Genomic DNA, 72,089 nt, shown 5'->3' on the forward strand with positions numbered 1-72,089 from the left:
GGGTTCATATCCTGCCCACCTCTATGAGACTTGTGGCAAAATTCATAGGGGAGAATGTTATTGGGCTACAGGAGCCTGTTTTAACTGTGGAGGCAAGGGCCATCTTGCTAAAGACTGCACTAGTGCTCCTAAATATGGTCCAGCTCCTACTACTGCAGAAGTATCTATTCAGAGTCCTGCTCCCAGAGGTTCACAATCAGTTGGTAGAGGAAGAGGCAGAGGTAGAGGCACTGCTCGCGCTGTGGCAATCGTTGGTCGGGCCAAAGACAGGAAGTGCTTCAGCCAGAGTCTACACGATGAGACAGTGAGAAGAGGCTGAGACTTCCGATGTGGTAGCTGGTACATTCTCTATCTCTAATCAAGAAGTATTTGTGTTGTTTGAACCGGGTTCAACCCACTCATATGTTAGTGCTAGCATAGTCAGTTCACTTGCTGTTCCATGTGTCCAAATGGGTTTTGAAGTGCTAGTAACTAGTCCGTTAGGACAAGAGGTCCGGGTCAACAGAATCTATAGAGACTGTTCTTTGGTGATCCAAGGACATGTTTTTTTGTCATATTTGATTGAAATGCCCTTCAGAGATTGTGATATTATCTTGGGCATGGATTGGTTAGCGAGGCATCACGTCATGATTGATTGTAGACTGAAGATAGTCACTTTTGGTCTCCCTTTGTATGGTGATGTGGTAATATATGGGGAGAGGCATTTACTGCCATCAAACATCATTTCGGCTGCACTAGCCAGAAGAATGATCAGAAAGGGGTGTGAAGCATACCGGCACATGTGATAGACACCCAAGTGGGGAGCCCAGCACTGAGGGACATCCCTACAATATGTGGCTTTCCGGATGTGTTTCCTGATGAATTGCCAGGATTACCTCTAGAAAGAGAGGTGCAGTTTGAGATTGATGTTATACCTAGTGTGGACCCAATCTCCATAACGCCATATAGAATGGCACTTGCGGAATTGAAAGAATTAAAAGTGCAATTGCAAGAGCTGCTTGATAAGGGCTTTATTCGCCCTAGTGTGTCACCTTGGGGAGCGCCAGTGCTATTTGTTAACAAGAAAGATGGCACTCTCCGCTTATGTATTGATTATCGACAGTTGAATAAGGTGACAATAAAGAATAGATATCCATTGCCCCGCATTGATGACTTGTTTGATCAGTTAAAGGGTGCAGCTGTGTTCTCCAAAATTGACCTGAGATTAGGTTATTATCAACTGAAAGTATAAGAGCAGAGTATCCCTTAAACTGCCTTTAGAACCCGATATGGCCATTATGAGTTCTTGGTCATGCCATTCGGGTTAACTAATGCTCCGGCTCCTTTTATGGATCTGATGAACACTATCTTCATACCATACCTCGATCAGTTTGTTATGGTATTCATAGATGATAAATTGGTCTATTCAAGGAGTGCAGAAGAGCATGATAGACATCTGTGGATTGTACTATAGACTTTGAGGGAGAAACAGCTATACCCCAACTTGTCGAAATGTGAATTTTAGCTGAATGAAATATCCTTCTTGGGGCATGTAGTATCAGTAGAGGGCATCAAGGTAGATCCAAGTAAGATAGAAGCTATCCTTAATTGGAGGCCACCCAGAAATATCACGGAGATTCACAGTTTTCTAGGTTTAGCTAGATACTATCGTCGATTTGTGAAGGGATTCTCCATGTTGGCATTTCCATTGACCAAGTTACTTCGAAAAGATGTGAAATTTCAGTGGACGGATAAATGCCAGCAGAGTTTTGATGAATTGAACAAATGTTTAACTGAGGCTCCAGTCCTAACTTTACCTACACCGGGTAAAGAATATACAGTTTATAGTGATGCTTCTCACAATGGGTTAGGCTTTGTGTTGATGCAAGATCGAAATGTCATTGCCTATGCATCACGCCAGCTAAAATTGCATGAGAGGAATTATCCGACACATGATTTGGAGCTTGAAGCTATTGTGTTTGCTCTTAAGATCTGGAGACATTATTTGTATGGGGAGAAGTGCTACATCTACACAGATCATAAGAGTTTGAAGTATCTGGGCACTCAGAAGGAGTTGAATTTAAGACAGAGGAGATGGTTAGAGTTGATAAAAGACTATGATTGTCTGATCGACTATCAGCCAGGGAAAGCTAATGTTGTGGCTGATGCCTTAAGTCGCAAGACTATGGCAAGTCTACGGATTACTCCTTTGTCTATGGTACATGAGTTGAAACCATTGCATGCCAGCTTGGAGATTAATGATGATGGACAGACAGCAATGGCATGGCATGTACAACCAGTGTTGATTGATCAGATTAGAATGGCTACTCAGAATGATCAGAAGTATCAGAAGCTGTTGGAAGAAGTCAAGCAGGGCAAGAAACCAGAATTCTCAATAAGAAATGATGGTCTACTGCTACACCAGGGCAGAATGTGTGTTCCTGATGATGTTGATTTGAGGCAGATCATTTTGAAGGAAGCACATGAGTCTCCTTTTACCATGCACCCTGGTGGCACAAAAATGTATAGAGGGCTAAAGGAGCATTACTGGTGGATGGGTATGAAAAGAGATGTGGCAGAGTTTGTTTCTAAATGCCTAACTTGTCAGCAAGTGAAGGCAGAGCGTCACGTACCCGCTGGGTTGTTACATCCATTACCAGTACCAAAACTGAAATGGGAGAGAATAACGATGGATTTTGTGATGGGACTTCTGAGGACACAGAAGAGTCATGATGCAGTATGGTCATTGTTGATAGACTAACCAAGTCTGCTCATTTTCTACCAGTTCGGATGGACTACAGTTTAGAAAGATTGGCCAAGTTGTACATTGATGAGATAGTGAGACTGCATGGAGTGCCAGTATCCATCGTATCAGACAGAGATCCTAGGTTCACTTCTAGATTCTGGGATAGTCTTCAGAGAGCCCTAGGAACTAGATTGAACTTCAGTACGGCATTCCACCCACAGACAGATGGCCAGTTTGAGAGGGTAATTCAGATCTTGGAGGACATGCTACAGGCTTATGTGATTGAGTTTGAGGGCAGTTGGGATACACACTTGCCTTTGATTGAGTTTGCTTACAACAATAGCCACCAATCAAGCATTGGGATGCCTCCATATGAAGCTTTGTATGGCAGAAAATGTAGAACCCCATTGTGTTAGGATGATGTGGGTGAAAAAAAGATAATTGGACCCAAAATTGTTTAGCAAACTGAAGAGAAAATCAGGGCGATCAGAGATCGACTTAAGACTGCATCAGACCGTCAGAAGTCCTACATTGATTTAAAGAGAAGAGATATTAAGTATGCAGTGGGTGAGAAAGTATTCCTCAAAGTTTCCCCTTGGAAGAGAATTATGAGATTCGGTAGAAAGGGGAAACTGAGTCCTCGTTTCATTAGGCCTTATGAAGTTCTGGAAAGAGTGGGTCCTTTGGCATATCATTTGGCACTACCTCTAGAGTTAAAAAAGATATATAATGTCTTCCATGTGTCTATGTTGAGGAGGTATAGATCAGACCCATCTCATGTACTACCGGTAGAAGAAATTGAAGTAAATCCAGACCTCACATATGAAGAAAAACCCATAGAGATTCTGGCTTATGAGGTAAAGCAGCTACGGAATAAGCAGATACCGTTAGTGAAAGTGTTATGGAACCATCATTCGGGCCAGGAGCTTACTTGGGAACGAGAGGAGGACATGAGAAGATAGCACCCATAGCTGTTCAGAGATTGATACCAGGTAAAATTTCGAGATGAAATTTATTTTAAGGGGGAGAGAATTGTAACACCCCTAATTGCATAGCCTGGTATATTTCATTATTTCGGTGACCGATGTCGGTCCAGACAACTGAGGGGAATAGAACCATACTTAAGACAACTAGGTAAGCCCTAAACACAAATAATTAGTAATTGTCAATTAGTTAAGTATGAATAAGAAAAATAGAACATAAGAAGTTAATTAAGTCGAGAGTCACAGCGATGGGTGACCTTCTCGGGAAGGATTGCGAAGTCGATTTAAACTCGAATTTCGAACTGTAAAATGTGACGCCGCTGTCCTTAGGACTATTACGAACACAGTGGAAAAGAGAAAATCATGAAAAAGAATTGTTAAGCCAGTCAAATAATTAGGTCAGGGAGTCAGAAGAAATATTGAATTATTTGCAAACCGGTTTAAACCGGCGAGGGGCAATTTAGTCAATTGACCCCGAGAGCTGACTCCTGACCTAACTGTCAAATAAAATTGGAGAAAAGAAAATTTCGGAATCGAGAATTAAATTAAAGAACTAATGGAAAAATAAATAGAAAAATAAAAAGAAAATTGAAAAAGTAAAAAGAGATGACATCATGCATGACATCATGCATGATGCCATAAATACTATAATTAAAAATTTATTTAATTTGATTTATGGTCTTCCGTAAGACTAAATTCATAAAAGAAAAAGAAAAGAAAAAAAAAGACTTCATCTTCTTAAAAGAAAAGTGAACCATCTCTCTCTCACCCTCTCCCTCACTAAACTCCATTAAAGCTCATTTTGAGCTTGAAGAAACCCTAATTCCCACCATAGAAGCCCTACTCTCCATCACTAAATCTTGTAACTAGACCGTGATAAGGAGATTTACAACAAAATAAAAAGAAAGAAGAAGTTTGGAGAGGTGGAAAAATTCTGCATAAAGTTAGTAAACTAAACTTGATTTGTTAGTTGATTTAATTGTGTTTATAGTTGAATAAACCTAGAAATTCATTTAAAATGAAAAGAAAACACCTTAAGGGGACTAAAGGGAAATTCAGCCAGCATGTGTGGGGGTAAGATTTGCATGGGTTTGATTGAATTAGAGGTGAATATGAACATCAAGGAGTTGAATGATTATGGTTATATGCTTTGAATTAGCTAAATGCAACAAATTGGTGAATTAGGGTTTTGGACACTTAGGGTTTAGGAGTCAAAAATATGAGAAATTGTGAAATGATGTGTTTGACCTAGTTTGAGGTGAGAAATAGTCATTTGTGACCAATTGAGATGTGTTGAAAGTGTTAGAGGTGAGTTTAAATTCGGATTGAAAATGGTCATGTTGCAGGCAACAGGACCAAGGTCCTTTTGAGGGACCAAAACTGAAAATTTACAAGTCCAATTGGTATGATACCAATTGAGAATGAAAATAGACACAAAATGACACATTTTTCATTTAGGAATTAGGCCCAAAAAGTGACCAAAACCTAGTGACCAAATTGACCAAATCCAGATTTTTGCAGTCTGACCTGTACAAAAATGACCAAATGAATAGTGTTTGTTCATTTGGCCATAACTTGGGCTAGGCAGGTCTAAATGACCTGAAATTTTACCAATGGACAGTTGAGATATATACCTAAAACTTTCATGAAGAACACAAACCCAAATTATGCCCTTAACCAAGTCATTTAGCCACCCAAAATTAGTGACTTAAAACTGCCAGAACTAGAATTTTTCCCAGAAAATCTAGGTTCAGTCCAATTCGGCAGCCATGATTCAAATGGCTATAACTTGAGCTACAAAACTCCAAATGGAGTGATTCAAAAAGGAGAATAAAGTAAATACAATAGGAAACATTTTCTATGAAGAAATTTTTGCGAAAGTCTAACAGAAAAATGGCCAATGGAACAGTGCAACTTAAGACACCAAAACTGAAAATTTACAAATTTGCCTAAAAAACTTAGAATTTGAGTAAACAACCAAAACCAACAAATTTAGTAACCAAAATGTGGTATGTGGGTGAAGTTGGAATTCCCATATCTATTAAGCCTTAGAAAGTCAACAAATTGACTTGAATAGTAACCCCGAAACACAAATTTTACAGAACGTCAAGTTTAGCACATTAGAGCTAGATAAAAAGTGAAATTAAATTTATTTTTGGATTTATGCTAATTTATGATACTGAAACACTATAAAACTATGTGTTTCAGTGGAAAAGAATACCGGGAAGGAACCCGAGGTGTCGAGTCAAGGCCAAAAGGCGACTCATATAAGGTTTGTGCACAACGTAGAATTTCTATAAATTTTCTTCTGCATATTGTTTTAAATAATTTGAAATATTGAATTATGACATCATTGTGATGAAATATTTATTATGCTTTTGATTTAAATTGTTGAAAGTTATTTGTGTATATTTGAGATGGCATAAATGTTTAGTAAATTGTTAAGACAAGTTTTGAAACCACAGTGTCATGACCATATATTTGAACACCTCACTAGCATGACTAATGGGGGTAATCAGTTTCGAATTTTGATTCCTTCTCTGGCTGAAGTGTTGAGGTGTGTGCCAGTAGAAGAAGGAATTGAATGGATATCCATATATTTGAGCTAGCTAGCCTTGTGATGTAACTTCTCCTTAACCTCTAGCTATTGAGATTATATTTGTTTCGAATGGCATGATATAACTATGGGTTTTATGAAATGCGTTTTGATACTTCGAAATGAAATTGTTTGGATTAAAATCTCATAATTCATGTTTTGTATTTAATTCTCATGATTAGTCCAATTTTTGAATAAATATGATTTAAATTCTGCATAAAGATTATTTTAGTATGTTGTGCACCACTGAGTCCTAGTACTCAACGATGACTGTTATTGCTATCGCAGATATAGAGACTAGAGGAGCAGCAGATTGAGCTGCTGAGGATTGAGAAGCTACTTGCCTTGAAGCTATCGGGTATAATTTATACCCTGACTGTAAAAATTTATTTTGATGTATGTAATGTACGTAAATGTATGGACATGTAAAATTGGTCTTGAGCAGCTTGTATAAAGTTTGTAATAAATTTTAGTTTGAATTTCTTTTAATGTAAATTTTTGTAATGATGTATATAAATTGTTTTATCTTTAATGAAATATGAATGGAAGTATTTTGTTTTAAATTGAATGAAATTGATTAATGGTATTTTGATGAATGTTGAATATTGGAAATTTTGAATTTGAATTTTTGAAAATTGATAAATGATGTTGAAATTGGTTAGGATGATTGTGAATTTGAAGAAGTGGTTGAGATAAATAATTGGAAGTGCTTTTTACCTGTATTTAAAGAACTGTTTTCTCAAAATACAGACGACACTCTGTCGAAATTTTTATAAAATTTGCGAAAAAAAAATGGGCAAAAAAAATTTTACTAGTTTTAAAACTTCAAATAAATGATTTTAATACGTATTAGAAAATGCTCACCACTTATAAAAGTAAGAAAATTGTTTTAAAATCCCTTGTAGGGTACTTAATGAGTTATCAGTAGGTGAAGTTCGCTAGTTCATTTGGTATTCTACAGGATCATGTTATGCCTTACAGAGGGGTAAGGTGTGACATATGTCATTACCTATCAATAGAATATCATCTACATATAAGACAAGGAAAGTGATAGCGCTATTACTAACCTTCTTATATACACATGGCTCATCCTCATCTTTGATAAAACCAAATGACTTAATGGCTTCATCAAAATGGATGTTCCAACTCCTCGAAGCTTGTTTCAACCCATAAATGGATTGCTTTAACTTGCACACCTTGGAACTATCTTGGGATTCAAAACCCCTAGGTTGTTCCATGAAAATGTTTTCTTCAATATATCCATTGAGAAAAGTTATTTTCACATCCATCTACCAAATCTCATAATCATAGTATGCAACTATTGCTAATAGAATCCTAATTGATTTCGGGATGGCAACAGGCAAGAAAGTCTACTTATTGTCGATTCCTTGCCTTTGGCGAAACCCTTTTGCTACTAGCCTTGCTTTGTATGTCTCTACCTTTCCATCAGAACCAATTTTCTTCTTCAAAACCCATTTATTCCCTATAGGTACAATACCTTCAGGTGGGTCAACAAGATCCCAAACTTGATTCTTATACATGGAATCAATCTCAGATTTCATAGCATCAATCCATTTTGAAGAGTCTATATCTGATATAGCTTCTTTATAGGTAAGTGGATATGAGTAAATAATTCTTATTCTTCTTCATAAAGAAAACCATATCTCACTGTTGGATGAGATATCCTAGTTGATCTGGGAGGAATTACAGTAGATGTTTCATTAACATGTGTAGGTTGACTAGATGGATCTATATCCATCTAATCTGTTGGTTGGTCAGAATTCTCCTATTCTAACTCTATTTGCCTTCTTTTGCCTCCTTCTTGAACAAATTATTGTTCAAGAAATGTGGCATCTCTACTTACCACAATCTTTTGTGATGTAGGCAAATAAAAATAATATCCAAAACTCTCTTTTAGATATCCAACAAATCGACCTTTTTCTGATCTGGTTTCCAATTTATCAGTGTTCAGCTTTTTGATATAAGCTAGATAACCCCAAATCTTAACATGCTTAAGACTTGATTTTCTTCCATGCCATATCTCATAAGGTATGGAAGATATTGACTTTGATAGAATCCTATTCAGAATATGCAAAGCTGATTCTAATGCAAATCCACAAAAGGAGATTGGCATATCAGTATAGCTCATTATACTACGTACCATATCTAATAAGGTATGATTTCTCCTTTCAGATACACCATTCAGCTGTGGCGTTCTTGGAGGAGTCAGCTGGGAAACAATGCCATGCTCTTTCAAGTATTCATCAAATTCAGTACTTAAGTATTAACCTCCACGATCTGATCGAAGAGTTTTAATACTTTTTCCTGTTTGATTTTCTACTTCAGATTTTAATTCTTTGAATTTTTCAAAGGATTCATGTTTGTATTTCATCAAATACAAATACCCAAACCTTGATTTATCATCAGTAAAGGTAATAAAATAATGAAAACCGCCTCTAGCCATTTTCTTAAATGGACCACATACATCACTATGTATTAGTTCCAAAATATTTTCAGCTCTTAGTCCTTGTCCAACAAAGGGTGATCTAGTCATTTTTCCCTGAAAGCAAGATTCACAAGTTGGAGTAGGTCCAGAACCTAATGAGGATAGAATCCCATTTTCTCCAGTTTTGCAATCCTATCTTCTGCAACATGACCTAACCTTAAGTGCCAAATATATTCTGAACTTGAGTTGATTTTCATCATGGCATTGCATTCTTTTAGATTGCTTGCTTTAGATTTGTATTTAACATTATTATCTAAATAATAAAGTCCATCATGCATATAACTTGAACCAACATATTTATTTCCAAAATAAATATTGTAAACATCATTTATGAACTGAAATTCATAACCATCTCTAGTCAAACTAGATATGGAAATGATATTTTTAAAAGCATCAGGTACATGCAAAACCTTATTTAAATACAAAATATGTCTACACACGTATAAAGATTTAGATCCTATGGCTAAGGCTTCAACAGTTGAGCCATTGCCAACCCGGAGTCTAATATCTCGTTACTACAAGCTGCTACTACTTGCTATACTCTGGGCAGTTCCTACTCCAGTGCCCATCCTTTTGGTAGTGGAAACACTTTTCTTTGCCTCCATTAGCTTTGGTCTTCCCTTTCTGTTTAGCTATCTTCTTGGAAGGACCAGGAATTTGAGGTTTCTTTTTCTTATTACCCTTCTTCATGTTGGATTTTCTAGCAGAAGAAAATGCAATCAAAGCTACCTCTTTTCCTTTATTGCCCGGCATATTCTTTTGGGCAATAACTAGCATGTTAAGTAGACCAGCCAAGGTGTATTCCTTCTTAGCCATATAGAAATTTGTCACAAAATTCCTAAATAACTTAGGTAGGGACTGAAGGATCAAATCTGTCTGTAGTTGGAAATCCATGTTAAAGTCAAGATGTTTCAGTTGCTCAATCAGCCGAATCATCTTGTGAACATGATCCCCAACATTCTGTCCCTCAGACATCCTCATTCGAAATAGCTGCCTAGATGTCTCATACTTGGCATTCCTGCTATGCTCACCATACAACTCTTGTAGGTGAAGGAGAATCTCACTTGCACTCTGCATGTTCTCATGCTGCTTCTGTAACTCATTACTCATAGAAGTAAGCATGTAACACTTGGCTCTCATATCATGCTCCTTCCACTTGTCCAAAGTATCATGTCCCTCTTGAGTGGCCTCTGGAGGTAAGGGACCAGGAACTTTTGAGTCTAGCATATGTCCTATATGTTCAAAGTTCAAGACAAGTTTTAAATTTCTTAGCCAATCAGAAAGATTAGGTCCTGTCAACCTATTGTGATCAAGTATGCTTACAAGGATATTCGATGGTGGTGGTTGTGGTGTGCTTATTATTATTAGAAAATTAACTGCAGAAAATAACTAGATTAATTAGTAAATATATCTTGTATTTAACCAAAATAATTATGGTCTTTTAATCAGATTGGTCCTCCCACTAACTTAGCGAATCCTGCATTTCCAAAATAGGAAACAGAAATCCTAGTTGGATGGATTTCTAGTGGGTGATTGAATTCTTATAGTCTTATTGGTCATCCTCAGGCACATCCATTATTGGAATTACAATAAACTATAAGTGAGCAACTCTTTGCCCATCACATCTAATGTGAGGTTTAATCCTTTACCTAGCCCCTAATGCTCAAAATCTCAGGCACATCCATTATTGACTTATCTTGCATTAGTTAAGTTGATCCCATTGAGCCAGTAAACATGCAAATAATTTTAATGTCCTTAGGCACATCTATTATTAGCCACCAAACCATTTATATATTTACAACATCTCATGCTTAACAATTATTCTTAAGAAAATCTCTTAAATTAATTGCATCATATGCAAGTATTTAAAATTTCTTACAATAATTGCCTCAATGGAGGGCCCATGATATAATTACCTTTAATTATACCATTTCTAACTTAATAATTTGTTTGGAAGATTTTGTGGTCGGCCTAATTACTATTATGGTCTCACTTTGCACATTATATATCAATTTAGGTCAATTTGCTTATGGTCATTTCTGGGCTTTGGTATCTTCATAAGACTTGTAGGTATGGGTCTTAACTATTCATGGTTAAAATTTCAGGTCAATTGGACCTGTTTCCCAAATGGTCAGTTTTTAGGTCTCAAGTGTCTAGTTTCACCTCCAATTGAGGTTACACAGTTATAGGTCCTATGTGTCTTTCAAACCCCAATTCAAACACACATTTAACCCTTAAATACCCAATTCTGATGTTATACCATTTTTGGACCAATATATGTACATAATTACCATATAATCTAATTTACATACACATTCATCAATTCTTCTCAACATTCTGCAATACTTCCATCAATACATACAATTATTCAAGGGTCCCCAAGCTGCCGAAAACCTTCTTCAACATCAAAGTGCCCTACAATTTACCAATCCCATCCAAGTGCATAAATCACCATATATATGTGAAATAATCCTCTAGGATATTAAATCACCATGATCAACATTATTTCTCATCAATTATATGCATAAATATCTCATCAAAAATGACTCCAATAACTCTTCAAACTCAAAAACCAACACCATAACATGCACACAAAACTTAACAAAGCTATCTTCAAAATTATGGACTTACCTTATGCTTGGAGCTTGTTAAACCTTGCTTAAACTTCTCAAATTTAGTATCAAACTCTTCCTTGCGATGAGTAAAGTTTCATGAAGGAACCCATGGAATGGAGTTGAATGGCATGAAAATGTCCATGGAGTTTCCTCTCCTTTCATTCAACTTTGGTACAATGGAAGATGAAGTTTCTGCCTTGGATAATGGATGTACCACTGTCTTTAGTTTAATTATTTAACCATATTATAAGTTTAATGTGTTAATCACTCCATTTTTGGCTATTTATTTTAGAAACAAATTTTTCATTTCATTTTCTAAGTGTAATATTATTTATTTTTAAGGTCAAAAGACAATTCGGGATGTCAAATGACCATAATGCCGCATTCCCAATTTTTCACTTTTCTTTGTACTAATTATTTAATTTTTCTTTGATCTTTCTAATGATATTTATTCTTCAATAAGGGTCTATTTAAGTCTTAAAATGTTTTAGTCAACGGTCCACTCACCCACCATCGCTAGGTTTCCACTTATTCGGTTACATTTCTTTGCTATGATTTTTCTTTTGTTTTCTTTTTTTTTTTTGTATTTCATTATTTATGTCTCCTCTCTCATAACAAGGTGTGGTTCTAGGCATCCTAGCACTACTTAGGGTGTTACAATCCAATTAGCATGCATATATCATATACTTGCATACATTCCCATACATCTCATGCATACATGGATAAACAATAAATATGGTATGATCATGGACTTTCTAAGGGATTCAATTCTGAGCCACCAAGAATTGAATCAGGGCATTCCTAGGTACATTTCATTCATTCATTTTAATGGAGTTGCTAAAGGAGTACATAATCAACACTTATCTTGAATTCCTCCCACTGGTCCCACCAATGCTCTTGACCTCCTTGATCTTCTTGCAATCTATTACATTATAATCCTTGGCATACCAAGGTGAATTTATAAGAACATGGACTTTAAAGTCCTCAAATAAATGAAATTACAACCCAAAAATATTACAACCTTTATAATACATGCTACCAAAATAAATTAATTAATTTACAACCCAATGAAAAATAAAAGAAATAAATCCAGTCACATTGGTCTTTTATTATCCATGATCATCCATCATGCATATTACCATTTAATAATTAAATAAAACATACATACTAAAATTAAATTGAATATCTTATATTCAACTAAAAAATTCATATTTGAATCTCATTCAACCAAACTTAAAAATTCATATTTGAATCTTATTCAAAACAAATTTAAAAATTCAGATTTAAATCTCATTCAAACAAATTTAAAAATTCAGATTTGAATCTCATTGAACCAAATTTAAAAATTCAGATTTGAATCAAAATTTAATTGTGTGATTAAAACTCCTAATTAAACATTTTAATTAGTCATAGGATAGGCCTTAGATCATACAACAATTGCACATTTAAAACCCAAACACCATGCGCATGCTTAGACTCATCAAACATGGCCAAACCATGCGCACCATCATGGTGAGGACCAAACCGCCACCTTTGTTAGTCCAACCAGCAATGAAACAATCAACTCTTGATCAAATCACATAATTAAATCACATATTGAACAATCTAAATGGCAAATATAGTGGCTCTGATACCAATTAAAGGAGTGAAAGCATAAAAATTGTTAGATTAGAACATTGAATTCAAAATTTTCTTCTAAGGTCTCATGCATCATGCAATATTCATTATGTACCTAATTGATTTCAATGTTCAATTGCATATTAAAACACTTTTCATATGTAGTAGGATCTACATTTGCTATTTAAGATTTTTGAATTAAAAAATTAATTCATTAGAACTCTAGATTAATACAAGAACATATACACTAACCTTTTGATGCATTGTAGATGTGATTGGTACCTTTGGGAAGCGCCTAGGACCCCAATTGTTGTCCCTCTAGCTTGTCCACACCAAGATCACCAATGGGCAGCCCCTAAACCAGCTTCTCAAGCCTTGTCAACCAATTGTAATTTAGGTTTTTGCCTTTAGAGAGGTTGTAGATATATATAAGACACTAGAAACGATTTCTAGCAATTTTAATTCAAAGAAACTTGAATCATTCTCTTTGAATTAATGAGAAAGGAAGAAGAGAAGAGGAAGAACACTATAGGTGGCGGCATCTTTTAGAAAATAAGAAGTGCGTCTGATTTTGTTCTTTCTTTTCCCTTTTATAATTAGGTCACCACTTAAAACCCTTGCTACATGTCATCACCTGATTGTATCTTAATTTTAATTGACCTAATCACATTAAGTCAAGTGTCAAAGCTAGATTTAATCTTGACTTTGATCACCTTGCATGATAGAAAGACAAATGGCAAACTTATATGGTGCCATATATCACCATCTCATGGTGCCACATGTCACCCTGTGAAATGACCAAATTACCCTTGTGTTGTAATTTTGAGTTCTTAACCCAAAATAATTATTTCTTCTCTTCTAATCAATTTATACCAAATATAAATTAATTAATTAATCTCCATTAATTAATTTCTCACAATTAAATTCATATTTAAATACTTTAAATATAAATTTAACTTATACTATACATCCAATAACCTAGATTTGGTTTCAAGCCATGCTAGAGACTTTGCAATCTTATTGCAAATCAAACCTATTTAATTAATTGATTAAACTCTTTAATTAATTAATTAAATCACATTTAATTTGGTGATTACTTGTGCATGTGTGTGACTCACTAGGCTCATCACTGATTAGCAATAAGATATGATATCAACTCTTAATATCATCAGAACTTTTTCTTACCATAAATGATTTTTCAAAATCATTTTAGGCATCTCATAGACCAAGGTTAACACCTAGCATAGCATGCCATGGCCACCCAATCAGTAATAAGGAATACCTTAAATGAACCTATAATCATATGTTACCATGCACTAGAATCTCTCTGTTATAAAATCCCAAATCGAACTGGAGTGATGGTTTATGTCAAACCCCATTTTCTATGAATATTATGTTCTCTTCTAATTTTAATTCTTGATTAAAAAGATTTTCTCATCAGAAACTCATTTCTGATTAAATCTGTCTGTCCTAGTCGAGAATTTGAAACATCAAAAACAATTAAATGAATATAGGATTTGATCCATATTTACTTAGGGCAACAAATTCTATCTTGATCAACACCTACCTCCATATATAACTAGTAGGAGCTAACACATACCCATATACCCGTACACAGTATAAGTATGAAAGCAGTATCAAACTCAAACCACCTATATACAAGATAACTGTGTTATCTCAGGTCTAAAAATTATATGCACTGATATGATTTATGGCAATGCATTGACAAGAGTAAACTTCCACGTGATTGTCATAAGTGTCACTGGTTTGGCCTACTTATCATGTATAAGTGCCTATCATGTTTGTTATATGGCATGAGACTCACCATTCCATCTTATTTACATCTCATATAAATAACTTGAGAACAAACATGATTACAATCTTTCTGGATAAGTCATGTCCTTATTGTGAAGTATCCTTGATTGTGAACCAATTTATGATTCTTTGTGCTAGAAATACTGTCACTCATATTCTTAACAACTTAAGAATAGAATTTCTAACAAAATATCAATAGACCTTTTCTATTATACATAAATATATTATGCAAACGGAAAAGTGAAGTTGCTTTCTATTAATAAAATATGTACTAGATACATACTAAATGATATGCTCTAAGGTATACTATAAACAATTTCCCACTAGCACTAGTGTCACACCTTATCCCTGGTAAGGCATGACATGATCCCGTAGCATACCTAATTAATCAACGAACTCCCCCTACCGATAACCCATTAGTTATGCTACAAAGGATTTTAATACAAACCATAGCTTTTTATCTTATCAATTCTTTTGCAGAAAACTGTATGAGAATAGTTAAAATTCCATGTAAACATTCATTGGAAATAATGATAGACTAAATATTGCAAGAGTTACATTTTCATAAGTCTCAAAGTAAAATACAAAATAGTTACAAACTCAAAATGTGATAGCAATGCAATGCTTTTAAATACAAACTGCTTAATGTTTGTACATCCATACATATAGGTACAAAATACATCTAAAGGAATCACAAGGGTATACCTAACATAAATACTCATAAACAATACCAAAATGCTGCTTTTAAGTCTCTCACTTGGCAGCCTTCTCCTTTCTCTTACCTGCGACAGCATAAAGAAGCTATCGATGAATATATTACTTAGTGGTGCACAACTAATAACTTTAAAACTTATGGTAAAACACAATTTGTCAAAGCATAATAAATTACATTTTTCTTAAGCATGAAAACTTCACAATAGTTCTAAGTCCATAAAGGCCATTTATTAGAATAACATTTCAAGTGAGAAATCACACTTCATAAATCACAATTCACAAAGCATTAGTGTTGCCAACATCAACACACAGTTCAGGCCATGACACAAAATTTCACGATCAGTGCCATATTGTACACCACGAAAAAACAATCTCAACCTCACTAACCGCTATTAATGAGGGAAGGACTAGCTAGCTAATGAGTACTCATGTAGTCTTACCCCACTAACCGTTATTAATGGGAGATATAATCAATATCAATTATCAACCCCAAGTAGCCGTTACTACTGGGGAGTTTCGAAAGGGACTGTCATGCTAACTGTGGTTTCAAAATAGTTTCCAAAAATTTCCCATTCAACAATCACATTTATAAACCAATAAACACATTTAAATTCATCATAATATCCATATAAGGTGGCAACACCCAAATTTCTTAAATACAAGAGAAAAACCATATTTCAGTCAAAGTAAACTTGTTCAAAGCAAACTCATTCAAATAAACACATTCCAAGATATTTACAAGTTTAAAAATGAAGAAAAGGTTAGTTGTGCACAAACCTTCAATGCTCTCCTTTCTCTTTACTCACTATTCCTTGTCCGTTCCAACTTCTTTTTCTATTGAAAATACACAAATAGAATACCTCAATACAAATCTCAATTGCTGCCAAAAACTCATTACATGCATGTCTAATGCATCCCAAGTTAGCTTTGCAAATTTTAGAAAATTTTGGTTTTGAATAGCTTGATGCCCCAATCTTTGAACCCAATTTTTACTTAGTTTCGATCATAATTTGATGAGGTGTTCTTCATAAAAATTGTTCATCTAGGTCTTAACTTTATTTTCCTTTTTCAATTGCCTAATTCGAAGCTATGTAGCTCAAGTTATGTCCAAAACAAAATTACTGTTCACGTCACTGTTCATACTGCAGATTCAGTTGTGGCAGAGTTATCAATCCAATTTCGTTAAGCAATTTGATCAAGTTAAGTCCATAATTTGGTCTAATGTTCTTCATAAGAAATGTTCTACTATGTATTAGGTTTCCGTTGGTTCAATAATTGCCTAAATTGGAGTTTTCTAGAGAGAGTTATGGCCATGCAAAGTTTACTGTTCATATGGTAAATCTGCAATTCTTTAGATTCAGTGATTCAATTTTGCTTAGCAATTTGATTGGGTTAAGTCCATAATTTAGCCTCAAGTTCTTCATATGAAATGTTCTACTATGTCTTAGGTTTCCATCGGTTCAATAATCGCCTAAATCAGAGTTTTCTAGATAGAGTTATGGCCATGCAAAATTTACTATTCATATGATCAAATTCTGTAGGTTCCAGATTTCTGTCTCCAAGTTCAAGGCTCATTTCGGATAGCCTAAGGTCATTTTCGGGGCAAGGTATCTTCATGAAAATTCTAACCCTATTCTTAAGTTTTGTTTCTAATTTGTTTCACACCAATTGGAGTTGTGTAGCTTAAGTTATGGGCTTCCAAACACACTGAAATCAGTGTGCAAATTCTGCCCTTGGTTCAAAATTTTCATTTCTTCAATTATTCCCACTAACCAACCTCAATTCACATTTTATTCACCCAAAATTACTATAATTTAGCATTGACACATCAATGGCACTTCCTAGCACAAACCCCACAATTTTCAAACGCCAAAGTTTGCAATTTTCCCTAATCCTACCATTTCATTACCTCCATTCATCAACCCAATGTCAATTCAAACTAAATAAACCTCAAATGACCATAATTTAATATTACACACACCAATTTCACTCTCTAGCTCCAAAACCCAATTTTCCCATGAATCCTAATCTTTCATAATTTAATTTATGCAATCCCATGAAATCTTACTACTCCCAATCATGCATACTACCTCAATCTAACTTAGATTTATCATCAATTTAACTAAAATACATCAAAACCCTAATTTTCCCTAAGTTGGCCAAAACCCTAGTTTAGGCATCCATGCATGTTTCCTTTCATTTTCTTATGAAATTTCATCATAATCTAACTTAATTTAAGGTTTGTATAACAAAATGAGCATTAAAGAACTTATCTCTTGATGACTTCCTTCCAACTCCCCAAATCTTCAATTTTGTTCTAATCTCTTGTTTCCCCTTGCTTTTAATCTTTAAATTAAAAATTAATTTGATGCTCTCTACCAATTACATGCAAAACCCATAGAGGAAAAGCAATGAATTGAGTTTTGAGAATGGGTATCAATGGAGAAAGAAGGAAGAAGAAGAAAGAAAGAAAGAGAGAAGGAAAGAGAGTGGGTGGTAACTAAATGGGAAAGAAAGGGAGGGTTTTGTCTTCTTTTATACTTATTTATTCCTTTTTAATTCATTTAATGAGTTGTCCAAAGCCCATTGGTCCCTTAAATTTTAATTAGGTCAAAAAATAGAATTTAAATTCTAGATTTTTGCCTCTTTTATTTTTTTTCACTTTTACTCTAATTTTTCCTCAATATTTCTTCATAATTAAATATTTTATTTTTATTTAATTTAATTTACATTTTTGGTCAAAAGTCAACTCTTGAAGTGAATTGATCAAAATGCCCCTTATCGGGTCATAATCCTTCTCTTTTTTTTTTTTTTACCCGTTAAATCCTTAGGTCTTTGGTTCACTTGAATTTTTATTGTGTCTATCTCAATTAATTTTTTTATTTATTTTTGGCCCTTAAGGTGTCTTTGAATAGTACTAGTCACGGACCAAAAATGGTACTATTCATAACTCGGAGGTTCGGGGTGTTACAATTCTCCCCTCCTTAAAAATAAATTTCGTTCTCGAAGTTTACCTAATCTCAGTCTCTGAATAGTTATTGGTATTGTCTACTCATATCCTCCTCACACTCCCATATAGCCTCCTGGCCTGAATTATGGTTCCTCAACACTTTGACTAGAGGTATCTGTTTGTTCCTCAGCTGTTTTACCTTATGTGCCAAGATCTTTATGGGCTCTTCATCATATGTCAGGTCTGGATTCACCTCAATCTCCTCTACTGGCAAAATGTGAGAAGGGCCTGATCTGTACCTCCTCAACATGGAGACATGGAAGACATTGTGAATCTTTTCCAACTCCGGAGGCAGTGCAAGTCTATATGCCAATGGACCCACTCTTTCCAGAACCTCATACGGCCCAATGAAGCGAGGACTTAGTTTCCCCTTTTTACCAAACCTCATGACCCTCTTCCATGGGGAAACTTTCAAGAACACCTTGTCACCCACACTGTACCGAATATCTCTTCTCTTTAGGTCAATGTAGGACTTCTGTCTATCCATTGCAATTTTGAGTCTGTCTCTAATGAGCTTAACCTTTTCTTCCATCTGCTGCACTAATTCTGGGTCAATCAACTTCCTTTCGCCCACTTCATCCCAACACAAAGGAGTTCTAAACTTTTTGCCATAAAGTGTTTCGTATGGAAGCATCCCGATGCTTGACTGATAACTATTATTGTAGGCAAATTCCATTAAAGGCAAGTGTGTGTCCCAACTCCCTTCAAACTCAATCACATAAGCCCGAAGCATATCCTCCAAAATCTGAATGATCCTTTCAGATTGGCCGTCTGTCTGTGGATGGAATGCTGTACTGAAGTTCAATCTAGTTCCTAGGGCTTTTTGGTGACTACCCCAAAATCTAGAAGTGAACCTTGGGTCTCTGTCTGACACAATAGACACTGGCACTCCATGTAACCTCATAACATCATCAATGTACAGTTTGGCCAATCTTTCCAGGCTGTAATCCATCCTCACTAGCAAAAAGTATGCAGACTTGGTCAATCTATCAAGAATAACCCAAACTGCATCATGATTCTTTTGTGTACGTGGAAGTCCTGTCACGAAATCCATAGTGATTCTTTCCCATTTCCACTCGGGAATTGGCAATGGTGGGTAGCAACCCTACAGGCACTTGGTGTTCTGCCTTTACTTGCTGACAAGTTAGGCATTTGGTAACATATTCCGCAATGTCTTTCTTCATTTCTCTCCACCAATAATGCTCTTTCACACTTCTGTACATTTTGGTTCCACCGGGGTGTATTGCAAAAGGTGAATCACGTGCTTCCTTTAAAATGGTCTGCCTTAGTTCAACATTCTCAGGAATGCACATTCTGCCCTTATATAACAACAAGCTCTCATCATTTACTGATAATTCTGGTTTCTTACCATCTCGAGCCTCTTCCATCAACTTCACATACTTATCATCCTTTTGTGCAACTGTTTTAATTTGTTCTGCTAGCATTGGCTTTACTTGCCAAGTAGCTACCATCTGCCCATCTACATTAATCTCCTTTAGCCAAAACTCACATTTCGACAGTTTGGCATACAACTGCTTCTCCCTCAAAGTCTACAATACTATCCTCAAGTGCTTGTCATGTTCCTCTACATTCTTTGAGTACACCAAAATATCATCAATGAACACCACAACAAACTAGTCCAAATATGGCTTGAAGATAGTGTTCATCAGGCCCATAAAAGCAGCTGGAGCATTAGTCAACCCGAATGGCATTACCAAGAACTCATAGTGGCCATACTGAGTCTTAAAGGCAGTTTTAGGAATACTTTGCTCCTGCACCCTCAACTGGTAGTAGCCCGATCTTAAGTCAATTTTGGAGAATATAGTTGCATCCTTCAACTGATCAAACAAATCATCGATCCGTGGCAGAGGATATCTATTCTTTATGGTCACCTTATTCAACTGTCTGTAGTCTATGCCTAGGTGAAGAGTACCATCCTTTTTCTTCACAAATAATACTAGTGCTCCCCAAGGTGACATGCTAGAGTGGATGAAACTCTTATTTAACAATTCCTACAATTGCACCTTTAACTCTTTCAACTCAGCAGGTGCCATCCTATAAGGAGCGATGGAGATTGGCTCCACACTAGGCATAGTCTCAATTTCAAACTGCACCTCTCTTTACGGAGGCAATCCCGGTAATTCTTTCGAAAAGACATCCAGAAAATCCCATACCGTGGAAATATCTTTAAGATCTGGACTCCCCACTTTTGGGTCTATCACATGAGCTAGATAAGCTTCACATCCCTTTCTAATCATCTTTCTAGCAAGTGCAACTGAAATGATGTTGGATGGCAATAACTACCTCTCCCCGTGTATCACTATGTCTGCATACTCGGGAAGACCAAAAGCGACTGTCTTCAGTCTACAGTCCATCATGGTGTGATGCCTGGCTAACCAATTCATGCCCAAGATGATATCATAATCTTAGAAGGGCATGTCAATTAAGTCTGATAGGAATGTATGTCCTTGGATCACCAAAGGACAATCCTCATACAATTTGTTCACCCTAACCTCTTGTCTTAAAGGACTAGTTACTACCACATCATAATCCAATTTCACACAAGGAATTCTGCTCCTTGAACAATCAACACAAGGAGATTTCCCTCCATTAGTCCATATTTATTAACGCACTATATGTATCAATAATGACAATTGAGCAGTTGTACTTATCAAAAATTTTCAAATATGCAATTTCAAAACTTGTATGAAATCCAAAGCTCTGATACCACTAAAACATGTCACACCTTATCCCTGGTAAGGCATGACATGATCCTGTAGCATACCTAATGAATCACCGAACTCCCCCTACCGATAACCCATTAGTTATGCTACAAAGGATTTTAATACAAACCATAGCTTTTTATCTTATCAATTCTTTTGCAGAAAACTGTATGAGAATAGTTAAAATTTCATGTAAACATTCACTGGAAATAATGATAGACTAAATATTACAAGAGTTACATTTTCATAAGTCTCAAAGTAAAATACAAAATAGTTACAAACTCAAAATGTGATAGCAATGCAATGCTTTTAAATATAAACTGCTCAATGTCCGTACATCCATACATGTAGGTACAAAATACATCCAAAGGAATCACAAGGGTATACCTAACGTAAATACCCACAAACAATACCAAAATGCTACTTTCAAGTCTCTCACTCGGCGCCTTCTCCTATCGCTTACCTGTGACAGTATAAAGAAGCTATCACTGAGTATATCACTCAGTGGTGCACAACTAATAACTTTAAAACTTAAGGTAAAATATAATTTGTCAAAGCATAATAAATCACATTTTTCTCAAGCATGAAAACTTCACAATAGTTCTAAGTCCATAAAGGCCATTTATTGGAATAACATTTCGAGTGAGAAATCACACTTCAAAAATCACAATTCACAAAGCATTAGTGTTGCCAACATCAACACACAGTTCAAGCCATGAAACAAAATTTCACGATCAGTGCTGTGTTCTACACCACGACAAAGCAATCTCAACCTCACTAACCATTATTAATGAGGGAAGGGCTAGCTACCTAATGAGTACTCATGTAGTCTTACCCCACTAACCATTATTAATGGGAGACATAATCAATATTAATTATCAACCCCAAGTAGCCGTTACTACTGGGGAGTTCCGAAAGGGACTATCATGCTAACTGTGGTTTCAAAACAGTTTCTAAAAATTTCCCACCCAACAATCACATTTATAAACCAATAAATACATTTAAATTCATCATAATATCCATATAAAGGTGGCAACACCCAAATTTCTTAAATACAAGAGAAAAACCATATTTCAGTCAAAGTAAACTTATTCAAAGAAAACTCATTCAAATAAACACATTCCAAGCAATTTACAAGTTTAAAGATGAAGAAAAGGTTAGTTGTGCACAAACCTTCAATGCTTTCCTTTCTCTTTACTCACTATTCTTTATCCGTTCTAACTTCTTTTTCTACTGAAAATACACAAATAGAATACCTCAATACCAATCTCAATTGCTGCCACAAACTCATTACATGCATGTCTAATGCATCCCAAGTTAGCTTTGCAAATTTTAGAAAATTTTGGTTTTGAACAGCTTGGTGCCCCATTCTTTGAACCCAATTTTTACCTAGTTTCGATCATAATTTGGTGAGGTGTTCTTCATGAAAATTGTTCTTCTAGGTCTTAACTTTATTTTCCTTTTTGAATTGCCTAATTCGGAGCTGTGTAGCTCAAGTTATTTCCAAAACAAAATTACTATTCACGTCACTGTTCATGCTGCAGATTCAGTTCTAGCAGATTTATCAATCCAATTTCGCTAAGCAATTTGATCAAGTTAAGTCCAACATTTGGTCTAATGTTCTTCATACGAAATGTTCTACTATGTCTCAGGTTTTCATCAGTTTAAGAATCACCTAAATTGGAGTTTTCTAAAAAGAGTTATGGCTATGCAAAGTTTACTGTTCATATGGTAAATCTGCAATTCTGCAGATTCAGTGATTCAAATTTGCTCAGCAATTTGATTAGGTTAAGTCCATAATATGGCCTCAAGTTCTTCATATGAAATGTTCTACTATGTCTTAGGTTTCCATCGGTTCAAGAATCACCTAAATCGGAGTTTTCTAGAGAGAGTTATAGCCATGCAAAATTTACTGTTCATATGATCAAATTCTGCAGGTTCCAGATTTTTATCTCCAAGTTCAAGGCTCATTTCGGATAGCTTAAGGTCATTTTCAGGACAAGGTATCTTCATAAAAATTATAGTCCTATGTCTTAAGTTTCATTTTCAATTGGTTTCACACCAATTGGAGCTGTGTAGCTTAAGTTATGGGCTTCCAAACACACTGAACTCAGTGTGCAAATTCTGCCCTTGGTTCAAAATTTTCATTTCTTCAATTATTCCCACTAACCAACCTCAATTCACATTTAATTCACCCAAAATTACTATAATTTAGCATTGACATATCAATGGCACTTCCTAGCATAAACCCCACAATTTTCAAACACCAAAGTTTGCAATTTTCCCTAATCCTACCATTTCATTACCTCCATTCATTAACCCAATGTCAATTCAAACTAAATAAATCTTAAATGACCATAATTTAATACTACACATACTAATTTCACTCTCTAGCACCAAAACCCAATTTTCCCATGAACCCTAATCTTTCATAATTTAATTTATGCAATCCTATGAAATCTTACAACTTCCAATCATGCATACTACCTCAATCTAACTTAGATTTATCATCAATTTAACTAAAATACATCAAAACCCTAATTTTCCCTAAGTTGGTCAAAACCCTAGTTTAAGTTCCATGCATGTTTCCTTTCATTTTCTTATGAAATTTCATCATAATCTAACTTAATTTAAGGTTTGTATAACAAAATGAGCATTAAAGAACTTACCTCTTGATGACTTCTTTCCAACTCCCCAAATCTTCAATTTTCTTCTAATCTCTTGTTTCCCCTTGCTTTAATCTTTAAATCAAATATTAATTTGATGCTCTCTACCAATTAGATGCAAAACCCATAGAGGAAAAGCAAGGAATTGAGTTTTGAGAATGGGTGTCAATGGAGAAAGAAGGAAGAAGAAGAAAGAAAGAAAGAGAGAAGAAAAGAGAGTGGGTGGTAACTAAATGGGAAAGAAAGGGAGGATTTTGTCTTCTTTTATATTTATTTATTCCTTTTTAATTCATTTAATGAGTTGTCCAAAGCCCATTGGTCCCTTAAATTTTAATTAGGTCAAAAAATGGAATTTAAATTATAGATTTTTGCCTCTTTTATTTTCTTCACTTTTACTCTAATTTTTCCCTCAATATTTCTTCATAATTCAATATTTTATTTTTATTTAATTTAATTTACATTTTGGTCAAAAGTCAACTCTTGAAGTGAATTGATCAAAATGCCCTTCATCGGGTCATAATCCTTCTCTTTTTTTTTTTATACCCGTTAAATCCTGAGGTCTTTGGTTCACTTGAATTTTTATTATGTCTATCTCAATTAATTTGTTTTATTTATTTTTGGTCCTCAAGGTGTATTTGAATAGTACTAGTCACGGACCAAAAATGGTACTATTCATAACTTGGAGGTTCGGGGTGTTACATATCGCATATGCTATTAGTTTGATTAGCAGGTTTCAATCCAATCCAGGTTTGGAACACTGGATAGCTGTCAAAAATATCCTTAAATGCTTGAGAAGAACTAAGGATTTATTCTTCATATAAGGAGGTAGTGACTTGCAATTGGATGGGTATATTGATTCTGATTTGCAATCAGATATCGATGATAGAAAGTCTATCTCTGGGTTTGTGTTCATTTGTAATGGAGGTGCAGTCAGTTGGAAGAGTTCCAAATAGAGTATGACTGTTGATTCCACTACAAAGGCTGAGTATATTACTGCATCAGATGTTGTAAAATAGGTTGTTTGGATATAAGGAACCTCGGTCTTGCCAGAAATCCAAACACATAGAAAAGGCACTACCACATTATCAGAGAGATAGTTGGGCAAGGCGATGTAGCCATGCAGAAAATAACATCAGCTGAAAATCTAGCTTATCCATTCACTAAGGCTATGTCACAAGCTCAGTTAGACAGACATCTTAAGAAGAAAGGTCTGAGATACTGTAATGAATGGCTCTAGTGCTAGTGGGAGATTGTTAATAATATGCCCTGGAGCATATCATTTACTATGTATCTAGTACATATTTAATTAATAAAAGGTAATTTCACTTTTCCGTTTATATAATATATTTATGTGTAATAGAAAATGTCCGTTGATATTTTGTTAAAAATTCTATTCTTAAGTTGTTAAAAATATGAGTGACAGTATTTCTAGCACAAAGTATCATAAATTGGTTCACAATCGAGGATACTTCACAATAAGGACATGACTTATCTAGAAAGATTGTAATCATGTTTGTTCCCAAGTTATTTATATGAGATGTAAATAAGATGGAATGGTGAGTCTCATGCCATATAACAAACATGATGAGCACTTATGCTTGATAAGTAGGCCGAACCAATGACACTTATGATAATCACGTGGAAGTTTACTCTTTTCAATGCATTGTCATAAATCATATCAGTGCATATAATCCTTAGACCTGAGATAACACAATTATCTTGTATATAGGTGGTTTGAGTTTGATACTGCTTTCATACTTGTACTGTGTATGAGTATATGGGCATGTGTTGGCTCCTACTAGTTATATATGGAGATAGGTGTTGATCAAGATGGAATCTATTACCCTAAGTAAACAGGGATAAAATCCTACGTTCATTTAATTATTCTTGATGTTTCAAGTTCCTGGCCAGGACAGACAGATTTAATCAAAAAAGAGTTTCTGATGAGAAAATCTTTTTAATCAAGAATTAGAATTAAAAGAGAACATAATATTCATAGCAAATAGGGTTTGACATAAACCATGACTCCAGCTCGATTTGGGATTTTGTAACAGAGAGATTCTAGTGCATGGTAACATATGATTATAGGTTCATATAAGGTATTCCTTATTACTGATTAGGTGGCCATGGCATACTATACTAGGTGTTAACCTTGGTCTATGAGATGCCTAAAATGATTTAGAGAAATCATTTATGGTAAAAAATAGTTATGATGATATTAAGAGTTGATATCATATCTAGGTTATTGGATGTATAGTATAAGTTAAATTTATATTTAAAGTGTTTAAATATAAATTTAATTCATGAGAAATTAATTAATAGAGATTAATTAATTAATTAATTAATTAATTTATATTTGATATAAATTAATTAGAAGAAGAGAAATAATTATTTTGGGTTGAGAACTCAAAATTAAGGCACAGGGGTATTTTGGTCATTTCACAGGATGAAATGTGGCACCATGAGATGGTGATACATGGCACTACACATAAGCTTGCCATATGTCTTTTAATCATGTAAGATGATCAAAGTAAAGATCAAATATAGGTTTGACACTTGGCACAATGTGATTGGGTCAATTAAACCTAGAGCTAATCAAAAGGTGACATGTGGCATGGGTTTTAAGTGGTGACCTAGCTATATAAGTGTTGTTATGAAAAAGTAAAAGGTGTGGCTGCTGTTCTTCTTTGGTGCCACCACCCAAAGAACATCTCCTCTCTTTTCTTTTTCATCTCTCATCAATTCAAAGAGATTAGCCAATAATCTCTTGAATTAAAAATACTAGAAATTGTTTTTAGTGTCCTGTTTACATCTGTAATCTCTCAAAAGGCAAAACTTGATTTTCTAATTCATATAAAAAGCTTTAGAATCTGTTCAAGGGCTGACATAGGTGATCTTGGTGTGGACAAGCTAGAGGGATAACATCTGGTGTCCTAAAGATGCATCCCAAAGGTGCCAAACACATTGCAGTGCATCAAGAGGTTAGTGCACTTGTTCTTGATCTAATCTAGGGTTCTAAAATTAATCTGATTAATTCTAAAATCTTAAATGGCAAATACAGATCCAAAGACATATTAAAAGAGTTTTAATATATTGTTTATTATTGAAATCAAATAGATAAAAATGAATCTTGCACGATGCATGTGACCCTAAGTGAAAAATTTTTGAATTCAATGATATAAACTTGTGTTTTTCATGCTTCCACTCCTTCACAAATTTTGGTTTATATAACTCAGAATGACATGAAATTAGTGCTAAAAATTCAATAAGACATAGACCTATAAAATTGCTCTTTTGACCAAAACCTAAAAACCAAAGGAAACAAGACACTTAGCTAGATCAATTCAACATACAAAATCTAAAAATTTGCATAAGTAACCATTGAGTCTAAAATAGTCTTTTAAGCATAACTTAGGCTACAAAACTCTAAATAGAGTGATTCAAAAACAGAATTAAAGCTAAGATAACAAGGAACAACTTTGAGGAAGGACATTTAGCCAAATTCCCACAATAACCAGACCAATAGAAAAGTAGAAAATAGTGACCAAAAACTAAAATTTTGAAATTTCACCTAAGGAAATTAGAAATTGAATTGGCAATCAATGCCAACAATATTGACATCCAAAATGTGGTATATGAGTGTAATTAGAATTGATAAACCTATTAAGCATGGAAAAGTCAACATTTTGAGTTGAATAGTGTAATAAATAGTGACTCAAAATGCAAAATTCAAAGAACACTATTTTAAGCAAATTTAAAGCTACAATTAAGTAGGCATGAAATAAATTATTGGATTAATTATGAGATATGATACTAAAACACTGTAAATTATGTGTTTCAGTTGAAAAAAAGACTGGAAAGGGATCTTCGAAGGAAAAACGAGAATTAAAGTAAATTGAGTCAATATAAGAGGTTTGTGCACAACTAGTTTTTAATTGATTTTATTCTGAATATTTCATATGATTAAATGACATTATTTTCCTTACGTATTATGTTTATCAAGTATTGGATTTAATTCAATGATTATTAAAATTGTTATAATATATATAAATTTAGCTTTGTGAAATGATATTTCAACAATTATTGAGCATTATTGTGGATTAAATAAATTAGTTTTGAAAAAACTGCGATAAAATATGTTTTAAATTGTGATGAGCATAAAAATTATTGGATATTAAAATTGACATTGAATTGAATTGTGTTGTGATTTATGCTCACTAAAAGGTCAAAGAGATTTATGATATTGTTTTATATCTCACTATAGATGCTTGACTAGGTTATTACCCGTCTCTCTCTTTTGTTGAGGATACAATGGAGTTAGCTTTATTTTGATTACCATGGTACGTGCATAGGCTTAGATTCTCCTCTTATTAGAGGTTAGATCTAAGTTTTTCATTGGCCCTTTCGGATGTTTCATTATTGTATTGTGTACTGTGCACGATGATTCGACCTCCCTGACCATAGGGAGTTAGAATCCCGATTCGACCTCCCCGACCATAGGGAGTTAGAATCACCCTGAAGATGACCCTTGTGGATTAGTCTTGCATAGTTAGTGAGATAAATAATGGTTTTTGAATAGTAAAGAATTTTGATTTCAAATAGGATTTATGCATCATTGATTTTATTGAAATTAATCTTTATTTTCATAATTGTTGGAATTACTTTAATTGTCCAGATGTGATTTGATAAATTGAATTTCTTGATCAAAGTCATTTTAACAAATGATTTATATCATTGGCAATGAATATTTTGATTTTTGGAATTTGATGAATATCCAGATTTTCAAATTCTTTGCTGTAGTTTTTCTACGTTATATTGTACTATGTTTTAAATTATAGTTGTGCACCACTGAATTTTTCACTCAGTGATAGCTTTGTATGCTGTCGCAGGTGAAAGTAAAGATAGAGCAACTGAGTGAGATTTCCTATAGCTGCGCTTTGAAGATACAATCAGATTAGTTCCAGGTATATCATAGGTATACCCTTGTACATAGGTTTTGATGTATGCATGTAATTATATATATGTAATTTATTTATGCAGTTGTATAAGAACTTTTGCAATATTATTTTAGGTATGGAATTAAAATGCAAATTATTGTAATATTCAAATTTATTTCTGAGTTTTGTAATGAATGTTGTGACACCCCTTACCCATGTACAGTATACCCGAGTAAGTAAGGCCACACTGTGTACTGGCACACTATAATATACCGTACTTAATTTGTGTCATGCTTTTGAAGTTAATTTATGAAATATGATTTATTTTAACCATTTATCAAAAGTATCATTCATTTAAGGTTCCGAAAATTTTAAAGAAAATCCGGCGGAGTACCGGCTAAAAATGGAGAAAACCGTTCTTCGGAACCTGTTAAAAACACTTCCAATATTTTTTATTCCATCATCTCAAACTCCAGTATTCAAAATCTCAATAATATTTCTCAATAGCAAATTCTCAATAATCTTTTCATTTCTCAACATCCATTTCTCATATACAAGCAATAAATACATGCTCAAATCTTGCATTCATAGTCATAACTTTCATTATTTACATAAACATCAAAATATATTACATGAGTTCAAATACATATGAGAAAATACAAATCTGCTACAAAATATCAAAATGACAAAATGACACCTAGTGCCCTACCGATGCACTGCAGGTAGTGAGGTGACACGGACACTGAGCAGAACTGTCAGATGGACTCACCCAGTCTGTGGTCTACTGGGCTCACGATCGGGATCTCCAGTACCTACGCGTGGCAAAAGCAACGCGCTAAGCAATAATGCTTAGTGGTGCAATAATATAATAGAAGAAAATAGCAAGAAAATAAATGTGTATACAATGTGTATGCTTTCTTTGTTTGATCTTGGTATATTCATTAATTCATTAACTTTGTTCACTTTTATTCATTTGGTTGCCCCAAGTAACCTACACTAGACGATCGGATGGATAACGAGTAAATCGCGTCTGGGTACCTAGTACCTCGGCCGTCACACCATCGATCACATATGCATCTCGGTGTGCAAATGTAATGGCTAACAAGTCAGAATAATATCGTGCACAAAGCCAAGTCTCAATACAAAGTCAGAATGGCTAAAAGCCATGAAATCACAAAATGGCATTTTTGCCATGTGCAGTACTGCTAACTGAACCCTATTGGCATGCCAAACTATCCAAACCAATCTTGTTAGGTATACTAGGGCATTTGAAACTTTTAAATTCTTCAATTTGTGAATTTCAACTTTTTTGGTGTCACTATTCATCATTGGTCAACAAAAATGTTGACTTTTAGAATAAAAAGGTGTACATTGACTTTGGCACTCCCAACATACCACATTTGGTGTTTAAAACTTGTTGGCATTAAGTGTTTTTACCATTTCTAAGCATTAAACCAAAGGAGCAGATTTTTCAGATTTTGTACCATAACTTCACTGTTCCATTGGACACTGTTACTGTTGGAATTTGAAGAAATGTAAAACATAAAAGTTGTTCCTTATTTTGTCTAGTTGAATTTCCTTTTTTGAATCACTCCATTTGGAGTTTTGTAGCTCCAGATATGGCTCAAAATCCCAAGCTGTCCGGATATGCACTCTGCAGAAATTTACCATATCTACAGTGCATGAACAGTAGCTTGAGTCACTTGGTTGAATGGGTTCTGGCCATAATTTGGGATAGGTTCCTTCATGAAAGTTGTTTGTCTATGTCTTAACTTGTTGCTGTAAAAATTTCAGGCCAATTGACCAAATCTACAGTGATTTATGGCCAAATGAACAGTTACTGTTCATTTGGCAAATTCTGCAGAATTCAGTTTCAGGGTTCCGGATTGTGGCTGAGTTTTGACCCTTTTGCTTTGGTCTTTTGGGCATGGTTTCTTCAGCAAAAATGTGCCATTATAAGCCTAGTTTCATGTCCAATTGGCCAAACATCAATTGGACTAGCACAGCCCAAGTTATGGCTGTGCAAAGGGACTGAAATTTCAGTCCCTATGCTGCTGTCCATAGGGCAGCCTGCAACCTCACATTGCCATGGTATTTTTCAGTCCCATTTATGGTCAATACATCTAAAATGGTCACTAATTGATCATTACAATGTGCCCTAACAATTTCCTAAGCCAATTCACACTTTCACCTTTCCAAACCCTAATTTCCATATGAATTTTTCACAACATGCTTTAATTAACTATCTCTTTCAATAATCACATGCATACATGGTTTAATCTTGATATCTAGTCCACTTTAAGTCCATCAAAACACTCATACCTTTTCATTCAATAGGGCTGCCAAAACTTAGGGCATGGATAGACATAGATTTCATTCATTTTAGTTATAAATTCCTACTTATTCCAAGTCTCTAACATAGAATTTAAAAAGCTTTAATTGTATATATGCACTAACCTTGTTTGGGAAGAGTTTTCCAAAGCCCTAAACCTCACTTTTCTTCCTTTCCTTGGCTGCCAAAAGACTATGCAAGGTACTAGAACAAATTTTAGTGAAAGGGAACTAGGGTTTTAGGGTGAAATGAAGGAGAAATTGAAGTTTTGGAGTGAACATCAATGGAGGGTGTTGAAGAGGGATTTCGGCTGCACTAAGGGGAGGAGGATGGCTGCTGGTTTCTTTGTTGAATTTGGTCTTCATTTGTCTTTTTAATTGTTAGTCAAAGGATGGCTTAAGTGTGATTGGTCCAAATTTTTAAATGATGTCATTTTTGCCTTATTTTTGCATTTTCTTTTCTTTTCTTTCACTACTCATTTCAATTTTCATTTCTAGTAATATTTCTTCATATTTGATGTCATATTAATTATTTACTCAACTGGGTAAGTCGGCCAAAAATCACCTCGGAAGGCGAAATGACCAAAATGCCCTCCGTTTGGCTTCACGGTTAAAAATTGGTCAGACTGATTGAAAAATTTTTCTAGGTATTTTCTTGGCATTCTAATGCCATAGGAACCTCAATAACCCTTCTCTGGAGTCCCAAAAATTATTTTATAATTTTTCCCCCGGGTCTAGGGCTCCTCGTTGCGAGAACCGCAACTTCCCTCCGGTGACCCATCGCTTGGGCACCGGCTCGTTTGACTCAGTTATATTTTATTTCTAAAATTTTTACTAAATTTTTCTTATTAATATTTAAGTTAATTAGGGTTCCTGACTTTAGTTTAAATATTTTTCCGGACGTTCTAGCTGTCCAGACCGACACCGGTCTCCGGAACAGTAGAATGTACGGAGTGGTTACCGGGAGGGTGTTACAAATGTAATATCCAAATTTCTTCCTGAGTTTTGATATCCATGTATGGTTTTCTTCATGCTAAGTATGGCTTGAAAAATTGGATTGAGTTATGTGACACCCCCTTACCCGTCTACAGTGTAGCCGAGCAAGTTATGCCACTCAGTGTGCCGGAGCACCAATTTATGTTTCTATTACAATTTATCCCTTTATAATTCATTTATTTTCAATTTTGATAAATCTGAATTTATCCGCAAATTTTATAGAAAATCCGGCAGAGTGCCGGCTGTAAATTGGAAAAATAGTTCTTCTGAACCTGTTTAAAAACACTTCCAAAATAATTTCCAAATCCAAACTCCATTATACACATTCAACTCAATCTGTAACACCCTCCCTGTAGCAACTCCGTACATTCTACTGTCCCGGTGACCAGTGTCGGTTCGGATAGCTAGAACGTCCGGAAAAATATTTAAACTAAAGTGAGGAACCATAATTAACTCAAATATTAATAAGAAAAATTTAGAAAAAAATTTTAGAAATAAAATACAACCAAATTAAATGAGCCGATGCCCAAGCGATGGGTAACCCAGTGGGAAGTTGCGGTTCTCGCAACTAGGAGCCCTAGACCCGAGAGAAAATTCATAAAATAATTTTTGGGACTCCAGAGAAGGGTTATTGAGGGTTCTATGGCAATAGAATGCCAAGAAAAAGTTTAGAAAAAATTTTCAATCGGTACAGACAATTTTTATCTGTTAAGCCAAACGGAGGGCATTTTGGTCATTTCACCTTCAGAGGTGATTTTTGGCCGAATTGTCCAGTTAAGTAAATAATTATTATGATCTAAAATATGAATAAATATTATTAAAAATTGAATTGAAAATGAGTAGAGAAAAGAAGAAAAGAAAATGAAAGAAATACCTAAATATGACATCACATGATGTCATTAGGAAGGCCTCCACCAATCACCATTCAACAAGCCTTCTTAAAACAATTAAAAGAGACAAAATGGACCAAAAATTTCTGGTGTTTTCTCCTTCTTCTTTAGCCAGCCGTGAGTTTTCTCCTTCTTCCTCCATAACTCTCATTCTCTCATACCTTCAATCCTTTGATTTCTCACCCCAAATTCTATAAAGTCCTTCACAAAAATTTGTCACCCAACTTTGCTAGAGTGTTTGGCAGCCAAGAAAACAAAAGAAAGTGAAGAATTTACAAGAGAAAATTCTGCCCTACTAAGGTTAGTGCCATCTTTCTCTTTCTTTCTTTGTATATCCATGTTAAGACACTAAGTTAGGCTAGGAATTTGTGGGAATTGAAGAGAATTATGCATGCTAGGGTATATGGTCAATTTCGGCAGCCTATAGGGGGTGGTGATTTTGATTGTTTTGATGGGTTTAGAGTGGACTAGAGATGGTGTTTAAAGTGTATAAATATATATTGATAATGAATTAGTGTGTTTAACTAAGGTATGTTGTGAGAATGGGAATGGAGAATTAGGGTTTTGGAGAGAAATTTGGACTTTGCTTATGTAATGGTGAATGAACATTCTAATGGTCAATTAGTGACAATTTGAGGTAAATTGACCACAACTTGGAGTAAATTGTAGCATTAGAAAACTGATTTGGTATGCTGCCTAGTGAAACCAGCAGGTTTGGATGTGAGTCCAGCCTGTTTGGACAGCCATAACTTGGGCTGTGTAGGTTCAATTGGTGTAGTTCCCAATCATTTCACAATTATCCCTTAACTAAGAATGTCATGGGGTCCCACACGAATTTAGGGTAGCAACTGAGTTCGCAGTCACTTCCCGGGTAAGTCACCAATCGCTCGGACCTTCGACTCATTTAACCGATTGTGCTTTATTTCTCTTATTTTTATCTAACTTCTTTTGATCTTTGTCAATTTTATTTATGGTTTTTCTATGTGATTTAAGTATAGTTCTAGACATTCTAGCTGTCCGGACAGACCTTAGTAATCGGAATAATATAATATACAGGACTACTTAGTATGTGGGTGTTACATAACAATTAAATGATTTATACTTGAGATTACTTAAATTAAACTGAATTTTTAATTTGTAAAAATATTTTTTAAAAAAGGTATAAAGCCTATTAATAATATTAATTTTTCATTTTAATCAGCATATTGTGTTAACTAAGGTTGAGCATGCGGTTTAAACCGAACCGAACCAAATTAAATTACCAAAATCAAACTACTATATTTTAGAATCAAATCGAACCTAAATAAATGTAAAACCAAATGAAACCGAACCGCTTTATTTCTGAATCGATCGATCAGTTCTGAATTTTGCTTATTTTTAATTTAGACTTGATTTTCAAGTTATTTGGTTTGATTTTAACCTTAGTTTGAACCTAATAATCATTAATCAATGAAATTAAGCAATTTATATATATGTAATTACATATAATTCATAAATTTCCTATAAAAATAAATTAATTCAAAAATAAAAAAACTATTTGATTCAGTTCAGTTCAAACCGATTTTTTTTCTTCAAAATCGAACCGAACCAAAATTTTAAAAATAAAAAACCGAACTAAATTACCGAATTAAGATGGTTCAGCTCGATTTTTCGCTTTAAATTGAATAGTGCTCACCCCTAATATTAACAATTTTATACATTTTTATCAATCAAATATCTCATTACTCAAATTAAAATAAATGTTAAAATTTTAGAAATAAATTAAAAATTTTAATAAAAATAAAAAATATTCATATAAGATTTCATTTATTTCATAGAAAATATTTTTCTAAAAATTATTTTTGTACTTTCTAGTATTTAGGGCACACAAAAAAATAATTTAATAAAAAATATTTTCTTAATTAAAGGAAAAATTATGTTATTTTTAAGAAAAATTAAAAAAAAAGTTATTTTTTGTACTTTGATAATCTTATTAAAATGTAAAAATATTTATGTATGCATAGCATAAATACATATAATTAATTTAATATTACAATCAAATAATAAAAAATATTTTATTTAAAAATTTAAATATTTTATAATAGCAATATTATGAATAGTAAAACTTTTTCCTTTAAAAAAAAAGGGATCACTCCACTATGGATTGGCTAAAAAAATATAAATATTGTACAAATCAATAGTTACAAATGAATCTGAAGTAACATGTAAAATAAATCAATTAAGCAATGTAAAAGAAGAAAAAATCATTCACAATAAAATTAAAGAATCCATTTTATTGCATGAAGATAAGAATGTGTATAAAATTATATATTACCTATATGGTTCCATTCTTCTACATTAATTACCCCCTCTATAAAAATAAATTTATTTATCGTTTCATAATTGTAACTCTATTTCTCACTCATCCATCCAAATCAAACAAAATATTCTTTCCCTTCATTTTTCTATTTAATTTTTGGCTTTTCAAACAGAATATTGTAAATTATTTTTTTTTCCTTCTCTTTCATTCCCTTTCCTTTAGTTATCTTTCCTTTTCCCTGCCTAATATCTCTGTAGCCACGCATAGTGTAAGAAAATTATATTCAAAGCAAAAGTACTATTTTGATTCTTAAAGTATGGATTAATAGTCACATAAATTTTAAAATTTTTTGGAGAATTGGACAAGCCCTTTAAAATTAAAAAATATCAAATAAATCCTTCAAATTTAAAAATGTATCAAAAAAGCTCTTAGTGAATAAATAAAACCTTCAAATTAAAATAAATAAATAAACTTTTTTGCTTTAAAAATAAATCAAAATAGATTGGTTTATAATTTATCTTCAATACAAAGTAAAGGCCTATAAAATCTTTATATATGGTCCTTGGCCGGATTTGAATTAGAGATAAATTATAGTCTAATTTTTTTTATTTTATTTAAAAAATAAAAATTTATTTATCTTAAAATAATAAAAAAATTTATTTAAAAAATTTATTTATTTATTTATTTAAATTTAAATGGCTTATTTAGATCTGAAAAACTTTAAGGAATATTGGGCCACACTTTGTCATATATTAAATTTCATTTTGGGCAAAATAACTGGAACTGACACCGATAGATTGAAAAAGGGATTGGCTGATTTTATATTCTTCATGAAAGAAATGATTAACTCCTTTTTCAGTGGACATTATACTTGGGTAAATTATAATACTAGTGATAAAAATGATAATGGACTAACATAGTGTATGATGAGATAGGTATTGCCGTTGTGTTTTGAATTATAAGGTTTTGAATTTGAATTATATTAAGAATTAAATAAATAAAAAAGAATATATATATATATATATATATATATATATATAATTTATTTTATTTCTACAATATAAAGTTTATTTTATTTACAAAATAAAATCTGCATCAATAAAATTCAATTAGCGTAAATGAAATTTAGTTTCATTTCTTAATTATTAAATATAAAATTTAATTATAGAGATAATTTTTTTCATTTCACTTCAATTAAAATTTATATTCAGAAGTGTATAATTTAGGAAATTATGATAAATAAAATAATACACATGTAGTGGAACAATAAATTATAAAAAATAAAAAGGATAATTTTTTTAAAATTATATAATATTTTTTAATTGTCATAAACTAAATATGTTAAATGTAGATTTAAGAGTAAATTTTATGAATAATAATAATAATAACGCGAAATGATAAAAAAAATCAATTTTAATTAAAATTTTTTATTTTATTAATTTAATCCTTAAAATTTAATGTTAATTTTAACAATTAAATTACATATACTTAAAATTATTTAAATTAAATTGAATTTTTAATTTATAAAAATATTTCTAATAAGAAATATGAATCGTATTAATAATATTAATTTGTCATCATAATCAGCATTTTTTGTTGACAATTTCATATATATTCACTATTCAAATAACTCATTACTAAAATTAAAACAAATGTCAAAAGTATGGAATTAAGTTAAAACTTTTTAATATCAATGGTAAAACTTTTTTTAAGAAAATTAAAAATATTGTACAAATTATCAGTAGTTACAATAATATAAATCAATTAAGCAATGCAAAAGAAAAGAAAGATTAATCACAATAAATTTAAAGAAACCATTATATTACATGAAGATAAGAATGTGTATAAAATAATATATACCCATATGGTCCCATTATTCTATATATTTTAATAAGAAATGGACAAAAGCATATAAATTTTAAAAGTAATGTAGAAATGAAATAGAACTCTCTCATAATTCCATCAATTCTTCAAAAGCAAGCGTCCAAGACACAGCAACAACATAAGGCTGCGCAACTGCACAATATCAAGAGGGAAAAGAAAAAATCAAAGTTTTTCAGAAAATAAAAACCTTGGGAATGAAGAAAATTTTTAACTAAAGAGTAAATTATAAGAAGTTTTCATTCAAATTTAAATTTTTATTCTTTACAAAAATAAATAATGCTTTTTTTTTAAAATTTTATAAACCTTAATCTTTCAATTAAAATATTATATTTTAATTTTTAAAGTATTACATTTTTAGTGTTTAAATGTTCTAATAAATTGTTTTTCATCTTTTAAAATATGAAAATGGAGAAACACATATATTACCATTTTATTTAAAAATTGAAGGACTTTAAATGTGAAAAAGAACTAAAACTTAAGAAACATTTAAATTTGTGCTGGGAGATGAGGAAAGGAAACTAAAAGGAAAATGAGTCTCTCTCAAGTCCCAACTACTCTTTTTCTTTAGGAGAAATTATTTTATTTTACTGATGTATAATAAATAAACTTTAATTATGATAAAATTCACATAAAATTTCATCATATTAATTATTAAAATATATATATATCCTCTCCTAAATACAGAAAATTGACACATATTATGGTATTTTTATAATTTATTCTAATTAAAATCAGTTGATCAAAATTTAAACGTATTAATTTATTTTAAAAAAGATAATACAAATGAACAGGGTAGGAAAATAAAAGATGAGAGAGAGAGAGAGAGAGAGAGAGAGAGAGAGAGAGAGAGGTTAATGAATTACCATCCTTTCCAGAAGCCATCACCCTTGGATTTGGTCTGGAGTGGAGCAGGCTTTTGAGACTGAGTCTGAGTCTGACCATCTTTGGTTGGGTAACTAGCAGGTGGTGGCGCTGCATATGCATCTGCTGCACTAGATGCCGGAGGATATGCTGCTCCAAATTCAACAATATCAAAAAAAAAAAAAAAAAAAAAAAAAAAAAAAAAAAAAAAAAATTTATGGTAAATTTCTGAATAACTCATCAGTAATATTCTGAGATCATTTCTTGTTGGTAAGAAAAAGATTGTTATTAGTGAGATTTAAATTAATTAACCTGACTTTTATTTCTGAATTAATATCCTCGAATTTATACTAAACAAATGAAAGAAGAAAAATAACATATGGGATGAAATATTTACCTGTAGCTTGATTCTGACTCATTTTTGGATAAATTACAGCTTTTCACGAAGGAGGAGAAGAAGGAGGAATTGAAGAGAAGAAAGCAGGAAATATATATATATATATATATATATATATATATATATATATATATATATATATATATGGGAAATGGAAATAAACAAAATTAAGATAAGAAAATGAGTTAGGAAATTTGCAGATGAGATATATAAATATGGAAGGTCAAGGGTCTGGTGGGGGTGGTTGTTTACACCGCGTGGGAAGTAATTGTTTAATATTTAAGATTACGGCAGGGACTAGGACTCTGAGTTGTAACAAGGAATCGTTTCAAATGATGTTGCAAATGATGACGATGTTGATAATGATCACTATATATTATGCAATAAGTTTTTTTCCGATTCAACTAATCTGTCTTTTTTATTTTATGTATATATTTGGGTATTTTTATTACTATTTTATGTTTCACAAAAAATTAACACCTTCATATTCGCGCTTTCTTTTTTTATTAGTTCAACTAATCTGTCTATTTCTAAGACTACGCAAATCGTAATAATTTTATGTGGATGATTAATTATATGCATACATGTGCTTTTTTTTTTTTTTTTTTTTAAATATATGCATACATGTGCTTAAGCAAATGAGTTATTATTATTATTAGAAGGAGTTTACTTTTAAATGTTCGGGAATGGTTATCTCATTTTTGGAATCAGTTTTCAATTCTTTGAATTTTTAAGAATCATACTTAAAATTTTAATTTTGGTTTGATTCTAAATAATTTTGTATGATTTGGTGTGGCTTATTCTCGTTTTAATTTTATTTTGATGTTTAATTTTGATTTTTTTTTACACTAAATTGATTTAATTCAATTTGAGTGTCTCAAATATATATATGGTACTTTATTTATGTGCATGAAAGATTGCCAGTGTTTTAAAGAGGGTAAGATTCTCATTGTATAATGTGCTAGTCTAATTTCTAATCTGAACAATTAATGAAAAATAAAGAATAATTAATTTTACTGCTAAAAAAAATAATTAATTTTAAGAATATAATTTAATTTTAAATATTGAATCTATAATTAATTAGAGTCCAAAATATTGAAATTGAATTATGGTGCAAGCAGGTATAATTTTAGTAATATCGATTTTAAAACCTAAACTATGTCATTTTTATGTTATTTTAAAATAGTAAAAACAATCTTTAATTTTTAATATCAAAACAACAATAAAAATAACAATATGAACATTACAAAAATAATATTTATATCATAAAAATACCATATATATATATATATATATATATATATATATATATATATATATATTTCTTGATAAAAAAAATTATATTATCTTCTATATTTTTTTTAATTATATAGTTTTAAACTAAAAAACACATATATAATTAAAAACTAAAAAATATATTATACGACTAACATATGATTCACTAAAAAAAAATTAATTTTCAAAATATTGAAAATCGTTATAAGTTGATTTGAAACTAAAATATTTAATTTATAATCCGTGTGTTTAGCAATAAATTAAAAACGGAATATGATGTTTATTTCTAATTATGAAACTATTTTGAAAAACAAATTTCCTTTTTAAAATTAGAAATCAAATTAAAATTTTTTTTAAAATCTATTTCAAGTTAGAAATTGATATATTTCGGTTTTGTAACGACCTAGCTTAAGGGCTATTACCAGAGCTAGGAAATGGGTCAGCTTAATGCTGCTAAAAGCTGTAGTAAGTCTGAAACCTATTAAAACATTTCTTTATCCCATTTAAAACAAAAAATCATAGTAAAAGGAAAACATTTAAGAACTAATTCATTTTGTTCAATTCTCTCAATAAAAGAACAAAAGAAAGGTAATTTTAGATCTTTTACACATGCATGAAATTGATCTCAATTAGGTCCATTGAACAGCTAGTGATAAACTCTTTTTAACCATTCAATTAAACCTTTACTTAACTAAGGGGTCAAAACGAGAAAAAGGAAAGGGGATCTAACTTGCTCAACCTCAAAATTTGAAGTTCTCAAACATAAAATTAATCACGCATCCATAACATTTTTTTTTTCTAAATCAGTCCTAACAAGTCCAATACCCATGATTCATGAATTTCCCTAAAAACATACAGCTTCTTAAAAACAAACTCTCAAACTAAGTGCCAACAAATCAAGGGTAAGTGGAGAAAAGAATACCTCTTAAGCTTGATTCTCCAACCAAAGTTAAACATTTAACCTCCTCCTAAGCACTGAACTTCCAACTCAAGATGATCTTATCTCAATGCTGAAAGAGAAATTGCACGAATTGCAAGAACAATTAATCAATAGGTGCAAGTATTATCAATTTAAAATTTTTCATAAGCTAGGGTCTCATGCATCTTGCAACCACATTAAGCTATTAAAAAATACTTCATTTAGTCATACTAAATCATGTTTTAAATGCTAGTCAAACCTAATTGCCATTAGGAAACATTTTCCCCAAAATTAACAAGTTAGGGTTTTGGAGAATTTCTTACCAAATAGGTGCAAAATCAAATTCCTAACACCTTATCTAGGAAGCTAGGCACCAATTGTTGACCCTTTAGCTTGTCCACACAAGCTCCTTGATCAAAGCCTTTTGATCAACTCAAAAACCCTCTTTCTTCTTCCTTGTGGTTCAGCCAACAACTTAGAAAGGAGGAAGAGTATGTTGTTTTTCAGTTTTCTCTCTTTGGAACTGGTGAGAAGCACTTTCTCACTTATAATTCAAGATCAACAACACTTGGTGTTCTTGAATTTTAATCGCAAGAATGAAGATGAAACTAAAGAGAGAGAAGGAAAGAAAATGGCTAGCTCAATGGGATGAAGAAGATGATTTTATTTCTCTCTTATCCCATTATAAATATCTTAACTTTATATTTAATATTAGCTAACAAATGCTCACTTCTAATTGGATAATCAAAAGTGTTGCTCCAATCTAATTAGTGCACTTGTCAATGCTTAATATTAATCATAAAATTAAGACTTGATTAATCAACATTAATCATTCTATTTAATTAATTAATTAACCATTAATTAATTAAATTTTCTCTCATGTTTGACCAAGTCAATATTATAACACCCCTTACCCCGTTTATAGTATAGTCGAGCAAGGAATGTTATGTTCTGTGCTGGAGCACCTTATCTTATCTTATCTTATTCATTATTAGTTTTAATGTCATTATATTTTAAATTACCATATTTTTATGGAGAAACTGATAGAGTTTCCCCTGTTTTATTTGCATTTGACCTGTTACAATCAATTTCCTATTTATAAATCTCATCATAAATTTCAATCATTTCAACTCATATTTTATCATATCAATATCACATCATGTCTTCATCCACTCAAATAAACTTTTCAAAATCATTCATGTGGAATCCATCTCATTTCATTTATAAAGTTCATGTACATAACTTACATAATTACAAAACTTTATACAATCCCAAAATTTAATTACAAGCTTTTCCCATTTATAATAATCAAAATAAATATGCATATGGTATCCATGGGCCCTACCAATATGGACAGCTGAGGTGAAAACTCTCCTACGGTAGATCTGATCACTATTGGTCCTCGTCTCCAGTACCTATGCGAGAAAAACCAACGCGCTAAGCATATTGCTTAGTGGTGCAATAATATAATGAAAATAAACTAAATAAATAGAAGTACATATTTCATATGTATAATACCACAATAGGAATGCATTTCATGATTTATAAGTGTTTTACAGTTTATTAGTCTTTTCCACTTATTTGTATGATATTCAATCAAATTAATTCATTTCATTACCCAAGCAACCTATAATAGACTGCTTAAACTGGATACACGGGAGTATACTAGTTAAACACCCCATATGTCTATCATGTATACATCTGTCAGACATAAAACCAGCGAACAGGCATGAAGCCAGTAAAATCATGTAGGGCATAAAGCCAATGAGTAGGCATAAAAGCTAGAAGAATAATATGAAGGAGTGGAAGCATGAAAAACACAAGTTTAGATTATTGAAATTCAAAAATTTTCTTCTATGGTCACATGCATCATGCAAGATTTATTTTTATCCATTTGATTTCAATGATAAACAACATATTAAAACTCTTTTAATATATTTTTGGATCTACATTTGCCATTTAATATTTTTAGAATTAACAGATTAATTCATTAGAACCCTAAATTAGATCAAGAACAAGTGCACTAACCTGTTTGATGCACTGCAGTGTGTTTGGCACCTTTGGGATTCGCTTAGGACACCAGATGTTGTCCCTCTAGCTTTTCCACACCAAGATCACCAATGGCAACCCCTTGAACAACTTCTAAAGCTTTTCTAATCAATTAGAAAATCAGGTTTTGCCTTTTGAAAGATTATAGATGTAAACAGGACACTAGAAACGATTTCTAGTATTTTTAATTCAAGAGATTGTTGGGAAATCTCTTTGAATTGATGAGAGATGAAGAAGATGAAAGGGAGAGGTGCTTTGGGGCGGCACCAATGAAACAAATAGCAGCTGATTATGTTTTCTTTTCATAACAACACTTATATAGCTAGGTCACCACTTAAAACCCTTGCCACATGTCACCTTCTGATTGGCTTGAGGTTTAATTGACCCAATCACATTGTGCCAAGTGTTAAACCTATATTTAATCTTGACTTTAATCATCTTACATGATTAAAAGACATATGGCAAGCTTATGTGTAGTGCTATGTGTCACCATCTCATGGTGCCACATGTTACCCTGTGAAATGACCAAAATACCCCTGTGTTTTAATTTTTAGTTCTCAACCCAAAATAATTATTTCTCTTCTTCAAATTAATTTATATCAAATATAAATTGATTAATTAATTTCTCATTAATTAAATTCATATTTAAACACATTAAATATAAATTTAACTTATACTATACATCCAATAACCTAGATTTGGTTTCAAGCCATGCTAGGGACTTTGCAATCTAATTGCAAACCAAACCTATTTAATTAATCAATTAAACTCTTTAATTAATTAATTAAATCATATTTAATTTGGTGATTACTTGTGTATGTGTGTGACTTGCTAGGCTCATCACTAATTAGCAATGAGACATGATATCAACTCTTAATACGATCGGAACTCTTTCTTAACATAAATGATTCCTCTAAATCATTTTATGCACCTCAAAGACCATGGTTAACACCTAGCATAGCATGCCATGGCCACCCAATTAGTAATAAGGTTTACCTTAAATGAATCTATAATCATATGTTACCATGCACTAGAATCTCTATGTTACAAAATCCCAACTCAAGCTGAAGTCATGGTTTATGTTAAACCCCAATTTGCTATGAATATTATGTTCTCTTTTAATTCCAGTTCTTGATTAAAAGATTTTCTCATCAGAAACTCTTTTCTGAATAAATATATCTGTCCTTGCCAAGAACTTGAAACATCAAGAACAATTAAATGAACATAGGATTTTATCCCTATTTACTTAGATGAACAGATTCCATCTTGATCAATACCTGCCTCCATATATAACTAGTAGGAGCCAACACATGCCCATATACCTATACACAGTACAAGTATGAAAGCAGTATCAAACTCAAACCACATATATATAAGATAACTGTGCTATCTCAGGTCTAAAGATTATATGCACTGATATGATTTATGACAATACATTGACAAGAGTAAACTCCATGTGTTGTCATAAATGTCACTGGTTCGACCTACTTATCATATATAAGTGCCTATTATGTTTGTTATATGGCATGAGACTCACTATTCTATCTTGTTTACATCTCATATAAATAACTTGGGAACAAACATGATTACAATCTTTCTGGATAAGTCATGTCCTTATTGTGAAGTTTTCTCAATTGTGAACCAATTTATGATACTTTGTGCTAGAAATACTGTCACTCATATTCTTAACAACTTAAGAATAGAATTTCTAACAAAATATCAATGGACCTTTCTATTACACATAAATATATTATGTAAATGAAAAAGTGAAAATGCCTTTTATTAATAAAACATGTATAAGATACATACTAAATGATATGCTCTAGGGCATACTACTAACAATCTCCCACTAGCACTAGAGCCATTCATTATAATACCGTAGACCCACCTTCTCAAAATGTTAGTCTAACTGAGCTTGTGACAAAGGCTTAGTCAGTGAATCAACTGGATTTTCAACTGATGCTATTTTCTGCATGGCTACATCACCTTGCCTAACTATTTCTTTAATAATTTGATAATGCTTTTCTATGTGTTTGGATTTCTAGTGAGACCGGGTTTCCTTATATCCAAACAGCTTCTTTTGCAGCATTTGATGTAGCAATGTACTCAGCCTCTATAATAGAACCAGCAGTCGTACCCTATTTAGAACTCTTCCAACTAACTGCACTTCCTTTACAAATGAACACAAACCTAGAGGTAGACTTTCTATCATTAATATCTGATTCGAAATCAGAATCAGTATAACCATCCAATTGCAAGTCTCCACCTCCATATATCAAGAATAAATCCTTAGTTCTTCTTAAGTACTTAAGGATATTCTTGACAGCTATCCAGTGTTCCAAACCTGGATTGGATTGATACCTGTTAGTCAAACTAACAGCATATGCGATATCCGGCTTAGTACACAACATTGCATACATCAAACTTCCAATAGCCGAAGCATATGGAATCTTGGCCATTTTATCTCTTTCTTCAAGTGTCTTTGGAGACATCTCTTTGGAAAGGTGGACACCATGTCTCATTGGTAACAATCCTCTCTTGGAATCAAGCATGTTAAACCTCTTTAACACCTTTTCCGAGTATAAACTTTGGGATAAACCAATTATTCTTTTCGTTCTATCTCTATAGATGCGAATCCCAAGAATATAGGTTGCCTCCCCTAAGTCTTTCATGGAGAATGTATTTGACAACCATATCTTCATAGTTGTCAATATACCTGTGTCATTACCTATCAAAAGAATATTATCCACATATAAGACAAAGAAAATGATAACACTATCACTAACCTTCTTATATACACATGGCTCATCCTCATTTTTGATAAAACCAAATGACTTAATGGCTTCATCAAAACGGATGTTCCAACTCCTCGAAGCTTGTTTTAACCCATAAATTGATCGCTTTTGTAACACCCCTTACCCGTCTACAATGTAGCCGAGCAAGATATGCCACACAGTGTGCCGGAGCACCAAATCATATTTCAATTCAATTTACCTATATTTTATTTTTATTTTACTCATTTATTTACATTTTTTTTATTAATCTGAATTTTCTGCAAATTTTATAGAAAATCCGGTAGAGTGCTGGCTGTAAATTGGAAAAATAGTTCTTCTGAATCTGTTAAAAACACTTCCAATATAATCATAATTTAAATCTCAGTCAACCACCAACATATTTTCAATAATTTCTCAAATTACTTCAGTATCTCAAAATTCAATTCATTTCATATCACACTCAATTCAATGAGAAATGCTCACATTTAATGTTGAACATAGTTCATAGATAATTACATCAAAAACATAATTACATAAGTTTATAATATACATTACAGAAGTTTACAAAATACAAAATACCAAAATACCAAAAGTGGCCTAATGTCCTACCAAATGCATTGCAAATGTGAGGTGACTCTGAACTCTGTGTGCAGATATGAAAGCTCACCTAGTATGAGGTCTGCTGGACTCCCCAGCTATTTCTCCAGTACCTGTGCGTGGCAAAAGCGACGCGCTAAGCAATTCTACTTAGTGGTGACAATAAAAAATAAAATAACTAAAATAATATAAGTATGCAGAATATATGTTTACATTTTAGGTAGACTTAATTTCTGACATTTATTGCAATATTATTCGATTAAAATTTTGGAAGATTCATTATCATTGCCCGAGTAACCCCTACTAGTCGATTGGACTGGATAAATGGGTAAACTGACACTGGGTACTAAGTACCTCGGACCATCACACCAACGGTCACAATATGTCTCTCGGTGTGCAATAAAATAACTAATAAGCTGTAATAATTATCAGGGATAAAACCCAAGTATAATAACTCAATCAACATAGCCAAAGGCTATTTTATCACAGAATGGCATGTGAGGCCATAAAACACAAAATGGCATGAAGCCATATGCAGTACTGCTAACAGAACCCTATTGTCATACTAACCTATCCAAACCAATCTTGCTAGGTGTACTAGGGTATGTTACACTTTTAAATTGTACAATTCTTGAAATTTAAGTTTAGATGTTACTATTTATTTCATTAGTCAACTAAAATGTTGACTTTTTCATAGACAATAGGTACATTGGTTTTAATACTCCTAACATACCATATTTTGCATTTTAAAATTGTTGGTATTGGTTGCCAATACCATTTCTAAGCTTAATGTTAGTTGTTCAAAATTTTCAAATTTCAAGCTTTGTATTTAGTGTTCCATTAGTCATTTTTGCAGTAGGAATTTTGCAAAGTTGTCAACATGAAAGTTATTCCTTATTGTGTCTAGGAATTTGGCAAAGTTTTTCCTTATTGTGTCAACATGAAAGTCTCCATTTCATACCCAAACCCTAACCCCAACATCTCAAATCATGCATTTAACTTGCATTTCATCATTTCACTTAAGAGACTAATGTTAAGGCAACCATACTACCATTTCTAGTTCCATGAAATCCTCATAACCTTACCACATCCAAGGCTATCGAAAATGTAGGATGGGCATTCACATGTTATTTATTAAATTTCTTTGTAAATTTAAACTCAATCATACTCCTCCAACATGAATTGAAAGAGAAAAGCAAGTTAAGTCACTAACCTCTAATGGAGTGAAATTCAAACTTGCTAGGGTTCTTCTTTTTCACTTCTTTTTGCTCCCAAAGGATTCACCAAGATGAAAGAATAAGTTTTTGTGTTGGGAAACTTAGGCTTTAATGGGTGAGAACCAAAGAAATCAAGCTTGGGAAGCTTGATAATGATGGACAATGGGAGAGAGAGTTTCGGCTTGAAGAAGGAGATAAGGAGCTTTTGATTTTTTTCTTCATTTTCCCACCCATTAAGTCTTTTTAAATAAATTTGTGCCATGTGTCAACATTTTATTGGGTGAGAGGATTATAATGACATCATTATGATGTCATAAATTCCAATTTCTCTCATTTTCTTTCCTTTTCTTGTCTATTTAATTTCAAATAAATTTTTAACAATATGTATTCACATTTTGTGTCATAATAATTATTTGCTTAACTGGACAAGTCGGCCAAAAATCACCTCTAAAGGCGAAATGACCAAAATGCCCTCCGTTTGGCTTAATAGACTAAAATTGTCTGTACCGATTGAAAAATTTTTATAAACATTTTCTTGGCATTCTAATGCCATAGGAACCTCAATGACCCTTCTCTGGAGTCTCAAAAATTATTTTATGAATTTTCCGTCAGGTCTAGGTCCCATTATGTTACCCATTGCTAGGGCACCAGCTCATTTAACTTGGTTGTATTTTATTTTTAAATTTTTCCTAAATTTTTCTTATTAATATTTGAGTTAATTATGGTTCTTCACTTTAGTTTAAATATTTTTTCAGATGTTCTAGCTGTCCGGACCGACGCTGGTCACCGAAACAGTAGAATGTGCAGAGTTGCTACAGGGAGGGTGTTACAACTCTTCCCCTCTAATTTAAATTTCGTCCTCGAAATTTACCTGATGCAAACAGTTGAGGGAACTGTTGACTCATCGTCTCTTCACTTTCCTAAGTTGCCTCTTAGTGTTGTGGTGCCTCCAAAGCACTTTTACTAGAAGAATTTGTTTATTTCTCAATTCCTTCACTTCCTGAGCTAGGATCCGTATAGGTTCTTCTGTATATGTCAAGTCTGATTGGATTTCAATCTCTTCCATGGAGATGACATGTGAAGGGTCTGAGCAATATCTTCTTAGCATAGAAACATGGAATACATTATGGATTTTATCCAGTTTTGATGGTAAAGCTAGCCGATAGGCTACTGGTCCCACATGTTCAATGAATTCATATGGGCCAATGAACCTAGGGCTTAACTTACCCTTTTTTCCAAACCGCAGTACTTTCTTCCACGGTGAGATTTTGAGAAACACTTTGTCGCCAACTGCATACTCTATCTCTTTTATCTTCAAGTCGGCATAAGATTTCTGTCTATCTGAGGCAACCTTCAAGTTAGCTTTGATTATCTTCACTTTCTCCTCAGTCTGTTTCACTAGGTCTGGTCTTACCAGCTTATCTTTACCCAATTCAGTCCAACATATTGGGGTTCTACACTTCCTCCCACACAGTGCTTCATACGGGGCCATTCGAATGCTAGCTTGGTAGCTATTATTATATGCAAATTCTGCCAGTGGGAGGTATCTATCCCAACTTTCATCAAACCCAATGACACAACTCCTCAGCATATCCTCAATGATTTATCACATAATTCACATTGTTACTATCATTTCAATTTATTACTTGTGAAAATTCAATTAGTTTTTAGGTTTACCTGGATTACTCATTCCGACTGTCCATTAGTCTGAGGATGAAAAGCCGTGCTGAAGCAGAGTTGTGTGCCCAAGGCTTCTTGTAACTTTTTCCAGAATCTCGATGTAAACCTTGGGTCTCGATCAGATATGATGAAAAGTGGGATTCCATGCAGTATAATAATCTCACTGATATACAATTCTGTTAGCTTCTCCAGTGAGTAGTCAGTCCTAACTGGTAGAAAATGTGCTGACTTCGTCAATCTATCTACTATCACCCATACTGCATCATGCTTCTTCTAGGTGAGAGGTAAACCACTAACAAAATCCATAGTGACCCGGTCCCATTTCCATTCAGGTATGCTTATAGGTGTAGTAATCTTGATGGAACTTGATGTTCTGCTTTAACTTGCTGACATGTCAAACACTTAGTTACATAGTCAGCTATATCCTTCTTCATACCAGGCCACCAATAATGAGGCTTCAAATCATTATACATTTTTTTGCTTCCTAGGTGCATAGCATAAATACTAGTATGTGCTTCTTTCAGAATACTAGTATTCAGTTCCCCATCATCTGGTACACACATTCTTCCTCTGTAGTATAGAGACCCATCTGCTTTCACCTCATAATCAGTTTCCTTTCCCTCTGGAATTTTACCACAATAGCCATTAATTTTTCATCTGCCTTCTGCCCATCTTGTATTAGTTGTAGTAGGTATGGCCTCACTTGTAACTCAGCCAAAATAGCTCCATCTAGAGCTAAGGACAGACGGGCATTTAGTGATCTTAAAGCTATTATGGACTTCCTACTCAAGGCATCAACAACTACATTTGCCTTCCCAGGATGATAATCTATCACACAATCATAGTCCTTTAGGAACTCAATCCATCGCCTCTATCTAAGATTGTGCTCCTTCTGGGTTGGCAAATATTTTAGACTTTTGTGGTCTGTATAGATATAACATTTTTCACCATATAAATAATGCCTCCATATCTTCAGTGCGAAGATAATTGCTGCTAAATCCAAGTCATGAGTAGGGTAGTTTTGTTCATGTGGCCTTAACTACCTGGAAGCATAGGCAATCACTTTCCCCTCTTGCATCAATATACACCCTAACCCATTATGCGAGGCATCACTGTAGACCACAAAGTCTTTTCCTAACACTGGCTGTGTTAACACTGGTGCTTCTGTCAATATAGCCTTCAGCCTCTCAAAACTGGCTTGGCACTTGTCGTTCCAGCTAAATTTCACATTCTTGTGCAATAACTTAGTCATTGGAGCAGTTATAAGAGAGAACCCCTTCACAAATCTTCTGTAATACCCAGTTAGCCCTAAGAAACTTCTAACCTCAATTGTATTTCTGGGAGGCTTCCATTCCATCACTGCTTCTATCTTTTTGAGATCCACTCTAATCCCCTTAGCTGATACTATGTGTCCAAGGAAGGAGATTTAACTCTTCCAGAAGTCACACTTGGACAACTTAGCATATAGCTTCTTTTCTCGCAAGGTTTGCAGAACAATCCTCAAATGTTCATCATGTTCTTCCCTTGTCTTAGAATACACCAGAATATCATCAATAAAGACCACTACAAACCGATCTAAGTATGGATGAAAGATATGGTTCATAAGGTCCATAAATGCTGCTGGTGCATTTGTTAACCCAAACGGCATCACTAGGAATTCATAATGTCTATACCGGGTTCTGAATGCAGTTTTTAACACATCTGCATCCTTTACCCTTAACTGATGATACCCTGATCTGAGATCAATTTTTAAAAATACACCGGCTCCCTTCAACTGATCAAACAAATTGTCAATTCTGAGCAACGGATATTTATTTTTCACAGTTACTTTGTTCAATAGCCAGTAATCAATACACAATCTTAAGGTTCCATCCTTCTTTTTTACAAACAGTACCAGAGCTCCCTATGGTGACATACTGGGGCGTATGAAACCCTTATCGAGTAACTCCTACAATTGAATTTTCAACTCCCTCAATTCAGTGGGTGTCATCCTATAAGGAGCAATAGAAATTGGTGTTGTACCCGGCATTACTTCAATAGCAAATTCGACTTCCCTTTCTAGTGGTAAACCAGGCAATTCTTCAGGAAATACATCTGGGAAGTCTCTTACTGTGGGTATATCACACAAATTCGGCTTAGCTTGCCTAGTATCAACCATGTGTGCTAGGTAATCTTCACAGCCTTTTCTCATCAGTCTTCTTGCAACTGTGGCTGAGATAACATTGGACAAGAAATCTGTCCTTTCACCTACAATAGTAATCTCATTACCCTTAGAAGTTTTCAGAGAAATGCTCTTTAATTTGCAATCAACTATTGCCTGATGACGTGACAACCAGTCCATTCCCAAAATCATGTCAAACTCGTGGAAGGGCAATTCAATTAGGTCTACTGAGAATTCATACCCTTGAATCCTCAACGGGCAACCTTTATACACCTTATTTACTACCACGCTGTGGCCTAGTGGATTTGTGACCAAAATGTCTTGATCACTCTCCTCTACTGAAATTCCCCTCTCTACGGGTAGTTTGATGTAGATGTATGAATGAGTGGATCCTAGATCCACCAATGCATGCACAGATGTGTTGTAGAGGAAGAACGTACTCCTGATGACATCCGGGGCATCTTGCTCGTCCTGAGCTCTAATGGCATAGGCTCTAGCAGGTACTCTGGCCTCTGGCCTCTTAGCTGACTCAGATGCAGGCCTCAGTGATGGACCAGCTGCCTCAGATTTACCAGGCTTCCTACCCCTTTGAGGTGCAGGGGCTGTCCTATCAGCTTGTGTTGGGGTAAATGTAGAGTCCTCTTCAAACAATTTTGATCTGATGTTTTGTAGATCCACACCGTAAGTATGCACCAGTCACTCACCAATAGTCCCCCTTGTTCCACTTCTGGCAGTATGGACAGGTAGAAGATGCTGGGGCTGGTCCCCTGAACACCGTCCCTGGAGAGCTGCCCACTGATGGTGTGGACTGGCCTCTCCTAGGTGTAAATTGTGGTTTGGGCCCCTGGGACTGACCCTGACCTTATGGTTGTCCTGAACCCTAAGCAGAAGGACCCTTACTCTTCTTACTGGGAGCAGAAAATGAACTGGATTGACCTGGACCCCTCTTTTGCTGTCTTTCCCTTCTAGTTTGCTCATTTATTCAGACCCTTTATACTTTCGATGCAGCATCTACTAATTTAGCAAAATCTGTGATCTCCAATGCTGTTATCATGACTTTGATATTGTCATTGAGCCCTTCTTCAAACCTTCTGCACCTCTCTGCCTCTGTAGGGACTATCTCCCTCCCATACCAGCTTAGTCTGACAAATTCTCGCTCATAATCTATCACTGATAATTGCCTCTGTCTCAAACTGATAAATTCTCTTCTTCTCTCTTCTAAACACACCTTACTGACATACTTCTTTCTAAACTCTGTTAGGAAGTAATCCCAAGTGATTTGATCTTGTTGCACCTCACTGGTGACTGTGTCCCACCACTGGTATGCATCATCCTGAAGTAAGGACATAATACCCTCCAATTTATGCTCGGGGGTGCAATAAAGCTATTTCAGTACTCTGATTGTTCTATCCAACTAGTTTTTCGCTGTCATGGGATCATCCTCCTTCTTCCCAAAGAAATCCACAGCCCCATTTTTTCGCAGTTTCTCCAGATGGGACTTCTGTGGTACTGGTGGAGGTTATGGCTGTAGTTGGGGTGGTGGAATTGCCCCCATCATTTGCCAGTAAAACCCGGTCATTTACTGAAAATAATGCAAATTGAGGTTGGGCAGGTGCCTCAGCTGGTGGTGGAGCAGATTCTCCCCTGCCCCCAGATTTAGCCCTTGGTGGAGCACGACTCTCCACCTCTTCATCAACTGCTCTTTGAGAAGCAGGATCCATATCCTGATCAAAATAACAAAACAAATAAATCTGCATCAGTGTCACCTCAACACTTACAAATGCAATGCAATAGTATATACTCTATTTAGGCCCAGAAACGCTTAAACCGATGCTCTGATACCACTAAATGTGACACCCTTTACCCGTCTACAGTATAGCCGAGCAAGATATGCCACACAGTGTGCCGGAGCACCAAATCATATTTCAATTCAATTTACTCTTTTTTTTTATTTTACTCATTTATTTACATTTTTTTTATTAATCTGAATTTTTCTTAAATTTTATAGAAAATCCGGCAGAGTACCGGCTGTAAATTGGAAAAACAATTCTTCTGAATCTGTTAAAAACACTTCCAATATAATCATAATTTCAATCTCAGTCAACCACCAACATATTTTCAACAATTTCTCAAATTACTTCAGTATCTCAAAATTCAATTCATTTCATATCACACTCAATTCAATGAGAAATGCTCACATTTAATACTGAACATAGTTTATAAATAATTACATCAAAAACATAATTACATGAGTTTATAATATACATTATAGAAGTTTATAAAATACAAAATATCAAAATATCAAAAGTGGCCTAATGTCCTACCAAATGCACTGCAAATGTGAGATGACTCTGAACTCTGTGTGCAGATCTGAAAGCTCACTCAGTATGAGGTTTGCTGGACTCCCCAGCTATGTCTCCAGTACCTACGCGTGGCAAAAGCAATGCGCTAAGCAATTCTACTTAGTGGTGACAAAATAAAATAAAATAACTAAAATAATATAAATATGCAGAATATATGTTTACATTTTAGGTAGACTTAATTTTTGACATTTATTGCAGTATTATTCGATTAAAATTTTATAAGATTCATTATCATTGCCCGAGTAACCCCTACTAGTCGACTGGACTAGATAAATGGGTAAACTGGCACTGGGTACTAAGTACCTCGGACCATCACACCAACAGTCACATTGTGTCTCCCGGTGTACAACAGAACATCTAATAAGCTGTAATAATTATCAGGGATAAAACCCAACTATAATAACTCAATCAACATAGCCAAAGGCTATTTTATCACAGAATGGCATGTGAGGCCATAAAACACAGAATGGCATGAAGCCATATGCAGTACTACTAACAGAACCCTATTGGCATGCCAACCTATCCAAACCAATCTTTCTAGGTGTACTAGGGCATATTACACTTTTAAATTGTACAATTCTTGAAATTTAAGTTTAGATGTTACTATTTATTTCATTAGTCAACTAAAATGTTGACTTTTGCATAGAAAATAGGTACATTGATTTTAATACTCCTAACATACCACATTGTGCATTTTAAAATTGTTAGTATTGGTAGCCAATACCATTTCAAAGCTTAATGTTAGTTGTTCAAAATTTTCAGATTTCAAGCTTTGTATTTACTGTTCCATTAGTCATTTTTGCAGTGGGAATTTGGAAAAGTTGTTAACATGAAAGTTGTTCCTTATTGTGTCTAGTTACATTTCTATTTTTGAATCACTCCATTTGGAGTTTTGTAGCTCAAGTTATGGCCTAAATACCATAACTGGTCGGATTGCCAACTTCCTAGATTTTCTGGACTGACCAAATCTACAGTGTTTGGGGTAGTGGCTGCAGGTCACCTTTTGAATATGTTATGATCAAAATTTGGGTTAGATTTCTTCATGAAAGTTGTAGGTCTATGTCTCAGCTATTTTTTAATAAAATTTCAGGTCAATTGGACCTTTCTACACTGAGTTTTGACCAAATGAATAAACACTATTCATTTTGTCATTTTGCCCAGGTAGAATGCAGGTCACCCAGATTAGGGTAATCTTTAGGTCAACTTCGTTTTATTTTATGGGCATGGTTTCTTCACCAAAGTTGTGCCATTATGTGTCTAGTTTCATGTCCAATTGGCCTTGCACCAATTAAACCTCTACAACTCCAATTATTGCTGCCCAAACCTGCTGGACTCATGCCTAGTCCTGCAGGTCACCAAGGGCAGCCTCACTAACTTCAATTCCCACTACATAAACCACTTCATTTCTTATTTACACATAACCAAATGGTCCCTAATTGACCATTAAAACTTACTTTTACCATTACATGATCGAAGTCTCCATTTCATACCCAAACCCTAACCCTAACATCTGAAATCATGCATTTAACTTGCATTTCATCATTTCTCTTAAGAGACTAATGTTAAGGCAGCCATACTACCATTTCTAGTTCCATGAAATCCTCATAACCTTACCAAATCCAAGGCTGCCGAAAATGTGGGATGGGCATACACATGTTATTTATTAAATTTCTTTGTAAATTTAAACTCAATCATACTCCTCCAACATGAATTGAAAGAGAAAAGCAAGTTAAGTCACTAACCTCTAATGGAGTGAAATTCAAACTTGCTAGGGTTCTTTTTTTTCACTTCTTTTTGCTCCCAAAGGATTCACCAAGATAAAAGAATAAGTTTTTGTGTTGGGAAACTTAGGCTTTAATGGGTGAGAACCAAAGAAATCAAGCTTGGGAAGCTTGATAATGGTGGACAATGGGAGAGAGAGTTTCGGCTTGAAGAAGGAGATAAGGAGCTTTTGATTTTTTTTCTTCATTTTCCCGCCCATTAAGTCTTTTTAAATAAATTTGTGCCATGTGTCAACATTTGATTGGGTGGGAGGATTATAATGACATCATTATGATGTCATAAATTCCAATTTCTCTCATTTTCTATCCTTTTCTTGTCTATTTAATTTCAAATAAATTTTTAACAATATCTATTCACAATTTGTGTCATAATAATTATTTGCTTAACTGGACAAGTCGGCCAAAAATCACCTCTGAAGGCGAAATGACCAAAATGCCCTCCGTTTGGCTGAACAGACTAAAATTGTCTGTACCGATTGAAAAATTTTTATAAGCATTTTCTTGGCATTCTAATGCCATAGGAACCTCAATGACCCTTCTCTGGAGTCCTAAAAATTATTTTATGAATTTTCCCTTGGGTTTAGAGCTCCTAATTGCGAGAACCGCAACTTCCCACTAGGCTACCCATTGCTAGGGCACCGGCTCATTTAACTTGGTTGTATTTTATTTCTAAAATTTTTCCTAAATTTTTCTTATTAATATTTGAGTTAATTATGGTTCCTCGCTTTAGTTTAAATATTTTTCTGAACATTTTAGCTGTTCGGACCGACGCTGTTCACCAAAACAGTAGAATGTGCAGAGTTGCTACAGGCTCCGTATTACAGCTTTAGCTTGCGTACTTTGGAACCATCTTGGGATTCAAAACCCTAAGTTGTCCTATGAAAATGTTTTCTTCAATGTATCCATTGAGAAAAACTGTTTTGACATCTATCTGTCAAATCTCACAATCATAGTATGCAGCTATTGCTAATAGAATCTTAATTGATTTAAGCATAGAAACAGGCGAGAAAGTCTCCTCATAGTCGATTCCTTGCCTTAGGCGAAACCTTTTCGCTACTAGCCTTGCCTTATAGGTCTCTACCTTTCCATAAGAGCCAATTTTTTTTCTTGAAAACCCATTTGTTCCCTATAGGTACAATACCTCAGGTGGGTCAACAAGATCCCAAACTTGATTCTTATACATGGAATCAATCTCGGATTTCATAGCATCAATCCATTTTGAAGAGTTTATATCTGATATAGCTTCTTCATAGGTAAGTGGATCATCTCTATGATCTACTTCTTCATGAGTAGACAACTCTTGTTCTTCTTCATGAAGGAAACCATATCTCACTGGTGGGTGAGATACCCTGGTTGTTCTACGAGGAACAGCTATAGATGTTTCATCAATAGGTGTAGGTTGACTAGATGGATCTATATCCATCTGATCCATTGGTTGGTCAGAATTCTCTAATCCCAACTCTATTTGCCTTCCTTTGCCTCCTTTTTAAACAAACTGTTGTTCAAGAAATGTGGCATCTCTACTTATCACAACCTTTTGTGATATGGGTAAATAAAAATAATATCCAAAACTATCTTTTGGATATCCAACAAATCGACCCTTTTCTGATCTGGTTTCCAATTTATCAGTGTTTAGCTTTTTGATATAAGCTGGACAACCCCAAATCTTAACATGCTTAAGATTAGGTTTTCTTCCATGCCATATCTCATAAGGTGTGGAAGATGCTGATTTTGTTAGAATCCTATTCAGAATATACAAAGTTGATTCTAATGCAAATCCTCAAAAGGAGATTAACATATCAATATAGCTCATCATACTACATATCCAATAAGGTACGATTTCTCCTTTCAGATACACCATTCAGCTGTGGTGTTCCTGGAGGAGTCAGCTGAGAAACAATGCCATGCTCTCTTAAGTATTCATCAAATTTAGTAGTCAAGTATTCACCTCTACGATCTGATTGAAGAGCTTTAATACTTTTTCCTATTTGATTTTCTACTTCAGATTTAAATTCTTTGAACTTTTCCAAGGATTCATGTTTGTATTTCATCAAATACAAATACCCAAATCTTGATTTATCATCAGTAAAGGTAATAAAGTAATGAAAACCGCCTCTAACCATTTCCTTAAATGGATCACATACATCACTATGTATTAGTTCCAAAATATTTTCAGCTCTTAGTCCTTATCCAACAAAGGGTGATTTAGTCATTTTGCCCTGAAGGCAGGATTCACAAGTTGGAGTAGGCCCAAAACCCAATGAGGATAAAATCCTCATTTTCCCTAGCTTTGCAATCCTATCTTCTAAAACATAGCCTAACTTTAGGTGCCAAATATATTTGGAACTTGAGTTGATTTTCATCATGGCATTGCATTCTTTTAGATTGCTTGCATTAGATTTGTATTTTACATTATTATCTAGATAATAAAGTCCATCATGCATATAACCCGAACTAACATATTTATTTCCAAAATAAATATTGCAAACATCATTTATGAACTGAAATTCATAACCATCTCTAGTCAAACTAGTTATAGAAATGATGTTCTTAAAAGGTATCAGGCATATGCAAAACCTTGTTTATATACAAAACATGTTTATACATGTATAAAGATTTAGATCCTATGGCTAAAGCTTCAATAGTTGAGCTTTTGCCAACCCGGAGTCTAATATCTCGTTAGTGCAAGCTTCTATTATTAGCTATACTCTGGGCAGTTCCTTTTTCTGTGCCCATCATTATGGCAGTGGAAACACTTACATTTTGCCTTTGTCAACTTTGGTCTTCCCTATCTGTTTAGCTTCTCTTCCTGGAAGGATTAGGAATCTGAGGTTTCTTTTTCTTATTGCCCTTCTTCTTGTTGGACTTTCTAGCAGAAGAAGATGCAATCAAAGCTACCTCTTTTCCTTTATTGCCCAGCATATTCTTTTGGGCAATAACCAACATGTTGAGTAAACCAACCAAGGTGCATTCCTATTTAGTCATATGGAAATTTGTCACAAAATTCCTAAAAGACTCAGGAAGGGATGAAGGATCAAATCCGTTTACAGTTGGAAATCCATGTTAAAGTCAAGATGTTCCAGCTGCTCAATTAGCCGAATCATCTTTTGGACATGATCCCCAATATTCTGTCCCTCAGACATCCTCATGCGAAATAACTATCTAGTTATCTCATACCTAGCATTCCTGCTATGCTCACCATACAACTCTTGTAGGTGAAGGAGGATCTCACTCGCACTCTACATGTTCTCATGCTGCTACTGTAACTCATTACTTATGGAAGCAAACATGTAACACTTAGCTCTCATATCATGCTCCTTCCACTTGTCCAAAGTTTCATGTTCCTCTTGAGTGGCCTCTGGAGGTAAGGGACCAGGAACATTTGAGTCTAGAACATATCTTATATGTTCAAGGTTCAGGACAAGTTTCAGATTTCTTAGCCCATCAGACAGATTAGGTCCTATCAACCTATTGCGATCAAGTATGCTTGCAAGGATATTGGATGGTGGTGTTATTCTATGCTCATTATTATCAAAAAATTAACTACAGAAAATAACCAGATTAATTAGTAAATATATCATGTAATTAACCAAAATGATTATGGTCTTTTAATCAAATTGGTCCTCCCACTAACTTAGCAAATCCTGCACTTCCAAAGTAGAAAACGAAAATCTTAGTTGGATAGATTTCTAGTGGGTGATTGAATTCTCATAATTCTATTGATCATGCTCAGGTACATCCATTATTGGAATTACAATAAACTATAAGTGAGCAACTCTTTGCCCATCACATCTCATGTGAGGTTCAATCCTTTACCTAGCCCCTAATGCTCAAAATCTCAGGTACATCCATTATTGACTTATCTTGCATTAGTTAAGTTGATCCCATTGAGCCAGTAATTATGCAAATAATTTTAATGTCCTCAGGTACATCCAATATTGGCCACCAAACCATTTACATATTTACAACATCTCATGCTTAACAAATATTCTTAAGAAAATCTCTAAAATTAATTGCATCTTATGCAAGTATTTAAAATTTCTTAAAATAATTTCCTCAATGGAGGGCCCATGTTATAATTACTTTAATTATAGCATTCCAACTTAATCATTTGTTTGGAAGATTTTATGGTCATCCTAATTATTATTAAGGTCTCACTTTGCACATTATCCATTTAGCATGCATATATCATATACTTGCATACATTCACATACATCTCATGCATTCATGGATAAACAGTAAATATGGTATGATCATGGACTTTCTAAGGGATTCAATTCTGAGCCACCAAGAATTGAATCAGGGCATTCCTAGGTGCATTTCATTCATTCATTTTACAAGAATTGCTGAAGGAGTACATAATCAACACTTGATCTTGAATTCCTCCCACTGGTCCCACCAATGCTCTTGACCTCCTTGATCTTCTTGCAATCCAATTACATAGTAATCCTTGGCATACCAAGGTGAATTTACAAGAACTTAAATAAATGAAATTACAACCCAAAATTATTACAACCTTAATAATACATGCCCAAAATAAATTAAAATAAATTAATTAATTTACAATCCCAAAGAAACATAAAAGAAATAAATCTAATCACATTGGTCTTTTATAGTCCATGATCATCCATCATCCATATCACTATTTAATAATTAAATGAAACATACATACTTAAATTAAATTGAATATCTCATATTCAACTTAAAAATTCAGATTTGAATATGATTCAAAAAAAATTCAAAAATTCAGATTTGAATCACATTCAAACAAATTTAAAAATTCAGATTTGAATCATATTCAAACAACCTTAAAAATTCAGATTTGAATCACATTCAAACAATTTTTAAAAATCAGATTTGAATCACATTCAAACAATTTTTAAAAATTCAGATTTGAATATGATTCAAATAACTTTAAAAATTCAGATTTGAATCACATTCAAACAACTTTTAAAATTCAGATTTGAATCACATTCAAACAATTTTTAAAATTTTGATTTGAATTAAAATTTAATTGTGTGATTAAAACTCTAATTAAAAAATTTAATTAGACATAGGATGAACATTTAGATCATACAACAATTGCAAATTAAAAAGTGAAACCTTGCGTACACCATTGGAGGCCATAAAGTGTGCGCACCACCTTTCATTGCAACCAGCAATGGATCTATCATCTCATGATCATACCACACAATTAAATCATATAATCAACAATCTAAATGGCAAATATAGTGGCTCTAATACCAATTGAAGGAGCAGAAGCATGAAAAACACAAGTTTAGATCATTGAAATTCAAAATTTTTCTTCTAGGGTCACATGCATCATGCAAGATTTATTTTTATCTATTTGATTTCAATGATAAACAACATATTAAAACTCTTTTAATATATTTTTGGATCTACATTTGCCATTTAACATTTTTAGAATTAACAGATTAATTCATTAGAACCCTAGATTAGATCAAGAACAAGTGCACTAACATGTTTGATGCACTGTAGTGTGTTTGGCACCTTTGGGATGCACCTAGGACACCAGATGTTGTCCATCTAGCTTGTCCACACTAAGATCACCAATGGAAGCCCCTTCAACAGCTTCTAAAGCTTTTCCAATCAATTAGAAAATTAGGTTTTACGTTTTGAAAGATTATAGATGTAAACAGGACACTAGAAATGATTTCTAGTATTTTTAATTCAAGAGATTGTTGGAAAATCTCTTTGAAATGATGAGAGATGATGAAGATGAAAGGGAAAAGTGCTTTGGGGCGGGACCAATGAAACAAATACCAACTGATTATGTTTTGTTTTTATAACAACACTTACATAGCTAGGTCACCACTTTAAACCCTTGCCACATGTCACCTTCTGATTGGCTCTAGGTTTAATTGACCTAACCACATTGTGCCAAGTGTTAGACCTATATTTAATCTTGACTTTAATCATCTTACATGATTAAAAGACATATGGTAAGCTTATGTGTAGTACCATGTGAAGGAACGGAAGCGTGAAAAACACAAGATTATACCATTGAATTCAAAAAATTTCACCTAGGGTCACATGCACCATGCAAGATTTTTTTTATCTATTTGATTTCAATGATAAACAACATATTAAAACTCTTTTAATATGTTTTTGGATCTGTATTTGCCATTTAAGATTTTAAAATTAATCAGATTAATTTTAGAACCCTAGATTAAATCAAGAACGATTACACTAACCTCTTGATGTGCTGCAGCGTGTCTGCGCCTTTGAGATTCGTCTTCAGGACACCAGATGTTGTCCCTCTAGCTTGTCCACACCAAGAACACCTATGGCAGCACTTGAACAACTTCTAAAGCCTTTTCTATTAATTAGAAATTCAAGTTCTGCCTTTTAAGAGATTAGAGATGTAAACAGGACACTAGAAACAATTTCTAGTGTTCTTAATTCAAGAGATTGATGGCTAATCTCTTTGAATTGATGAGAAATGAAGAGAAATAGCTGGAGAGGCTCAAAGTGGCGTGACATATGAGAGGAGAGGCTGCTGGTTATGTTTTCTTTTCATAACCACACTTAAATAGCTAGGTTAACACATTAAACCCTAGCCACATGTCACCTTTTGATTAGCTCTAGGTTTAAGTGACCCAATCACATTGTGCCAAGTGTCAAACCTATATTTAATCTTGATTTTAATCATCTTACATGATTAAAAAAAAAAAAACAATTGGCAAGCTTATGTGTTATGCCATGTGTCACCATCTCATGGTGCCACGTGTCACACTGTGAAATGACCAAAATGCCCCTGTGTCTTAATTTTGAGTTCTTAACCCAAAATAATTATTTTCTTCTTCTAATTAATTTATATCAAATATAAATTAATTAATTAATCTCTATTAATTAATTTCTCATCAATTAAATTCATATTTAAACACTTTAAATATAAATTTAATTTATACTACACATCCAATAATCTAAATTTGGTTTCAAGTCATGCTAGGGACTTTGCAATTTAATTGCAAATCAAATCTATTTAATTAATCAATTAAACTCTTTAATTAATTAATTAAATCATATTTAAATAGGTGATAACTTGTGTATGTGTGTGACTTACTAGGCTCATCACTAATTGGCAATGAGACATGATATCAACTCTTAATATCATCAGAACTCTTTCTTACCATAAATGATTTCTCTAAATCATTTTATGAACCTCATAGACCATGGTTAACACCTAGCATAGCATGCCATGGCCACCCAATTAGTAATAAGATTTACCTTAAATGAACCTATAATCATATGTTACCATGCACTAGAATCTCTACATTACAAAATCCCAACTCAAGCCGAGTCATGGTTTATGTCAAACTCCATTTGCTATGAATATTATGTTCTCTTTTAATTCCAGTTCTTGATTAAAAGATTTTCTCATCGAAACTCTTTTACGAATAAATCTATCTGTCTGGCAGGAACTTGAAATATCAAGAACAATTAAATGAACATAGGATTTTATCTCTATTTACTTAGAGGAACAGATTCCATCTTGATCAACACCTACCTCCATATATAACTAGCAGAGCCAACACATGCCCATATACCCATACATAGTACAAGTATGAAAGCGATATCAAACTCAAACTACCTATATACAAGATAAGCTGTGCTATCTCAGTCTAAAGATTATATGCATCGATATGATTTATGACAAAACATTGACAAGAGTAAACTCCATGTGCTTGTCATAAGTGTCACTGGTTGACCTACTTATCATTTATAAGTGCCTATCAAGTTTGTTATATGGCATGAGACTCACCATTCCATCTTATTTATATCTCATATAAATAACTTGGGAACAAACATGAATACAATCTTTACGGATAAGTCATGTCCTTATTATGAAGTATCCTCGATTGTGAACCTATTTATGATACTTTGTGCTAGAAATATTGTCACTCATATTCTTAACAACTTAAGAATAATATTTCTAACAAAATATCAATGGACCTTTTCTATTACACATAAATATATTATGTAAACGAAAAAATGGAAAAGCCTTTTATTATTAAAAATATGTACAAGATACATATTAAATGATATGCTCTAGGGCATACTACTAATAATCTCTGACTAGCACTTGAGCCATTCATTACAATATCTTAGACCTATCTTCTCAAGATGTCGGTGTAGCTGAGTTTGTGACATTGGCTTAGTGAATGGATCACCTGGATTTTGGTGATGCTATTTCTGCATGGCTACATCGCCTCGCCCAACTATTTCTCCGATAATGTGGTAGCGCCTTTCTATGTGTTTGGATTTACGGTGAGACCTTGGTTCCTTAGCTCAGTATGATCGCTCCATTGTTGTCACGATGTAATGGAACTGCGACTCAATGGAAGGAACTCCGTAAGTTACATCACGAACTTCTTTATCCAAAGCGACTTCTTTTGCGACATCGATGCAACAATATACTCACCTCGATGAGTGGAATCTGCAATCGTGCTCTGTTTGGAACTCTTCCAATTGCACCTCCATTACAAATGAACACATATCCAGAGGTAGACTTTCTATCATCCATATCGATTGGAAATCGAAATCGATATAACCATCCAATTGCAAGTCTCCACCTCCATAAATCAAGAATAAATCCTTAGTTCTTCTTAAGTACTTAAGAATATTCTTGTGACTATCCATGTTCCAAACTGGATTGGATTGATACCGCTAGTCAAACTAACGACATATGCGATATCCGGCCTAGTACACAACATTGCATACATTAAACTTCCAATAGCCGAAGCATATGGAATCCTGGCCATCTTATCTCTTTCTTCAGGTGTCGTTGGAGACATCTCTTTAGAAAGATGGATACCATGTCTCACTGGTAACAATCCTCTCTTGGAATCAAGCATGTTAAACCTCTTTAACACCTTTTCCAAGTATAGACTTTGGGATAAACCAATTATTCTTTTCGCTCTATCTCTATAGATGCGAATCCCAAGAATATAGGTTGCCTCCCCTAAGTCTTTCATGGAGAATGTATTTGACAACCATACCTTTATAGTCGTCAACATACCTGTATCATTACCCATCAACAGTATGTCATCCACATATAAGACAAGGAAAGTGATAGCACTGTCACTAACCTTCTTATATACACCTGGCTCATCCTCATTTTTGATAAAACCAAAAGATTTAATGGCTTCATCAAAACGGATGTTCCAACTCCTCGAAGCTTGTTTCAACCCATAAATGGATCGCTTTAGCTTGCATACCTTAAAACCATCTTGGGATTCAAATCCCCTAGGTTGTTCCATGAAAATGTTTTCTTCAATGTATCCATTGAGAAAAGCTATTTTGACATCCATCTGCCAAATCTCATAATCATAGTATGCAGCTATTGCTAATAAAATCCTAATTGATTTAAGCATGGCAACAAAGTAGAAAGTCTCCTCATAATCTATTCCTTGCCTTTGGCGAAACCCTTTCGCTACTAGCCTTGCCTTATAGGTCTCTACCTTTCCATCAGAACCAATTTTCTTCTTGAAAACCCATTTGTTCCCTATAGGTACAATACCTTCAGGTGGGTCAACAAGATCCCAAACTTGATTCTTATACATGGAATCAATCTCGGATTTCATAGCATCAATCCATTTTGAAGAGTCTATATCTGATATAGCTTCTTCATAGGTAAGTGGATCATCTCCATGATCTACTTCTTCATGAGTAGACAACTCTTGTTCTTCTTCATGAAGAAAACCATATCTCACCGGTGGGTGAGATACCACAGTTGTTCTACGAGGAACATTTGTAGTTGTTTCATCAATGGGTATAGGTTGACTAGATGGATCTATATCCATCTGATCCGTTGGTTGGTCAGAATTCTCCAATTCTAACTCTATTTGCCTTCCTTTGCCTCCTTCTTGAACAAACTGTTGTTCAAGAAATGTGGCATCTCTACTTATTACAAACTTTTGTGAAGTAGGCAAATAAAAATAATATCTAAAACTATCTTTTGGATATCCAACAAATCGACCTCTTTCTGATCTGGTCTCCAATTTATCAGTGTTCAGCTTTTTGATATAAGCTGGACAACCCCAAATCTTAACATGCTTAAGACTTGGTTTTCTTCCATGCCATATCTCATAAGGTGTGGAAGAAACTGATTTTGATGGAATCCTATTCAGAATATATAAAGTTGATTCTAATGCAAATCCCCAAAAGGAGATTGGCATATCAGTATAGCTCATCATACTACGTACCATATCCAATAGGTAACGATTTCTCCTTTCAGATACACCATTCAGTTGTGGCGTTCCTGGAGGAGTCAGCTGAGAAACAATGCCATGCTCTCTCAAGTATTCATCAAATTCAGTACTCAAATATTCACCTCCACGATCTGATCGAAGAGCTTTAATATTTTTTCCTGTTTGATTTTCTACTTCAGATTTAAATTCTTTGAACTTTTCAAAGGATTCATGTTTGTATTTCATCAAATACAAATACCCAAACCTTGATTTATCATCAGTAAAGGTAATAAAATAATGAAAGCCCCCTCTAGCCATTTCTTTAAATGGACCACATACATCACTATGTATTAGTTCCAAAATATTTTCAGCTCTTAGCCCTTGTCCAACAAAGGGTGATCTAGTCATTTTGCCTTGAAGGCAAGATTCACAAGTTGGAGTAGGCTCAGAGCCCAATGAGGATAGAATCCCCATTTTCTCCAATTTTGCAATCCTATCTTCTGCAACATGACATAACCTTAAGTGCCAAATATATTTTGAACTTGAGTTGGTTTTCACCATGGCATTGTATTCTTTTAGATTGCTATACTCTGGCCAGAGGAAACACATTCTTACTGTCAATGGAAACACTTTCATATTGGCAATCGAAACACTTTCCCCGGGCAGTGGAAACACTTTCCTTTGCCTTTTTCAGCTTTAGCATTCCTTTTCTGTTTAGCTATTTTCTTGGAAGGACCAGGAATCTGAGGTTTCTTTTTCTTATTGCCCTTCTTCTTGTTGGACTTTCCAGCAGAAGAAGATGCAACCAAAGCTACCTCTTTTCCTTTATTGCCTGGCATATTCTTTTGGGCAATAACCAGCATGTTGAGTAATTCAGCTAAGGTGCATTCCTGTTTAGTCATATGGAAATTTGTCACAAAATTCCCAAAAGACTCAGGAAGGGACTGAAGGATCAAATCCGTTTGTAGTTGGAAATCCATGTTGAAGTCAAGATGTTCCAACTGCTCAATCAGCCGAATCATCTTGTGGACATGATCCCCAACATTCTGTCCCTCAGACATCCTCATACGGAATAGCTGTCTAGATATCTCATACCTAGCATTCCTGTTGTGCTCACCATACAACTCTTGTAGGTGAAGGAGGATCTCACTCGCACTCTGCATGTTCTCATGTTGCTTCTGTAACTCATTACTCATAGAAGCAAGCATGTAACACTTAGCTCTCATATCATGCTCCTTCCACTTGTCCAAAGTTTCATGTTCCTCTTGTGTGGCCTCTGGAGGTAAGGGACCAGGAACATTTGAATCTAGAACATATCCTATATGTTCAAGGTTCAGGACAAGTTTCAAATTTCTTAGCCAATCAAACAGATTAGGTCCTGTCAACCTGTTGTGATCAAGTATGCTTGCAAGGATATTGGATGGTGGATGTTGTTTTGTGCTCATTTTTATCATAAAATTAACTGCAGAAAATAACCAGATTAATTAGTAAATGTATCATGTAATTAACCAAAATGATTATGGTCTTTTAATCAAATTGGTCCTCCCATTAACTTAGCGAATCCTACACTTCCAAAGTAGAAAACGGAAATCCTAGTTGGATGGATTTCTAGTGGGTGATTGAATTTTTATAATTCTATTGATCATCCTCAGGTACATCCATTATTGGAATTACAATAAACTATAAGTGAGCAACTCCTTGCCCATCACATCTCATGTGAGGTTCAATCCTTTACCTAGCCCCTAATGCTCAAAATCTCTTGTATATCCTTTATTGACTTATCTTGTATTAGTTAAGTTGATCACTTTGAGCCTGTAATTTTGCAAATAATTTTAATGTCCTCAGGTACATCCAATATTGGCCACCAAACCATTTACATATTTACAACATCTCATGCTTAACAATTATTCTTAAGAAAATCTCTTAAATTAATTGCATCTCATGCAACTATTTAAAATTTCTTAAAATAATTGCCCCAATGGAGGGCTTATGTTATAATTACTTTAATTATAACATTTCCAACTTAATCATTTGTTTGGAAGATTTTATAGCCATCCTAATTACTATTAAGGTCTCACTTTGCACATTATCCATTTAGCATGCATATATCATATAATTGCATACATTCCCATACATCTCATGCATTCATGGATAAGCAGTAAATATGGTATGATCATGGACTTTCTAAGGGATTCAATTCTGAGCCACCAAGAATTGAATTAGGGCATTCCTAGGTGTATTTCATTCATTCATTTTACAAGAGTTGCTGAAGGAGTACATAATTAACACTTGATATTGAATTCCTCCCACCGGTCCCACCAATGCTGTTGACCTCCTTGAACTTCTTGCAATCCAATATTACATAGTAATCCTTGGCATACCAAGGCGAATTTACAAGAACTTAAATAAATGAAATTACAACCCAAAAATATTACAAACTTAATAATACATGCCCAAAATAAATTAAAATAAATAAATTAATTTACAATCCCAAAGAAACATAAAAGAAATAAATCCAATCACATTGGTCTTTTATAGTCCATGATCATCCATCATGCATATCACTATTTAACAATTAAATAAAACATACATACTTAAATTAAATTGAATATCTCATATTCAACTTAAAAATCCAGATTTGAATATGATTCAAATAAATTTAAAAATTCAGATTTGAATCTCATTCAAACAAATTTAAAAATTCAGATTTGAATCACATTCAAACAACTTCAAAAATTCAGATTTGAATCACATTCAAACATTTTTTAAAAAATCAGATTTGAATCACATTCAAATATTTTTAAAAAATAAGATATGAATTTTATTGAATCAATTTTAAAAAATCAGATTTAAATATGATTCAAACAACTTTAAAAATTCAGATTTGAATCACATTCAAACAACTTTTAAAATTCAGATTTGAATCACATTCAAACAATTTTTAAAATTATGATTTGAATCATAATTTAATTGTGTGATTAAAACAACTAATTAAACACTTTAATTAGTCAAAGAATAGGCCTTAGATCATACAACAATTGCAGAATTAAAAGCCAAACCTTGAACCATCCAAGGAACCATTGTTGCCGCCACCAATGGTGGCTTCACCATGTGTGCCGCCACACCTCATGATCCAACCAGCAATGAATCTCTTGATCTCATGATCAAACACACAATTAAATTATATAATCAACAATCTAAATGGCAAATAACCTGGCTCTGATACCAATTGAAGGAACGGAAGCGTGAAAAACACAAGATTATACCATTGAATTCAAAAAATTTCACCTAGGGTCACATGCACCATGCAAGATTTTTTTTATCTATTTGATTTCAATGATAAACAACATATTAAAACTCTTTTAATATGTTTTTGGATCTGTATTTGCCATTTAAGATTTTAAAATTAATCAGATTAATTTTAGAACCCTAGATTAAATCAAGAACGATTACACTAACCTCTTGATGTGCTGCAGCGTGTCTGCGCCTTTGAGATTCGTCTTCAGGACACCAGATGTTGTCCCTCTAGCTTGTCCACACCAAGAACACCTATGGCAGCACTTGAACAGCTTCTAAAGCCTTTTCTATTAATTAGAAATTCAAGTTCTGCCTTTTAAGAGATTAGAGATGTAAACAGGACACTAGAAATAATTTCTAGTGTTCTTAATGCAAGAGATTGATGGCTAATCTCTTTGAATTGATGAGAGATGAAGAGAAATAGCTGGAGAGGCTCAAAGTGGCGTGACATATGAGAGGAGAGGCTGCTGGTTATGTTTTCTTTTCATAACCACACTTAAATAGCTAGGTTAACACATTAAACCCTAGCCACATGTCACCTTTTGATTAGCTCTAGGTTTAAGTGACCCAATCACATTGTGCCAAGTGTCAAACCTATATTTAATCTTGATTTTAATCATCTTACATGATTAAAAAAAAACATTTGGCAAGCTTATGTGTTATGCCATGTGTCACCATCTCATGGTGCCACGTGTCACACTGTGAAATGACCAAAATGCCCCTGTGTCTTAATTTTGAGTTCTTAACCCAAAATAATTATTTTCTTCTTCTAATTAATTTATATCAAATATAAATTAATTAATTAATCTCTATTAATTAATTTCTCATCAATTAAATTCATATTTAAACACTTTAAATATAAATTTAATTTATACTACACATCCAATAATCTAAATTTGGTTTCAAGTCATGCTAGGGACTTTGCAATTTAATTGCAAACCAAATCTATTTAATTAATCAATTAAACTCTTTAATTAATTAATTAAATCATATTTAAATAGGTGATAACTTGTGTATGTGTGTGACTTACTAGGCTCATCACTAATTGGCAATGAGACATGATATCAACTCTTAATATCATCAGAACTCTTTCTTACCATAAATGATTTCTCTAAATCATTTTATGAACCTCATAGACCATGGTTAACACCTAGCATAGCATGCCATGGCCACCCAATTAGTAATAAGATTTACCTTAAATGAACCTATAATCATATGTTACCATGCACTAGAATCTCTCTTACAAAATCCCAACTCAAGCCGAGTCATGGTTTATGTCAAACTCCATTTGCTATGAATATTATGTTCTCTTTTAATTCCAGTTCTTGATTAAAAGATTTTTCTCATCAGAAACTCTTTTCTGAATAAATCTATCTGTCCTGGCCAGGAACTTGAAATATCAAGAACAATTAAATGAACATAGGATTTTATCTCTATTTACTTAGAGGAACAGATTCCATCTTGATCAACACCTACCTCCATATATAACTAGCAGGAGCCAACACATGCCCATATACCCATACATAGTACAAGTATGAAAGCAGTATCAAACTCAAACTACCTATATACAAGATAACTGTGCTATCTCAGGTCTAAAGATTATATGCACTGATATGATTTATGACAAAACATTGACAAGAGTAAACTCCATGTGCTTGTCATAAGTATCACTGGTTCGGCCTACTTATCATATATAAGTGCCTATCAAGTTTGTTATATGGCATGAGAGTCACCATTCCATCTTATTTATATCTCATATAAATAACTTGGGAACAAACATGAATACAATCTTTCTGGATAAGTCATGTCCTTATTATGAAGTATCCTCGATTGTGAACCTATTTATGATACTTTGTGCTAGAAATATTGTCACTCATATTCTTAACAACTTAAGAATAATATTTCTAACAAAATATCAATGGACCTTTTCTATTACACATAAATATATTATGTAAACGGAAAAGTGGAAATGCCTTTTATTATTAAAAATATGTACAAGATACATACTAAATGATATGCTCTAGGGCATACTACTAACACCATGTGTCACCATCTCATGGTGCCACATCTTACCCTGTGAAATGACCAAAATACGCATGTGTCTTAATTTTGAGTTCTCAACCCAAAATAATTATTTCTCGTCTTCTAATCAATTTATATCAAATACAAATTCATTAATTAATTTCTCATTAATTAAATTCATATTTAAACACTTTAAATATAAATTTAACTTATACTATATATCCAATAATCTAGATTTGGTTTCAAGCCATGCTAGGGACTTTGCAATCTAATTGCAAACCAAACCTATTTAATTAATCAATTAAACTCTCTAATTAATTAATTAAATCATATTTAATTTGATGATTACTTGTGTATGTGTGTGACTTACTAGGCTCATCACTAATTAGCAATGAGACATGATATCAACTCTTACTATCATCAGAACTCTTTCTTATCATAAATGATTTCTCTAAGTCATTTTATGCACCTCATAGACCATGGTTAACACCTAGCATAGCATGCCATGGCCACCCAATTAGTAATAAGGTTTACCTTAAATGAACCTATAATCATATGTTACCATGCACTAGAATCTCTCTGTTACAAAATCCCAACTCAAGCTAGAGTCATGGTTTATTTCAAACCCCAATTTGCTATGAATATTATGTTCTCTTTTAATTCCAGTTATTGATTAAAAGATTTTCTCATCAGAAACTCTTTTCTGATTAAATCTATCTGTCCTAGCCAGAAACTTGAAACATCAAGAACAATTAAATGAACATAGGATTTTATCCCTATTTACTTAGAGGAACAGATTCCATATTGATCAACATATACCTCCATATATAACTAGTAGGAGCCAACACATACCCATATACCCATATACAGTACAAGTATGAAAGCAGTATCAAACTCAAACCACCTATATACAAGATAACTATGCTATCTCAGGTCTAAATATTATATGCACTAATATGATTTATGACAATACATTGACAAGAGTAAACTCCCTGTGCTTGTCATAAATGTCACTGGTTTGACCTACTTATCATATATAAGTGCCTATCACGTTTGTTATATGGCATGAGACTCACCATTCCATCTTGTTTACATCTCATATAAATAACTTGGGAACAAACATGATTACAATCTTTCTGGATAAGTCATGTCCTTATTGTGAAGTATCGTCGATT

This window comes from Hevea brasiliensis, chromosome 5 (assembly GCF_030052815.1).
Source record: "Hevea brasiliensis isolate MT/VB/25A 57/8 chromosome 5, ASM3005281v1, whole genome shotgun sequence".
NCBI lineage: Eukaryota > Viridiplantae > Streptophyta > Magnoliopsida > Malpighiales > Euphorbiaceae > Hevea > Hevea brasiliensis.